The sequence below is a fragment of the Nansenia antarctica genome (genome assembly GCF_963989245.1).
Source record: "Nansenia antarctica genome assembly, chromosome: 4".
NCBI lineage: Eukaryota > Metazoa > Chordata > Actinopteri > Argentiniformes > Microstomatidae > Nansenia > Nansenia antarctica.
The window spans coordinates 4,474,278-4,546,366 of record NC_137689.1 but is presented as its reverse complement, the minus strand read 5'-3'; the positions used below and the strand labels follow the sequence as shown (position 1 = coordinate 4,546,366).

At 43.4% G+C, this 72,089-nt stretch overlaps 3 protein-coding genes across 4 annotated transcripts; all 3 read right to left on the bottom strand.

Moving 5' to 3' along the window:
- Positions 1 to 1,845: 1,845 nt before the first annotated feature.
- c1qtnf4 (C1q and TNF related 4) lies at positions 1,846 to 3,184 on the bottom strand (the record flags this gene model as incomplete). Its single annotated transcript, XM_080528074.1, has 2 exons — positions 2,855 to 3,184; positions 1,846 to 2,628 (listed from the first exon to the last, which is right to left on the bottom strand). Exons 1-2 carry the CDS (start codon positions 3,080 to 3,082, stop codon positions 1,846 to 1,848), a joined length of 1,011 nt encoding a protein of 336 aa, XP_080384200.1. The 5' UTR covers positions 3,083 to 3,184.
- A 28,314-nt stretch (positions 3,185 to 31,498) lies between these two features.
- Positions 31,499 to 54,096, bottom strand: pacsin3 (protein kinase C and casein kinase substrate in neurons 3). 2 transcript variants are annotated; one of them, XM_080528635.1, is made up of 11 exons: positions 53,680 to 54,096; positions 50,981 to 51,049; positions 45,583 to 45,683; positions 44,754 to 44,910; positions 43,554 to 43,789; positions 43,107 to 43,262; positions 42,044 to 42,219; positions 40,371 to 40,491; positions 37,893 to 38,026; positions 35,799 to 35,962; positions 31,499 to 32,921 (listed from the first exon to the last, which is right to left on the bottom strand). In XM_080528635.1, exons 3-11 carry the CDS (start codon positions 45,634 to 45,636, stop codon positions 32,806 to 32,808), a joined length of 1,314 nt encoding a protein of 437 aa, XP_080384761.1. In that variant the 5' UTR covers positions 45,637 to 45,683; positions 50,981 to 51,049; positions 53,680 to 54,096; the 3' UTR covers positions 31,499 to 32,805. The 2 variants fall into 2 exon arrangements, with proteins under 2 accessions (XP_080384761.1, XP_080384762.1); XM_080528636.1 differs by having other exon boundaries at positions 35,872 to 35,962.
- Positions 54,097 to 59,284: 5,188 nt separating this feature from the next.
- acp2 (acid phosphatase 2, lysosomal) lies at positions 59,285 to 69,643 on the bottom strand. The gene is made up of 11 exons (XM_080528666.1): positions 69,470 to 69,643; positions 67,460 to 67,555; positions 66,106 to 66,192; positions 65,298 to 65,450; positions 64,883 to 64,981; positions 64,601 to 64,690; positions 63,260 to 63,392; positions 62,722 to 62,810; positions 62,165 to 62,271; positions 61,549 to 61,724; positions 59,285 to 61,202 (listed from the first exon to the last, which is right to left on the bottom strand). Exons 1-11 carry the CDS (start codon positions 69,563 to 69,565, stop codon positions 61,066 to 61,068), a joined length of 1,263 nt encoding a protein of 420 aa, XP_080384792.1. The 5' UTR covers positions 69,566 to 69,643; the 3' UTR covers positions 59,285 to 61,065.
- Positions 69,644 to 72,089: the final 2,446 nt, after the last annotated feature.

Below are 72,089 nucleotides of genomic sequence, written 5' to 3'. Positions count from 1 at the left end.
AGCTCGCGTTACCTCAGCGGCAGTGGGGGACTCAGGCTGTTTGAAGGGCAGGGGGGGGCGAAAAGAAAAAAAGGGCACCTACTGCACAACATGGGACCCCATCAGTGCACATGGTCAAGTTTAGACCATTGGAAGGGCAGCCAATAGGGCACATCCTCAAATTTTGGCACTCAAAAGGGCACTTTAGTGTGACGTTTTTTCAACTGTGGGGCCACATGGTCAAGTTTAGACCATTGGAGGGGCACCAATAGGGCACATCCTCTCATTTTTGCCACTCAAAATGGCACTTAAGAGAGACGTTTTTCAACCGTGGGGGCACCAGGAGGGTGGTCGCCCCCCCTGCCCCCCCCCCCCCTGAGTCCGCCAGTGCTCAGCGGCGCGTGTGAGTTTCATTTCGGCGCCCATGTTAACGGGTTAGAGCAGCCATACAGCCAGCGTGAGAGACGCTCTCATGCACTCTCACGGGCCTCTCACGGGCCTCTCTCACGGGCCTCTCACGCTGACTGCTGCTGCAAGCAAGCTAGTGAGTCGGAGGCTAGGCCTATCTTCTCTGTGTGACGCCGACCCTGAAAAGGATTTAAATCAACACTTCCACTATCTGCAGAAACCCCCACGTAGGCTATAATTATATTATGTTAATAAGGTACAAGAACATCAGGTTCAAGGGCAGTATTTTTCTGGTGATCTCTCTGTCTCTCTCTCTCTGTCTCTCTCCCTCTTTCTCTCTCTCTCTCTCACTCACTCTCTCTCTCTCTGTTCTGCAGAGATACATTTCCATCCTAAGTCGCGTGAAATGACAAGTCGTTCACTTCCAGTTAGGGAAGAGGTGACAGAAAGTCCAGCAGAAGTTCCACCACACACACACGCCGCTGATGTAACGCTGCTGGTGAGTTTTAACCGTAAGTGTTTGACTCCCCTTTAGTGCCATAAATGACCATATACTGGAAAACATTTTTATTGGCATTTCACCTTTCCCTATTGCAGGCAATCAGTCACATTTTTATTAATGTCACACTTTGTATGTGTGTTTCAGACTGAAGAGTAACAACCTAGCGATGATGATGAACAGGAAACCCAATATACTGTATTACTGATTTACACCAACTATACAGTTTTAATTGGAGTATCATATTCACATCAGAATGCCTCTCACACAGACACTGATATGTACTTTTTTTGTTTTTGTTACAATTTGAGCAGGAATAATTAAACTGGCGCTATCATCGTAAGGGTTTCATGGAGGCAATTTCAATTTCCTCCACAGCGGTTTGCCATCTGAGGTAATGAATTCAACTCAAAAATCTAATTATGCTCCCTATGCCTTGAGGACCAAAATTAGCATGTTTTGACTGAGGATGCGCTTGGACTTAAAGCTACTAGCAGGGTGAATGTGGTGTCTTTAGTGGTCCAATGGAACTGCCCTGCAGAGCTACGGCAAATTAAATCATCCTGCATTGTGGTCATGCAGCTGTTTAAGCCCAAAGTGATATTTTTATTTCACTATGGTCAGAAACTGTTGTAGCCGGGGAAAAAACTCACTCCAAAATGAAGGAAAAAATACTCATTTTGACACAAAACAAGTGTCCCTCTATTGTTTTCACATGCCTGTCGAGACACTGGTAAAGGTTTGTTTGATTCCAGAGAAGTTTAACAGAGACATTAACATCCTGAAAATATTAGAAATGCTAGCATTTTAGTCACATCTTCTATCAAGCCTCCAGGTTTGAGTTTGATGAAGTTAAACCCATGAAAAGAAGAATTTAGTTGGACACAAAAACGGAATTTAGTTCAGCAGGTCCGCCAAAGGCCGACTGAGTTACTGACACTGTTTTCCTCTAGCAGAATTTACAGCTTCCTGCTCTGCTGCTGCTGATCGTTCTGTTGTTTATGGAGGTCAGGGTACACCAGGAAGCCGGTGAAGGTTATGTATTTAGCGTGGTTACTGTACGCCCCGAAGCCGTCGCGCTGGTGGCTGTACAGCCAGACGGTGTCACCCCTCTGCAGCGACAGCATCAGACTCTGACTCTGCAGGGCCTTCTCCGTGTCGCTGTCGTCGTAGATCATCGCCTGCACCTCCAGGTGGTTCTTCATCAGCTTCACCGACAGGGTTTTGTGGGGCAGCTTGCCGGCGTTGAAGGAGAAGAAGTAGGCCCCCGGGATGCGGCAGGTGAACACCCCGGCGGTGACGTTGAAGTCGACGCCGATGTTGACGAAGTCCGTGTCGAAGGTGATGGGATGGTGCTGGGGGAACCCCTGGTCCACTCCTATGATGCTCTCGGTGCGCCCGACGGAAAAGGCCGACCTCTGGTCCTCCTCCTCCTCCTCCGCCTCCGCCTCCTCTACCTGGGTCTCTACCGCCGTCGTCTCCTTGGCTGCGAGCCCGCCGTCTTGATCCGGCAGGCTGTGTTGTTGCTCATCATCGTGGGCATTCCCGTACACGTGGGTGGTTGTTGTTTCCTCACGCCTCGGAGGCTCCTGGAAGGTGTAGGTGTCTGGGTAGATCAGGTAGCCGTTGAAGGTGGTGTAGTGTCCCGTGTTGCTGTAGATGGCGTAGCGGGGGTCCCCGTGGAGGCGGAGCCACACCGTGTCGCCGAAGTCCAGCTGCAGCATGGCGCTCTGGCTCTGCACCTTCAGAATCAGAATCAGAATCAGAAGACTTTATTGCCATGACATGTAAACATGTTAGGAATTTGGTTTGGGACAGTGGAGCACGGTTTACAGCAGGACAGGTGCAAGACAGGACAAGACAGTGCAAACCAACATCATAGTGCAAGAGTCATAATTAATATAATTATAAAGTGCAGAGATCATGTGTTCAAGTGTTCATGTCCAGACAGTCCAAAGCTCTCTGCACCTTGCGCTCCTCGCCGGCGTTCTCGTCGTAGACGATGGCCTGCACCTCGTTGCGGTTCTTCATCAGCATGACGGACAGGTCGCGGCGGGGGAACTTCCCCACGGTGAAGGAGAAGTAGTACGCCCCGGGGATGCGACAGCGGAAGAGGCCGGCCTTGGGGTCGAAGTCGCCGCCGATGTTCACGTACGTCTTGTCGAAGGTCACCACCATCTTGGGGCCGCCCTCCATGCTGCTGGCGCGCGCCACGGAGAAGGCCGACCGCTGCTCCGCCTCGTCGGGCGAACGGGCGAAGGCCCACGCCGCGCGGGTCAGGTGACACAACAGGCCAATCAGGACATGGCTGGTTGTGGTCGATAGCATCATTTTGTTTTTGTTTTTTTCCTGTGGGGGAAAAAAAAGATTGGCAACGTTAGATAATGTTGTGTTGTAATTGTGTGTTCATACATCAACATGGGGATATATTTGGGAAATGGTCAGTCGTTATAAAAAGAACAGTTTTATCAAATAAATCTGTATAATCATCGATGGAAAAATTATGTGATGATAAGGATGATGAAGATACATTCACAATTACACATCATTTCATGTACAGAATGTATTTCTGACTGTCAGAAGTGGGTTTCAGTTATACCACAGTTAGTACAGTAGCTTTGAAAAGATTACACCACAGGAGCAGCATTTAATTAGCATAGGTACAGGAGGTTTGCATTTTACTCTGCTAACGAAGTAACAAACGGAAGATAGAGATCGTCTCCCGATACTCGACTGCCCAATCCCAGGGGTCAGACCAACAGGAAAGAAGCCACCATCATACCCGGAGCCTTCCGTTCACTCTACAATCATGTAACGTCATGAATTCCAACATAACTAATGACTTGCTCACCTGTTGAACTCTATACATTTGTTACTGTCACGTCATGTTACTATGTGCACATCCTGATGATCCTGTGTACACAGACTGGATTAAGGTATGTTGTGTTATGTTATGTGTGTTTGTGTTCTTGATGGTGCCTTCTAAATTACCTGAATGAAGCCACAGTGTAATCCTAAACCGCTAAGCCTAGTACTGGCCTATAAAAAAGGAGATTTACACAATAGTTGTCGCTGTGTGCTGCTGAAATGTCATTCAGAGCCCCATTTATAGCCACGGTGATATCTGCTGTGCCCTCACTGCCACATCACAGTGTTAGACAGGGGCAAATTACTGTAATAACCTCACAAATTATTTATCAAGCAAATAGAGGAACTGAAGCAGAAAAAACCCAACTTTTCCTGTTGAAAACGGTGTATGTATCAGTCGAAGACACATCAATTCTAGCCCCAGAATTGACTAAAAAAGAGTTAAAAAGATAACTTTGGATATAAACCCTGTATCTTCATGTGCAATCTAACTATCGAGTGAGTCAGAGAACAGATCGTGGAGAGCTGGAGACGCATCTCCTTTCCGGAGAGCTGTGACGCATCTCCTGTCCCTGATCAATTGGCAGGTTGGGCTTTGGATGGTACATCAAACCTCCGGGAAACAAACCTCAGTTGCATTTTCTTTAATTGAGGAGGAGGAAAAATCAAGGCGATTGATGTAATATATCCGTCATTTCAGAGTGTGATCCTTACAGAATCACATACTGTAGGCCTATATCTGAAGGGTGTAATGGAAATTTAACCATACGGTCCTCAGGTGAGACAGGAAACCAACAAGATGGTACACAGTATTTACTCGTTAATAAGGTTTAATCAAAATAGTTTGCAAAGTATTGACTTCTTAAACAACAGTACACAACAGAAGTGTCATGAGAGCTGTCCTGACAAGAAGCCCTGAATTCCAGCTCTCACAAACATCTTATACTCGACCAGATGCACAAGGTCAGCCGGCCCTCCTTCGAGGGTGGCGTGATTTACAGACAATGAGCTGGTGTGTACCTTATCTCTCTCAGTACTAGCAGATGGGCACACTATCTTGTCAAGTGGCAGATTTAACCCGGCCTACCCGGCAGTATGAGCACATTCTGTACTGAGAAGTAAGGTGGTAAATTGCGAACACAATGTCCAAACTTGCCTTCATGTAGAACTCCAGAGCAGTTAGATCAGATAACATACTGTTAACCTTTTAGTCTATGACGTTAGTACAGGAACAAATCAACTTAGGATATACTGATTATACACAGGAATAACAGGAAGACACGTTAGAGCATTTTTAGCCATTACAAGGGGTAAACAACACAGACTATAATTTGTTACTGGTCAAAGGCTCTCTATATTATGCTTTGAGTCAGATCAATATTAGTGATCAGATTGATTGCCCCAATGTGTCTCATTGGACACTGTGCTGATATTACCTGTCAGATGCCGATTCAGGTAATGTCTCATGTCTAAAATATGTCAAACATACTGTAAGTTATTCCATGGGGATGCAGCAATGAAGGAATTGGAAAACATGATCCCTTTCCCTAATGAGATGCCATGGGAATAAAACACACAGACGTGATATTACTGTGCTATTTATAAACCAAATTTGAGCTTATATGAAAAGAGAAATCTTCTAATCCTTACCTTTATCTGGTGTAAGACTGTGAGGCTATCAGTGACAGTGCTAGTTTCGCATGACAACAGTCTGGATGGGGTATTTTGGCATTCAGAATTTGACCGGGCAGCCATAAGGGTTGCTCATGTCTGTTCGTTGATGCGGAGTGACATGTTCAAACATGCTCTATGGGCACAGCAGTACTGTTCCTATCCAATTACTGAATGAATCTTCCTGGAAACCCTTTCTTGTTGTCTGAGGGCTAAGTTAGACCTTTCCACTGAACATGACATTGCTGCCTGGGATGGTTATTGTATTTTCAGTGACATATAGGCAGTGGCGTTTTATTTGTTTGTGTCTTTTAAACTGATGTACTGTATCAACAGAACGACATCATCACTTCTCTTCAGATTTTCTTTGATATTCCGACTTGATGATGATGATGAAATATATTATGCATATGCATTAGGGTCTCAAATACAATTTGGAGGATGAGTAAAATAGCAGAATGATTTTTATTTTATTTTTCTTCCCTACAATAAGTGTGTGATGAAGGGAGGAGGGTGAGAGAATGGAGAAGCTGAGGGGAAAGATGATTGAAAATGTGTAACGAAAAACCCCAGAATTGAATAGGATAGAATATTCTAGAAGTCAGCTAATGCTTTGTAAACTCAAGACCTGAAGGAAGGTGAGAGAATGGAGAAGCTGAGAGGAAAGCTGATAGAAAATGTGTAACGAAAACCAGAATTCTAGAATTCTAGTAATATTCTAGAAGTCAGCTAATGCTTTGTAAACTCAGACCTGTGTGTGGGTGATAATATATGCATCATGCTGTCGTTAACCAGGCCTATGTGAGTCAGTCCAGAATAAGTTAAAAGTGGGAGAAGCATATCTCCGCTTTCATATTGTTGGTGTGAAGCTCTCCACCACGCTGAGCCGTCTGGCAGACATGATAACAAACAAATTGCTACTCTGAATGTTTCCCATTTTGGGGGCAGAAATTATCATTCCTCTGCATTAAAAGTATGAAGTGGAGGAAGGCCAATTTTTTCTGAAGTGATACAGTGAAGAAGGCACATATCCTTCCATTTGTTATCAACCTACATTTGCACGGACATTTCTGGTAGGGTAGGCTGACTTAATTAATATACACTACCAGTCAAAAGTTTGGACACACTTTTTCCATTCAACTGAATAGGGAAAGTGTGTCCTATCTTTTGACTGGTAACTGTAGCACCAGTGTTATTATTTGTTGTACATGATTCTCTGTATGCACACTACAAGCATCTTTGTCTTGGTCTGATTATAATCGATATCTTAAAAAGCTTTCTGTTGTTTAGTTCAAACTGTCTGTAGGCCGACTTATAAACCTTTTTATAATGCAATTGCATAGGTGTTCCCCTATAGCTACCATGGAATGTCGTGACGTTAGAATTATAAGGTTCTATCTCCATTTTTGTCAAAATTGAGTTTTTTACATAATCTGATCCATTAGGTGTGTATTAATGCCTGTGTGGTGTTATTTTTAAAATGTTGACATTTTTGAGTTAGTAATTCGTCAAATACAAAGGTTCCATCTCACAGAACATAATGGAATGCAAAAACGTTGACGCTCAATATCTCTGAACTACCCTAAACGGAGATAGAACCTTATACTTCTAAGCTCACCATATGTTATCACTGAAATTCAATACTCAGAGAGGAAATGCGGTTATCACAGAGAAAATGATTGTGATGCAGCCTGTTGTTGTTTAAGCCCTATTACATTTGAAACACTGCATAGCCCTATAACATGATGAATCTCTACTGCCATTGTGTCTATGCTCTCTGTGTCTCTCTATGCATCAGATCAAAACAGTGAACAAAGGGGCATTGTTCCCGAGAACGCAACCCTCCCCATCCACTCAGGCCCAAAATGAAAGATGCACTTGTCTGACTGTCATGCACAGTTTCATACAGCAACCAGTCAGAAGTTTGGACACACTTGGAAACTCAATTTTCAATTGAATAGGGGGAAAGTGTGTCCAAACTTTTGACTGGTACTGTATGTCTCTACAGCTTTTTCATGCTTGGATACCAGTTGCAATTTCTGTGTGCTCACAAAATGGGTACAGGTTTTGACACAGCACAGTGTATCGCAACATGTGCAATGCCTTTTAATAGCAAGTCATCAAAGACTACGTACGGATCAAATGAGCTCATGTACTGTGTGTTTATCTTCTATGATTAATGTGGTTAACACAGGTGCAGGGTTTGCTCCCAGAATTGCACACAACACAAAATCAATTCTCCATAGCTCTCAATAAAATGTTGAGCTATAAACCCACCCACCAGAAAAACCATTGAAGCGTGGCTTTGTTGGATGAATATCGTGGAAAAGGGAGAATTTATTTTGTAACTGTGTGCGGTTTTAAATAACCTCTGAATGTGGTCTTGAAACTGTAATCCACTGATGCAAGTATAAAACCCAAGGTGGCGAAAATTATTGAGCAATATGTATTTCTAATATGAGACTTCTCTCTGTATTTCTAATTTGATATTTATGACTCATGCATATCCACCTCTCTAAGTAACCTAGCGGTAATGTATCTATTGTATGCCATAGCATTGTTCATGTAAAATGATATACGTATAGGCCTTAACTTTAGATCGCTATGGCAACCAGTACACAAGCATATAAAGACTAAAGTCATATCAAATCAAATCAATTTATATAGCCCATTTCATAAATGGAAGGTAACACAATGCACTTCACAGAAAATAACAAATAAATAAAGGAAATACAATTTAAAAAGCCAACAAATAAATAAAGACATACAATTTAAAAAGACAACAAGACAAAACATTAGAGGATAAAATATAGGCTAGTGGCCATGGAGGTTCAAACTGTCGCCTATGTGAGGACTGTAACGACTAAGAAGGCATGGTCAACTAAAACCTCAGATGTAATAAAAGGAATGAGCTAAAATAACTGAATGACCAAAGGACGAAACGAACAGGAAGACTAAAAAAAGATAATTTAAAAAAAGAGGCTGCGGCATAACAACTGAAAGCTGCCTCTCTGTGCTCCTCCTTGGCTTTGGAATGTCCGGTGTCCTTTAAAGTCAATGGTAAAATGGTAAAAATGGACTGCACTTATTTGCCTTTCTCCAAAGCGCTTTACAACGGCCTCTCATTCACCCATTCACACACACATTCACACACCAATGGCGGCAAGCTACCATGCAAGGCGCCGGCCCGCTCACTGGGAGCAATTTGGGGTTCGGTGTCTTGCCCAAGGACACTTCGACATGTGGCCAGCCGGGGCTCGAACCGGCGATCTGCCAACCTTGCGATCATTAGACGGCGGCTCTACCTCATGCGCCACAGCCGCCCCAATGGAGCAGATACGTTTTAAAACAAAAAACGAAAAATCTATATTTGTTTATTACATTTTCATGTTCTTCAGCTGGGCTGTAGGTTACTACCGGTCTGTTTGCAACACCACTGGGTCTATCTTTAAATGAGGAATACCATCTGTCCATATTTCTCCTTCCATTCTGAGCTTAGATATCACACTCTACTACACACAGACAATAATATATCTCATAAACACAAAAACACATCTGTCTCATCAGAATCAACAATTAAATATTTGACAGCGAAACTATTCTCCATGTACATCGCATGAGTCAGTACAATGTGGGGTGGCTGTATGCTGTCCGTGTTTACATTCAAAGGACAGTAGTGACGCATACTTCAAGGAGAAGCAATCTCAAGTGGGCCGCTCTTTCTCTCTCGTCGGCGTGAAGTGGAGTGTAGCCCCCACTCACACGCTTCTGAACATGCCCCCTCAACAGTAATTATTGTCTATATACGTAGTGTATTAACTGTCTGTTCCTCTGATATCTGGGGAAATGATCCATGTCATTGAATTACAAAAAACTGTCCTAGTTACATCCCTGTAGGCAATAGACATGCACCTGATACCATGACCTTCGTCATCCTATAATTGATTTCTGAATGATGAACGACCGCCGGCTTGAATATAAACTAGGCTAGGCTTTACTCTCTGATGGTTTTTTCCTTTCATCAAACTACTACCCTGTTCTATCTAGCCTGATTCTGCACGTGTTAAGTCACTGTTGCCGATGGCTTTCCTTCTTTGCATCCCTTTTCTGCTTAACACCAGCAATATCTAACCCAATCGTTGTCTTTGAATGAAAATTGGGATCATTAAACGAGATCAATCCTTTCCTTTGACAGCACGGCCGACTGACCTGTGCTTAAATCAATCCTGGTCTAGCTGCCCCCTGAGTATCAAAGTGCGGACTTCAGTCAGGGGACCCTGTTATCTCTGCCGAAACGGAGGCTCCCCGCCGCTTCTTTCGCTCTCTTATTAGTCTCATCCCCGCCAGATGTCATCTCGCTGCTCAAGTGGAGCCATAACACAAGGCAGGGATCTGTCACCATCTGGGACACGGCAGCTCCAGACAGAGAGGAGAGGAGGAAGAGAGAGAGAGGGAGAGATTAAAGGAGAGAGGGAGAGATTAGAGAGAGAGAGAGAGTGAGACAGACCAGAGAGAGAGTAGCAGCGGGGGGGGGGATAGAATGAGAGCAAAGGCCTTCCTCAAGGTGTCAATCTTGTTAATACAGATAATTAGCACCGAGGCTGTATCTGTGAAAGTGTTCTTCTGATATGACGCCTCGCTCATATACCACCATTATAAACCACCACACTGACATTGACACAGACAAGCCAAATGCTCTCCCTGGAAAGATTGGGTGTTGTTGCAGTGTCCCATCGTTTATCTTTGTGACAGCAGTAATGGCCCAGGAGCGCACAGAGCCACAGACACAGTCCATTAACAGGCAGGCACAGCGTGCGTTCGATCTATACACACCTACCGGTGGGAGCACCACCACACCTGCTTAGAATCTCACTTATTGATTAGTGAGAAGGGAAGAGAGGCTGATGACACCTCCCGAACTGGCCCGTGGTCAGAGGTGTGTGATCCTTAGGGGACTGGGAGAGTCACAGTGAGCGAGGAATATAAACACAGACCACTGTTGGAGCCACATACCAGCGTCATGTCCAGGGGGTGTACTTGTACTTCAAGCCGCCTCACGCTACGGATATACAGGAGATAAGCTCCTGCTCCTAAGGGCCGTTAGGCTCGAGAACCATCGGTTCTCAAGGCTACTTGTTACATAAAGGAGCACTTTGAGCTGCAACATTTGCAGGAAAAGCGCTATATAAATAAAAGTTATTATTATGATTATTATTATTAGTATTGTTGGAGCCACAGAAGGGGCTTTCAGAGAGAGGGTCCGTGTTGCAATATTGGGTGACATTGAGTCGCCTCCCAGGCCTGTATTTAACATGCATTCACTTGATTGACGTGCATGTACTTTGGTAATCACTTCATGAGTGCAATAAGGAACGAACACAAACCGCTTAACTCTGTATCTCATTAGGATATTCTGTAACATCATGTTAACACAATCTTGTAATTACGGTAAACAGGTATTTTTTACCAATGCCTGCGGTAAAAGTGTCATGCAATATTCCCAACAGACTTGATAGAGACACATCAGCACAATATGTAGCTAATTCTGCGAACTGTTCATGGTTCACACCAGATCCCAAAAAAGCTAATTATTATTGTTAGACAATTCAGTAACAACACTAGCATCACACCTATCCTCGCATATTTCTCTCACACCTCTCACACCTCTTTGCAGTCGAAGCTGACTCATCACCGCTGGCTCATGCTCATAAGATATACATAATACAATGAATGTTAATGCCAAACCACCAAACACTGCAGCATTGATCTTGGTTTATCTTGTAACATGTGGTTGAAAACCAGAGATGTAGGAAGTTTAGTGATAACTCGACCAAATTTGTTGATACTGTGTGATTGAGCCAAATTGCTAAATCCTCCCACTCACATTCACATGGAAATAAAAACACACGACCAACTCTCTCTGTAATTAGGATACCGTCTGTCTGTCTCACTTAACAGGTTCTCTCTCTCTCTCTAGGTTATCATTCCCTTCTGATTTGCCAATTAAAACGAGTCCAGATTAAAGCTCCTATGTGTTTTTGGTTGTTTTTTTCTTATCTTTTTTAATCTCCTTGCCACTTCCAACCACTGTTGATATCTCAACCTGGTGTTGGGTGGGAGGGAGGATGATATAGATGCTCTTTCTTTGTGAACAATCTCTCGCTGTTTATGAATATTCTATAGGCTTGTCATGTCAAGCATATCTCTCTAACACAAAGTCATTTCTTTCCTCTGGTCACAGTGTTTTTGGAAACACAACCGGAGAGAAAGCCAATGGAGCATCACTCATGAACAAAGGAGGAGGAATACAGAAGGATAATGTACATCAGGCAGAGAGTCAACTAATAAAACCACCATCTCAATGTCTGCAGCAAGCCAGCAACCATCCCTCATCTACACCTTTGAAACACCAGGAGCGGTGAATAAGAAACAAAATCCATAGATCCATATAGATTTAGGAGTATATATGCTGCCACTTGACTTGAGTATTAATGTTGTTGGAGATCAATGCAGATAAATAATGCATGTTGCTGCTTGGACGGACGCGGCATGCCTGTAAAATGCAACACCACCATCTATCCAAAAAGAGCCAAAAAGTAAACCTTCCAATTCTGCAGTAATGCACTCACTCAGGATATCCTTACCTTTGTGTGGGTAGTGCAGTAGATGTAGTGCGGGGATGAGATAGGAATGCTCAAAGTTCTCTCAAAGGGGGCTTCACGCCAGTTGAATGTTCACTCTCTCTCTCTCTCTCTGGTGTGTGTGTGTGTGTGTATCCTCAACCTGCTGCTGCTGCTGCTGCCTGTCTGCAAGGCTGGGTGAGAAGCACACACACATATACACACACTCAGACAGACACAAACCGGAGGATAGGAGAGCGATAAGGGGGATCCTCGTCGGATCAAGGGGGCTCTGGAGGTGCAGAGCGTTCTCCTGCGAAGGCATTTACTGCAGTGGGGTGACACAAGGGGGGTCGGGACTGGGGGGGTGGGGGGGATCTTTGATGTAATGTCTTGGCATGATGCTCCATACAGCTAGATTCTCACAGAGATAGGCTATGCACGTGCCTGTCTTTGAAAATGGATTTCTGTATTCTGTGGATATGTGTGTGTGTGTGTGTGTGTGTGTGTGTGTGTGTGCGTGTGTGTGTGTGTGTGTGTGTGTTCACATAAGAGGGGAGGAGGAGGAAGACTGTCAGGGTTATAATCACTGGAAGGCTTTGTTATATGCCAACAATGGTGCCAATTTCACAGTCATCCACATTGTTACAGACATTATCCTCCTCCTCCGTGGGCCAGCAGCAGGGAGAGGGAGAAACATGTAATGCTTTTCAAATTGAAATTTGCGAACAGCTCTTCTTATTCAGATAATCTTATTCAGATATGGCATTCCTGTTCGTTCCTCGAGCAAATATTGAAATTAGTACTTTTTGGGGCAAATCTGTGCACTGTGCAACATCATCCCTAATATTTGGCAGACACTCTCTCATCCTGTGGCAGGTGCTGCTAATTCAGCACCATGTGGGCTCCCGTTCTGTTCCTGTTTGCAGCAAATGACCCATTTTGGCTCGGATAGAAATGAGAAGAGATGATGCCACAAAGTCTCTTTCACCCCCCCCCCCAGCTCCCCCCTTCTCTTTCTCTCTCTGTCTGTCTGTCTGTCTGTCTGACACTCTCTCTCTCTCTCTCTTTCTCTCTCTCTCTCTCTCTCTCTCTCTCTCTCTCTCTCTCTCTCTCTCTCTCTCTCTCTCTCTCTCTCTCTCTCTCTCTTTGTGTGACTGGTGGTTGTCAATTTCCACTCTCCATCAATTAGCCTATATAGTCGGTGTAAACGTTGCGTGCCTGGGGATGAATAGCACAGAGAGATGTGAGTCTGGAGGTCTTATGATGGTCTCTAGTGGATGACATTTCCTACAAGTGAAGTGGTTGGTGCGTGCCCTGGCTCCAAAACCAGAATCTCATTAAGTCGTAATTAAACGGTTAGGAGATAAGTCATCATCTCTAAACAGAAAACACTGTCATTATCATCATTGGCAATTTAATTTCTGAAATGTTCTTGATATTAATCGTATTTTCGAGATGGAGCGGTTAGAACAATCATAGATAATGGGGGTGTTGAAAAAGGGATGTACTGTACGTGTTCAACAAGGTCCTCAATCAAGTGGAAAATAATGGAGAAGATATGTATCCCATGGCAACACTGTCAGTAATGAGACTTAGGACCAAAATATGATCATTACATCGCAATGTGTCATCTGAACCTTTGCTGTAGCATTTGTCATCCTATTTTTAATATTTCTCTTCCACATCACACCATGCAGACAAGATTGACAGCATGGATAGGAGAGTGGGAGAGATAGCAGTTTATTAAGGGGAAATGTTGACAGAATGTGTGCGTTGCCTTACAATTACTCTTTGGTTTTCAAACCAAAGCTTCATCGTTGAGCACACTTAATACACCACACATCGGATGCCAACGTAAGTATAGACATGTCATTCAAAGAGGATTGGAGAAAGCTATAGGCTGGTGCCATGCAGGTAAGGAGGATGAGGGAACTCTTGAAGACTAGCATAGTGTTCCCGCATGACAGTGATGTAACAAGCGATTTCCATTAAAGTGATCATAATTTCCACTTGATTAATAATTCAGGATAGCGATCTGAGAGAACCGTTACTGTCACATGGCTCATTTTACTCAGTAAGGCTTCAACACGGTCCTGAAGACTCTCTGGTTTTTTTAATTCGTGAGTTTAGAATGATAAGGTTCTATCTCCGTCTAGGATAGTTCAGAGATATTGAGCGTCAAAGTTTTTACATTCCATTATGTTTTGTGAGATGGAACCTTTGTATTTTATGAATTACTAGCTAAAAAATGTCAACATTTTTTAAATAACACCACACAGGTATTAATAAACACCTAATGGATCAGAGTATGTAAAAAAACTCAATTTTGACAAAAATGGAGATAGAACCTTATAATTCTAACGTCACGAATTTGTGCGCTCAGTAGGCCTAGAGTGAATGTTCTGTGCTCCATGAAAAATGTCTGCTCAAGTGTTTTTTAAAGACAACAATAAAAGGTTAATATTGTGCATCCTATCTGGCTTTAGTTAAGCATTGTAAGGTACCCTATATCTACTGCATGGTTATTATATTTAGAAGAAAAGACAAACGATATGGCCTTGAAATATCCAGTGTAGCACTGGAGGCTGTTAGGGACTCTTTGATATATGGAAGACCACGGAGCGTTTGAAAGTTGGGCTGGCCTAGTTTCCTCATTAGCTGGTTTTGAAGATCAGCCTGTGGCACTAAATATAGAAGCACACAGATTGCTTTAGAAGCGGAGGCATAGAACTAGAACACAATCTTCAATCGACAATTTATCTGACATAGAGATTATCCATTTTAAAATATACAGTAGTATAGTCCACACGTAAACACTGTCTGACTGAAACAGAGCAGCAGAAATATTTATATTTGCTATGGTACCCATAATGCCTCTAGAAGAGGTATTCAAATCCATGTCAAGCCTTCTGTTTTAATTACACGATTCATTTCATTCGCACCTAAACTCTCAGCATGCTTCACATCCTTAACTATCGCTTCCTGACTACAATGCATAATCTTGTTACCCCACTGATGTGCTTTCACCCAAAACCCGGAGGGATTACACCTGCCTATCCTATCAGTTTCCCCATCTCTGCTGTCCTAGCCCCCAAGTCTTTTTCATCCATGAAAACACTCCTGGTGTAATTGTTCCACCTGCTATGAACAAGACACACACCGCTAACCAAGTGTCCTCTCTAAGCTTTCTGATGTAATTCGGTTATACCGAGGTATAAAGGCCCCTGAATCAGCCACCTTTATAATGTGGGCAGAGATCATATCAACAACACTGGTAGATACGGGTAACATACTGTAACACAGTTAGTTCTCAGTGGGGTAGAAGAACAGGGAGGCTATGTGGTAAATGGGTCAGCGGTGTTCACACAAGATGCCTTTGCAGGTAATCAGTCCCATTGAGCCTGACCTTGTCTTTGCCCTCCAGGGGAGAGGAGGCGGTGTGACAAAGAGAAGTCTGGTTTTCAACACCATAATCCTCCTGTAGCCTGTAGAGGAGCCACTAACATCTCTGTCCTCAACAACACACTCCTATTAAAACAGTGTGATCTATATAACATTTCATGCAGTAGGCCTAGTATCACCATGTACAGAATACATAGTTTGAGGAATAGCACACCACATACTCATTCAGAGGACCTGAAACACAACTGTGAACATTTCAAACCTGCAAACTGCGACACTTTAAATGAATGTGCAATAATAAGCTTCAGAGATAGGAAATGTTAGGATATTTATAGCATAGCATAGAGTACAGCACAGTGTTTTATTTATTTGTATAGTATAGTATAGTGGATAGTGTATATAGCCTTTATTTATGTAAACCAGCTCTTTTCCCTTCTTGTTTTTAGTAAAAAATAATAATAATCCTAGCACCAGGGGAGCCCCCCCTCACAAATTTCGTTGTTTGGTACCTGTACTATATTAATGACAATAAAGACCATTCATTCATTCATTCATTCATTCATTCATTAGTATCATAAGATGTTTTTTCACGCCTTCGATGTATTTTTCTTTCTCATCATCATCATTGTTGTTTAATTCCTTCTTCTCTTCATGTTTTATTGAATGTGTTGGTTAATGTATTATACATAGTGAGACATGTAGTGAGACACTGCGGTGTGGGAGGGAGGTTATGCATCCCCGGTCCCCTAGCATCTGACGGTTTGGCAGATGGAGCAGCAATTATCATGCCTCCATAAATCGGTTCTCTTTCAAACTCTCATTTGGACTTCCTCCACAGGCGCTCAGCGGGGAGGGGCTCTATGAATACAGGTACAATCAAATGGCTTTTTCCAAGTTGGGAGCCAACTCAAATGTAGACACTTTTTGAGATGACTACTATTTATGGGCCACAACGGCCCTAATTCCTTGTGTTTTGAACACTATCCGGTGACACTTTCCATTAAGACACTTTCCCCTCTTACCTGTGTGGTAACACTGTAATAACAGCATGTTATTAATACGCTGTTACAGAATACAGTTTGGTAGAACTAGCTTGTCTGCTGATATGCAGTGGGTCTCCTGCACAGATGGGGCTTGGCCCCAAATGCGAGTGTGGCGCAGAGGACCAAACCGCAGACCATGTTATCCTGGATTGCCCAGTGTACCACCCACCCAACGGGATGCATGGTCTGTCGGTATTAGATGACGAGACGATGACGTGGCTTCTGGAGGGGTGTCCAGAAATATAGCCCGGGTGAGCCCCTCAACCAGGTCTCGGGGTGGTAAAAGGGTAGCCCCTCGGCCCCGAGCCTGGTGGAGTGGAGAGGAAAAACAACTACCCATACGCCGAAGAACAGAATACAGTGATTGCATAACGATCGAGTTTAGCAATTTGTGCTATAAACCATACAATTACCAAATGACTATGTCACTCACAACACATTAATACGATGTTGTTACCGTAGTAATTAAAGCGTTACTACACAGGAACAGGGGCAATTTAAAGTGTTGCCCACTATCCTGATGTGCCTTTAATAGGTCACGTGTGTTCCCTTGCCTGTTCTGTTGCCCTCGGAGGAGTCAGTCACCAATTTGTGGAGAGCTGCACATGGAAGAGATTCACTACCCTTAAATGAGTGAACCTTGGGGACTTTCTCTGTCATGTTTCAGGGCCATGCAGTGAGTCTACTAGCCAGTATGGTTAGGGACGGCGGTAAGGCCACATATCGTGACCTTATGATAAGGTTCTATCTCCGTTTAGGGCAGTTCAGAGATATTGAGCGTCAACGTTTTTACATTCCATTATGTTTTGTGAGATGGAACCTTTGTATTTTATGAATTACTAACTAAGAAATGTCAACATAAAAAAAAAACAAAAAAAAACACAGGCATTAATAAACACCTAATGGATCAGATTATGTAAAAAACTCAATTTTGACAAAAATGGAGATAGAACCTTATAATTCTAACGTCACGATATGAGGTCTGCAACAACAGCCGAACATGATATAGAGGAAAAACCAATCCTCTATCATGACTCTAAAGAGAGTGAACCGCTCCCCTTCTCCTCTCCTCCTCTCCTCCTCTTTTGTCCCTGACCTGGATGCTAATAAACCATTTTCCATTTGGATCCCCTGCCTGTAGACATGGTATAGAGCTGATGCAATTTGTTGCCATCAAATATCCTCAGAATATTAGGTCCCCTGTGCCCCCATTGTTCGGTTGTTTGGTCCCCCCCCCCTCTCTCTCTCTCTCGCTCTCATCAAATCTTGTAGAGAAGAATGTGGAATGCAAGTTAGTTCCTATTTCCGTGGGGGATTCACTGAGATTGGACGAGGAAGCATTGTAAGGGGGGGGCATGGTGGCAAAAAATAGACTATTTACTTGAGGGACATGTAATCTGTCCTAATGTACATCATAGTTAGGCTTGAGTACAGGAGAAGAGAGGGAGCAATGTATTCATGCAGCTTGGCTCCCTTATTTGGCCCAATCCCATTTTACCCCTCGGCCCTCGATTTCAGCCCTACGGCTCTGTTTTGTGTGGTCACGTGTAGAGTAGGAGAGTGGGGTGTCCCAATTCTTGTTTTCATGTAGGGGTAGGGCCAAGCGGTAGGGCTACACAGCCCTCCAAACTGAGGTTTTTGAGGACCAGACTCCAACGAGAGCCACAGCCAGAGGGTTATGAAATCCCAGAATGCCTTGCGAATCATTGGGAGGAATCTGGAGACCGCACTAGCAATGAGGAAGACAACCACAAATGTAATTATTTTTCTTTGTTATAAAAGATTTTTACCATCGTATTATCTTAGTTTAATGGCATTTCAATGTATTATAGACCTTTTCTTTATAACAAGCATAACCCAAAAAAATATATTATGCCTGTGTTTAGCAGCTAGTAGCTGTGTGTCTAATGTTAGCATTTCCCCCCTTTGATGGCATATGACGCCCCAAATGTAACTAAAGTTCAGCCACAAAGTTGTTACACTGTTGCAAACTGGCTGGGTTGCTAGCCTACAGAACACCGCTATTCTGTCATGGCCTGATAATGAAGCATTGTTCTTTTTTATTTTATGACTTGTTTGATCGATTGATAGCGTGAAACGTAAGTTGTGAATGAATCGCGAGCGTCGATGCTTTTCCATGATACTACTGATGACGTATCAGCTTCAGAATCAATATTTTCAACCACTACCCCTTGTGACTCTCTTCCGAGGAGCAAGCCGTGGCTCCGAAACGAGGGGTAGGGGTAGAAAATGGAAATGGAACTGGGCCTTTGAGTCACTATGCTAGACCTTGGAGATCATGGGATGCTGTGTAAATGCAACCCTACATAGTATCATTAAAATACAAAGATACAACTTCCTCAATGGGCTTGAATGCAGAGTGAATGTACAGTATATAGTCACTGTGCATCCCATTAAATAATTACACACAAGTGATAAGCATACAGTATGGACAGGAAAGACCATATCATTACAAAGAGACAATAATGAAGATCTTGCATATATCTTGCAATAATGAAGATCTTGTTTGTAACAGAAATACTGAATAATGTTTGGTAAGTAGGAAGAATGTGGAGGTATAGAAGTGACTGACATGATAGAAATAGTCATCAAATATGTAAGAATCCTGTCTTTTCTCAAGGTCAACCAAGTGTGCAGACCTCAAGTGCTATTGGCTCCTCACCTGACTCGCATGTAGGAGGTCTCCTGTGGTTTTTCCAATACGATGGCATGTCGTTTTCCAACTCTTTTTTGCCTCATCTCACTAATATGATCTGACAACACCACCAGTCCATAGCTACAGTGGGTCCACTCTGCAGAGATGGCGACTGTACTCTGTACTATCCACTTCCTGAAGATGATGTCATGATGACCCCTTCAGAGCTTCCTCAAGGCCTGTGATGCATGAGACAGGGGTCAGAGGTCATCTTGTCGTCTCTGACAGTTTTCACATACCTATTCTCTAAACAGGCATCACCAGATCGTGAGCTTAGAATGATAAGGTTCTATCTCCGTTTAGGGTAGTTCAGAGATATTGAGCGTCAAAGTTTTTACATTCCATTATGTTTTGTGAGATGGAACCTTTGTATTTTATGAATTACTAACTCAAAAATGTCAACATTTTAAAAATAACACCACACAGGCATTAATAAACACCTAATGGATCAGATTATGTAAAAAACTCAATTCTGACCAAAAATTGAGATAGAACCTTATAATTCTAACGTCACGAGATACCTCTGAGAACTTCACACACTGTAGAGTCTTTGGGCTGAAAGAATTCAAACCTAAGAAAAACCCCTCCTCTCAAGTTGGTCATACAACACAGACTAACGATTCTGCCGCTGTAAACCAACCATGGCCACTTAATGAGCATAAATGAATTATGCAGAGCACTTGCGCAGCACTTTATATCTCATAATGAGCCTGAATGCTGAGTGCACGGCACAGCACTCAGACGTCACTATTCATGCTCAAACAAACAAAATTAATTAACAGACAAAATGAGTTTACATGCATGCAGATGCAGTGCATATTGTTTACACATCAAAGGCGGGTACCCTTGTGCATATGTAATGATTGTTAAGTTAATTGACCAGTTAGTTTCTGCAATGCAGTGGACTCAAGCACCCATATATATGCTTTGTCCTGCAATCTAGAGCCCATAATCCCTATGGCTATAGGGATGTGTGAAATGTGTGAAATGGCTATAGGGATGTGTGAAATAAATCTATTTTCTGAGTGGACGCAGGTTGCTCTGTGTGGATGTTCTTTAGGTTACTGACATTTTATCTGAGTTAAATCCTAAATATGCAATAAACCTGCATTTGAGCCCAATGAAAGCTCTGTATTTTGATTTCACCCTGTCTAGTGAAAAATTCTTCAAGGTAATTTTTCTGTTTTGTTTACAGATTATGAAAGTGCAGATTGTAAGATTTCAAATTATTTGTCATACATGAAAATAGTTTTAAAAATATATGCTTATTTGAATATATATATTTATACACCTCAAACCAAACAGCCTACTGGAGAAACTCGCTCTGAATCAAAACAGACGTGTTTGCTGCCATCGCGTTGGTAGCTAGCTAGCAGTTAAGAAGGAACATCGCTATGAACACCTAACTGCATGTTTAGCACATCACAACCTGCTGATAGGACATCAACATGCTAAAAACACACAACTACACATAACTAGATGATCACACAGTCCTTGATTTTGAACACGTCCTAAAGACTTCAGGAGGAAAAAATCTGAGGTCCAGCCCCTGCTCATCGACGGAGAGAGCGTGGAGAGAGTCTCAACCCTCCGATTCCTGGGGGTGCACATACAGGATGACCTGTCCTGGAAGAACAACACAGCAGCCATCATCAAGAAGGCACAACAGCGGCTCTTCTTCCTGAGAGTCCTCAGGAAGGACCACAACAAGCAGGAGATACTGGTGGCCTTCTACCGCTGCGCAGTGGAGAGCATCCTCACCTACTGCATCTGCAACTGGTTCTCCAGCTGCACAGCCGCAGAGAGAAATGCACTACAGAGAGTCGTGAGAACAGCCCAGAAGATCACCAGCGCCCCCCTCCCCTCTCTGGAAGAGCTGTACAACACACGCTGCCTCAGGAAGGCCTCCAAGATCTCCAGAGACCCATCCCACCCTGGGTACGAACACTTTGCCCGGCTGCCCTCGAACAGGCGGTACAGGACCATGGCCGCAAGGACAAACAGACTGAAGCTCAGCTTCTACCCCAGGGCCATCCAGGCCCTGAACACAGCAAAGACCTAGGTTCTGGGCCCTGGACAGTCTGGACGGATTGATGGCAGCTGCTGGATTGAAAAATCAGGTGTAGTGCTGAGGCACAAATGTGTACATTTCAAGCCTGCAAACTGCGACACTTGAATGTGCGACACAATGAATGTGCAATAACACTATGTGCAATATGACAACCCTAGGGTACATAAGGTTGCAGAGGAATAGGAAATGTTAGAATAGGTATAGCATAGCATAGAGTAAAGCACAGTGTTTTATCTGTACAGTATAGTATAGTGGATAGTGTACATAGCCTTTATTTATGTAAACCAGCTTCTTTCCCTTCTTGTTTTTTTAGTTTTTTTTTTTTCTTTCCTAACACCAGGGGAGCCCCCCCTCCCAAATTTCGTTGTTTGGTACCTGTACTGTAGCAATGACAATAAAGACCATTCATTCATTCATTCATTCATTCATAAAAGGTACGTTTGTTTATAAGTATCACTAACCCAGTAGCCTGAAGCAGGACGCGTGAACCAGTGAATCCAGTGAAGTATTTAGTGACCCTAAAACTGTTGTTTGTTATATTGAGTGGACTCTTCAACACTTAAACCTTCGTAATATAAAGAAAAGACCCCCTTTGGTCATTTGCGCGACTTGAGAATTGCCGACATGCAGACCTTTTCACCAGACCGTGTCACAATGTTGTGTTTATAAAAAGCGCTATTCAAATTAATCCGATTGTGCCGTTTCAGTGAGCTAACTTGGATTATGCTTGTTGCCATCCCCACCAAGTTCTCTAGCGAATCGAAGCCCTTCCCAACCCTCTCTTCCTAAACTCTGCCCCTAGCCCTGTTTGGCCTCATAAGGACCAGAGGGGTAGAGGAGGAGGAGGCTAAAAGAGTTTAAAGCACCGAAAAGGCTTAGCCTTAGCACACACAGCGTAACACACACACACACACACACACGCACGCACACACACACACACACACACACACACACACACACACACACACACACACACACACACACACACACTTTTCTAATTTATACGGTTTCACAGACAAGGCTTAAGCCTACTACTCCTGGACTATAAATCACACTTTCAATGTAAAATATCCATTGAAGATGCCTTTTAGTCTAGGATTAGGCTTTAAAGTCTGTGTCTGTGAAACATTATATCATTACCCAAGAATTAAAGCTATTTCAGTCAATTCTCTATGACCAGTCCAGCAAACATGGGTATCAACTATAGGAACATTTAACACTGGGGACATGTAAAAGGACAAATCTGAGGAGGCATGTGCTCTTGTGCCCCCTATGGGCCGTCATGTCTGTCTGCATGTACCCTGAAGGACACCAAGCAGAGGGTTGGTTAGACAACCCCATCCTTAGACTGATGTTCATTGTCAGAGGAAGACAAACTGTAGCTACAGGATAATCATATTAAAGTTAGAGCCTTAAATCAAAAAACCTTATCTTCTCATCTCATCAATTGTACATGCATAGGCAGGCTACTGTGTACTACAGGATGGTGGCTGCATGCCGAAGACAAATGTGCTTGCTTCCAAAGGTCCCTGACAAGACAAGTCATGTCTATCTGTGAGAGAGAGAGAGGACACTTTATGACTAATATACACCTCCTGGCTACATTTACTATATTTGATTACATCTCACCCTGCGAATAGTTTCTATGACACCATCAGAGTACTTCCACTGACTACTTCAGGCGTATCTGAGAGAGAGAGAGAGAGAGAGAGAGAGAGAGAGAGAGAGAGAGAGAGAGTGAGAGGGGGGGTGGGTTGGGGAGGGAGGGAAAGAGAGAGGGAGAGAGAGGGAGAGAGAGGGAGAGAGAGAGTGAAAGAGAGAAGGGGTGGGTTGGGGAGGGAGTGAAAGAGAGAGAGGGAGAGAGGGAGGGAGAGAGAGAGAGAGGGAGAGAGAGAGTGAAAGAGAGAAGGGGTGGGTTGGGGAGGGAGTGAAAGAGAGAGAGGGAGAGAGGGAGGGAGAGAGAGAGAGAAAGAGACAGGCGGCATAGAGAAAGTCACTCTGTGGGGATTGGCACGGAGCAGGAAATGATATGACCTTACCAGTGAAGTGTCTCCTACGCCAGGCCTGTCACCCAGAGCCGTGTGACTGATTCACTCTGCTTATCTCTGGACTACTGACTTCTGTGGGCGGCAGGCAGACATGTGGGGCTGTCAAATTTGCCTCTGTCCCCTGAGGTATCAGGTATTGTTTCATGAAAAGGGTATTTTTAGAAAAAGATGCTGGCTAGAAAATCTCTTCTTTTTACTCTGTAGGAAACTGAAAGCCTGCAATATGACAGTGATATATCTCCGTGGGTTTCATATGTTTAGCTTCCCTGTTTTTGTTTTCTTAGGGGGGAGTGGGTGAAGGTGTGTGGGGAGGGTATATACTGTATACCAAATGATATTATGGGGGCGATATTTCAAGGTCTGCATAATCTTTTGGAATGTAAGCACTGCAGGCAATTTCATTCTCCTTGGAGCCCAATTATAGCTTATTTCGGGTTCTGCAGAAGACAGCTTCTGCTGCCACAGTTATTCCTTCTCATCTGAAATCCAGTGAAGATTCTTCTGAGTTTTTTTTTTTTTTGCACTGTCAGGAGCACTTCATCAAAAGTTTTCTTTTTTTTTTTATGAAAAAGATCTGAGGGAAATTCAGTTAGGAAATGCAGTTCAAAACAAAATGACAACATATTAGATGGGAATATTAGTAGTATGCTAGAGTAACATTCGTGCTATTAAATGCATTTCTTTCTTTTTTATCTTGTTAAAATGGAAGGCTCTGCTAGGGATAAGATGACATCATCCTAAAATAACAATACTGTGTAATCATTTGTAATCATTTGTAACAGCATTAGCAAGGGGTGTTTGGAAAAGACAATCATGGGCTTGGTATGTAGTAATGGCACCCAATGGAGACATTGCATTTTTTTTCTTTAGTCAAGACAGTGAGCCTGCAGTACTAAAACACTTGGAGCATCCCTCCCTACTTCTCCTCCCTCCCTACCTCCTCTCTCTCTCTTCTCCCTCGGTATGTTTCTGGTAATAGACCATCTGTCACACCCAGCGAGAGACACCAGGCTGGGCCAACATTTCACCTTGGGAGTGAAGGGGCCTAAGGGAGGGTGGTGGGGAGGAATGTGAGGCAGAAACAAAAGAGAAAGACGGGGACTGAGAGAGAGAGAGAGAGAGAGGGAGAGAGAGAGAGAGAGACAGAGGGAGAGAGAGAGAGGGAGAGAGAGACACAGAGAGAGAGAGGGAGAGAGAGGGAGAGACAGAGAGAGAGACGGAGAGAGAGAGGGAGAGGGAGAGACAGAGAGAGAGAGGGAGGGAGAGAGAGAGAGAGGGGGGGGGGATGGAGAGAGAGAGAGAGACAGAGAGAGAGGGAGAGACAGAGAGAGAGAGAGAGAGAGAGGGGGGGATGGAGAGAGAGAGAGAGAGAGAGATAGAGAGAGAGAGGGAGAGAGCGAGAGAGTGAGAGACAGAGAGAGAGAGGGAGAGAGCGAGAGAGAGTGAGAGACGGAGAGAGAGAGACGGAGGGAGAGAGAGGGGGGGATGGAGAGAGAGAGCGAGAGAGAGAGAGAGAGGGAGAGAGCGAGAGAGAGTGAGAGACAGAGAGAGAGAGGGAGGGAGAGAGAGAGGGAGAGGGAGAGAGAGAGACGGAGAGAGACAGAGAGAGAGAGAGGGAGAGAGCGAGAGAGAGTGAGACAGAGAGAGACAGACAGAGAGAGAGACAGAGAGAGAAAAAATAATGCAATGTTTTACATTAAAAAAAAAATACATTTCAAAATCTCCTTGATAACGGCTGGGCCAATTGTGTCCAATATACTATATTATTAGAAGTAGATCTTGAAGAACATAGAAGCATAGACTGGCGACTGGAGACATCTTACAAGCATGGCAACAGTTAATTGCCAGACACACACACACACACCACCAAGCCATCAGCTCCTAAGAATATACATACATGGTTAGGTCTAATGTAAATAGGCAATTAGTACTTAATCAGAGGGAAAAGAGGTGCATTCTGGGGAGGATGGAGAATAAAATAAATAGCTGTCAGTGTTTACTGGGAGTATGGTGTCCCCCATGCAGCCTTTCATAAGACATGCTATGTGGTGGCTCGCTCGCGCCGAGAGACTCTGAAGCACGCGCTCCCCACCGCATTCTCTCCTCTCTCTCTGTTAACGTGCTGTTGCTAAGAGACCAGCCTCAGTCTTCCTCCCTCATTCTCACTCCCACACACTCGGGGAGTGAGAGCGTGCCCCCATCTCTCGCAGACCCTTCCTCATGTGCAACACCACCACCACAGACTCACGGAAGCGTGGAGGACATGGGGGGGGGGGGGGGGGGGAGTAGAGAAGAGAGAGGACTCCACTAGCTTACGGTGTCCCTTACGGTTCTCTTCCACTCCATCTCTATTAGATACACTACTCTATTAGGTACATGCCTGTCTGCCATCAAAAAAGACTGTTGATTAAGTGACACGGAGATCAGCCATGCGCGGGAAAGAAGTGAGGTCGAAGTGTCATTTCTTCCTCATTTGTTCCTACAGTATACTGTATACCTTTGAACGTTTTTCAATTACAAATAACTCCCTTGAGATTCAGGAGAAGGCCTAGACATCTGTCAGGAGACAACAGCCCTCTGGCCAAGCATATGGCGCCCCTTCGAAATCCAATATCTTCACAGGCCGAAAATACAACCACTCAATAATTCATGTGTACGTGTGTTGAGCCGGTGGACGGCTTTGACACTCTGGCGGGTCACCGTTGAGGATACAAGACAAGGCGACCCAGGTTCACACAAAGTTGAGGTCAGTTATTTAGCTCTCTACAAACCTGATGAATGCTGATGAATGTGAAAATGAAATGATAAATAACTGGAAAGACTTGTGATAAATTACTGGAAATAATCATGTTTATTTAATGTGTGATTCAGGTTATATGCAGTATATAGTTACAATTATTTGTGTCACTTTATTGGGGGATGTCAGCACATTAGGAGAAGTGTCCAGTGTCCGTCGATATGCTGAAGGCTTAGGCGTAAACAAAGTCTGGGAGATGTATTCGGATCAGTATCTCTTTCATCTCTGCCCCATCTGTAACCATCACACATTCTAAGCATTCCTGGTTAAATAATGGATTTAATTGCACATTTTATGACCGGCGTAGGCATACTTGATCACACAGGAACAGGAAGTGACTTCATTAATCATTCAACAGGAGACCTATAGGGTGTCCACATTACTCACAAGTCACAAGCACCCCTGTGTGCCCTTCTTATATGAGCCCAATCGTGACGTTAGAATTATAAGGTTCTATCTCCATTTTTGGTCAAAATTTAGTTTTTTACATAATCCATTAGGTGTTTATTAATGCCTGTGTAGTGTTATTTTAATAATGTTGACATTTTTTAGTTAGTAATTCATAAAATACAAAGGTTCCATCTCACCAAACATAATGGAATGTAAAAACTTTGACGCTCAATATCTCTGAACTACCCTAGACGGAAATAGAACCTTATAATTCTAAGCTCACGCAATGTTGTCATGTTGTTGCATGCATGCATACGTGCATGTGTGTTTGTATGAATCTTTAACAGTCCATGTAATAAATATTATGGTGGCTACAGCGTGTATTGCTGTGTACTAACAATAGCTGTGCTGTGAGCCAAGCACGCATCTCTATATCTCAATAACACCCTGAGCTCTGCAGAGGAATATTGTGTTGATCATATATATAACAACTCTCACTGAAAGATGAATTCAAAGCACTATAACACCTCCACGCTGGGGAAAGCTTTCTCAGCCTCCTTGTCAGACAGTTCTCTTCTCCATCTCACAGTCTGGGCCACAATGGGCGGTCCCGGGGCTCCAAGTAAATTGGGGTTGAGGGCCCACAGTCTATATCCCCACTGGGCTCCTCCAGCCCAGCCCAGCCCAGCACACACACAAAAGCAGCAGCCATGGCCTGCAGCGCCAACACGGCCCTTCCCTGCTTTATTAATTAACAACCAGCGCTGCCCAAAATGTAATCACCATCATTGTACCATTATCCTCTTCACAAATCAGAGACCGTCTATCTATGCAAATCAGAGACCCTGTCAAAACAAAGATATTAATTCCAGAAAATAACATGAATTTGCATTAGATAGTCGTTTTAAGAGTATATTTCTGTATTTAAATTTGAGTAAAACATGTTTTTTCACTTTGTCATTCTGGGGTATTATGTGTGGATGATTGATGGGAAATTGGTTTAATTTAATCCATTTTCAGTCTATAACACAACAACATGTGGAGAAAGGCACTAGTACAATTAGTGGCTATAACCTGTAGAGAGGCTGATGTTTGATAGGACGTGATGGTGATGTCTGTCTGAATTAATTCAGTAACAATTAAACATTCAGATACAATACACAGATGAATAATCAGCCCTGTTAATGAGGACCTGTTTGGAAACGTTTGGGTTTAGGGGATTTGGGGATTTACTGACAAACAATGTCTGTCTGCACATGCCAAACGTACTGAAGCACACCGTTACTGGTGAGGTGAGATTGTTACACCATCTAGTGGAAGGAACACACATTACAATTCTTTACAGCAGAGTCTGAAACTGTCTCATCTGATCCCTCTTTCCAGTTTCAAGCTCTTGCTGAGAGACATACAGTGCGAGTCTATGATTTGTTCTTGCAATTGAGTTGACCCTCCCTTTTGCCCATTGCTGACCCCTCCCTGTCCCTAGCTCTTTAGCTGTCTAGTTTTAGACTATCTTAGACTGTCTAGTTTTAGACTATGTAGTTTTAGTTTAGTTTTAGACTATGTAGGCCAGGTTTTGTATTGTATTTGTTTGTGGTGGATGTTGTATGCCTGTGAACAGGTCACACTTGAAAATGAGCCCTTGGGGCTCAATGTGTTTTTACCTGTATAAATAAAGGTTAAATAAAATAAATAAAATAAAACATGTCAAAGAAAGTTAACATTTGGGTGAGTGAATGCAACACATTGCAAGGCAAGACTGTTGGAGTGAGTAAACTAAACAACTGTTGAAACCACCCACAAATGTAATCTTCACCTAGAGAATGCAGGATTGATTTCGACCAACAGTCTAACAATTGATTTCTAAAACAGCACAGGCTACTCACTGATAACTAACTGATACAGCCTGTTGACCCTGCGACTCATCTGACTCCCTATCACAGCTTTAGGGTCCCCAACATGCCACGATCCTTTGAGAATGCATATAAATGGTAAATGGATTGACTTATATAGTAGGGATGCTCCGATTTATCGGCCACCGATTTAAATCGGCCGATTTCACTCCAAATGACTCGATCGGTGATCGGCAAAAATGGCCGATCGCAAAAACCGATTTTTTTTTTTTTTTTTTGGGGGGGGGAAGACAGATAACTGAACAGAAAACATAGGAGGACGTAACAGTATGTAAACCATGAAGGCCACGTTTATGATGTCTTTTATACAGCCATATCGACTGACTTGGGCTTCAGGCCCTAACTGGGTGATAGGCCAGACCTTTACTATGCCATAAAAATGGGTCTGCGTTTGCTTGGTGCCTAATGGATCAAAACTTTTGTCTAAAAAGCAAAAAATATGTAGGCTATCCAGTCAGTAGGCCTACAGTTATGTATTGTAAAAAAAATCGGTATCGGTATCGGTTGATCTTGAGGAAAAAAATCGGTGATCGGTATATCGGCCCCAAAAATCCAGATCGGAGCATCCCTATTATATAGCACCTTATTCCAAAGCGCTTTACAACGGCCTCTCATTCACCCAATCACACACACATTCACACACCAATGGCGGTAAGCTACCATGCAAGGCGCCGGAGCAATTTGGGGTTAAGTGTCTAGCCCAAGGACACTTCGACATGTGGCCAGCCGGGGCTCGAACCGCCGATCAGCCAACTTTGCGATCATTAGACGGCAGCTCTACCTCCTGCACCACAGCCGCATATCTGAAAAATATTATGATTTGCTGACCACCTTGCCGCCCTAAATATGACCAGCACCTGAGACACATCAGCCAAGCACATAGACACTCTGTTACTGTCACATAGTACCATAGACATAAAGCATCGACTGGACACACACAGATACTGTTACATCCATACTGTAAACCAGTTTCAACTTTCTTTCTTTCTTTTTCCTGCATAATAAGTAAGAAAGAAAGACATAAGAGTATCTATACACACATGCTGTTTACATACTACACAGGTTATACACTAAATCAGACGTTTTGGGAAAGACAGAGACTGGAGTCTAAATTGTAATGTACACTAGTCGTGAGCTTAGAATGATAAGGTTCTATCTCCGTTTAGGGTAGTTCAGAGATATTGAGCGTCAAAGTTTTTACATTCCATTATGTTTTGTGAGATGGAACCTTTGTATTTTATGAATTACTAACTCAAAAATTTCAACATTTAAAAAAAATAACACCACACAGGCATTAATAAACACCTAATGGATCAGATTATGTAAAAAAACTCAATTTTGACAAAAATGGAGATAGAACCTTATAATTCTAACGTCACGTAGTGGTGACATGCTCACTGCCAGGTTGTAGAAATTCAAGAAATCCTTCTGCCTGTTTCACCACACAACCCTGCTGCAGATGGGCTGGTGGAAGGAGATCAGTCCTCTCTAGACAACATCACGTTCCTCCACAGCTGTGAACAGAACCAAGGTCACAACAACTCCCTCAGACACTACATGTCCAGTCATTAAAATGAGTTATGATGAAGTGGCCTGGGGTGGTCCAGTGGTCTAGCACCGTGGTCTACAGTGCACACATATGCCCATGTCGGCATGGGTTTGAATCCGGCCCATGCCCTGCTGACATGCCCTCTCTCTCCTCCTTACTTTCCTGTCTATCTTCACTAACTCTATCCAATAAAATGAAAAATATGAGTGGGACTGCCCCCCACTCAGAAAAAAAAGAGTTATGAATAGTCAGTGTGCAAAAATGCACTTCAAGTCATCATACCCCTTCACTGCACTCCATATAACATTGGTGAGTATCAACCTTCTGCAAGAAAGAGAACTGACTTACCTGATGTGATGCGGGTGAGTGTTGGTGACGTGATGTTCAGGGCTTGCTCCTCAGCAGAAATGGTATTATATATATTTCCTGAGGGTAATAATCAACCACCCCATTTGAAACGGCACAATACAGTACGTGGCATTCAGTGTGCATGTGAGAGGGTGAGACAATAAGGTTCCATTAAATGTTCTTTTGAAATGATTATGAAATATCCACAATAATAAGGGTTAGGATAACCCTAAAAGTATATGAGAGAAAATCATGTAGATTGAATCATAATGTTGACGGTCAAGAGTGTTGGCCCAAACACTAAGAACCAACACACAGCTTGTCTTTAACACAACAATGAGCTAACATCCTTGAGCTAACAAAATAACAACTTATATTAACAAAACTAAAAAAGAGCAAAATCATTCAAGGTTTTGAAATGACCAACAACATGATTTATTATACAGATGCTGTAGCATGTCGTGAGCTTAGAATGATAAGGTTCTATCTCCGTTTAGGGCAGTTCAGAGATATTGAGCGTCAACGTTTTTACATTCCATTATGTTTTGTGAGATGGAACCTTTGTATTTTATGAATTACTAACTAAAACATTTCAACATTTTAAAAATAACACCACACAGGCATTAATAAACACCTAATGGATCAGATTATGTAAAAACAAAACAAAAAGACCAAAAATGGAGATAGAACCTTATAATTCTAACGTCACGATGTCTCTGAATGGTAATAAGCTATCATAACATGTCCTAAACAATGTTTTATGACATCATGTGGCACATGCAGAGGACTTATCTTCAGGCATTCAAATAAGTCTAAGACTCCTTGCTCTAAATTGTGATGTGTCATTTAAAATGTTTGATATGATGGCTTATATGTTTTCCTCATCTTAATGTTTCCTGTTCTGTTCTTGAGTTTCATAACGAGTATGAATAGCACAATCTTTCTGTTAGAAATAAGAGGACAGTGATTTATTCAAATGCAGCAGCATAGATATTAAGACATAACGTAGTAGACTTGACTGCTACAAAACACATAATTAGCTACATAATGATACAGTATTAGCAGCATTAAAGGGGGAATCTGGGATTGGTATATTTTACACTTACGCTTTTTAGTCATTTAGCAGAATACTTACAGTCTAGTCAAATATCTTTCCAATGAAAATGTGTCTACATCTTTTTATTGTACATTTCACCTCATGTAGTTTGATGCTTATAAACAGGATCCACATAGTAATTTGTCAGTCAGTATCGCTGTTAGATGTGTTCACTGATGTCTTACCTGGCATGCAAATGTGCAAGTTTCAAATAATCAACCCAGTTGATAGGGATTGGATTGAAAGGTTTATTTTAACTTTTACATAGATTAGCATATTGCGTGTTACAGTAGCTTTATGTAAAACCATGTTCACAGTGAGCTGGCATACTTCCTCCCACAGGTTAAAACAAACTAAATACTACACGTCTTACCCTCTCTGTTTTAGTCTGTTAAATTCATATGGAGAAAAAATATATAATTAAATGATTTAAACGAGAATAAATCAATTCTCATAAAAAACAATCAAAAAAACATTAAAATGTAAATAAAAAGTCTTGACTGTGCTGTAAAATGATAATATTGCTAAAAAATAACATTTCTGTAACACAGGCAATATGGAACCACTGTATCCTTTTATACAAAATTCCTCTCATATCCCTTATCTAATATGAAACTATGGCTATTGTAGTGAAAACAAACGTCCACATGAACAAAGTGAACCAACATGGGTTTGAATGCATTGTTGTCATCTACATACTATCCAAAATACACCCATACATGTATCAAAGTGTTTTTACAAACTGAAACTATTAGGGGGGGGGGGGGGAAATAAGAACTGTACACATACCTGTGAACGAACTAAAAGAAGTAAACGGCGGAAAAAACTGTGGACCATTGTCTTAATAAATACTTGAAGTGAATTGTGCTTTGAGTGAAAGGTACTGAAAAGTCCGTCTTGAACGAAGAGTCAAATCCCAGAGCGTTCTTCTCACGATCTAAGGTCATGCCATGGGTTGTCCTCCAGGGGGCGCCCATCACATCATCACACAGCCCTTATCCACTAGCTCAGTTCTGCCATTCCCACGGCAGAAGAATGCTGTGTAGAGGTCCCTGGTATCCTTCTCAAAGGCACTGGTACTGGTAGCGTTCCTCCCAAAGACTGAGGATAACTTCCATAGGGAAAAAAAATCTCCATTCTCCTTGCTAATCCTCTAGTTTTTGTTAAGGAATCATTAGTTGTATGTGTACAGTATGTGTTCCTGTTCATTGTTTTTTGAGCAACAGCTATCACACAAAGAAACATTGAGTGCATCCAGTTGTTGTTGTTGGTGGGGGGGAGACTGGTTGCACTGAGATTGCTGTCAGTTATTTTTTGTAGCTGTCAGTCATTCTCTTGCTCTCTGTACCATTGGCTGCGTAATTGACCGGGGCGGGGCAGCTCATCAGGAGGAGACCACTTGGACGTAGTTAGCAGGGTAGAGTCCCATCTCTCCGTTCTGCAGGTGCCCTTTACACCAACCTTGCTCGTCCTCCTCGCCCAACTTAATTAGCTCTTCACCTGGGAGAGGAGAGAGGAGAGAGGAGGGGAGGGGAGGGGAGGGGAGAGGAGGGGAGAGGAGGGGAGGGGAGAGGAGGGGAGAGGAGAGGAGAGGAGAGGAGGGGAGGGGAGAGGAGGGGAGAGGAGAGGAGGGGAGGGGAGGGGAGGAGAGGAGAGGAGAGGAGGGGAGAGGAGGGGAGAGGAGAGGAGAGAGGAGGGGAGGGGAGGGGAGAGGAGAGGAGGGGAGAGAGGAGAGGAGAGGAGGGGAGAGGAGAGGAGAGGAGAGGAGAGGAGAGGGGAGAGGAGAGGAGAGTAGGGGAGAGGAGAGGAGAGGAGAGGAGAGGAGGGGAGAGAGGAGAGGAGGGGAGGGGAGGGGAGGGGAGAGGAGGGGAGAGAGGAGAGAGGAGGGGAGGGGAGGGGAGGGGAGAGGAGAGGAGGGGAGGGGAGGGGAGAGGAGAGGAGAGGAGGGGAGGGGAGAGGGGAGAGGAGAGGAGGAGGAGAGGGGAGAGGAGGAGGAGAGGGGAGAGGAGAGGAGAGGAGAGGAGGAGGAGAGGGGAGAGGAGAGGAGAGGAGAGGAGAGGAGAGGAGGGGAGAGGAGAGGAGGGGAGGGGAGAGGAGAGGAGAGGAGAGGAGAGGAGGGGAGGGGAGAGGAGAGGAGAGAGGAGGGGAGGGGAGGGGAGGGGAGGGGAGAGGAGAGAGGAGGGGAGAGGAGGGGAGAGAAGAGGAGGGGAGGGGAGAGGAGAGGAGAGGAGAGAGGAGAGAGGAGGGGAGGGGAGGGGAGAGGAGAGGAGAGGAGAGAGGAGAGGAGGGGAGGGGAGAGTAGGGGAGAGGAGGGGAGAGAAGAGGAGGGGAGGGGAGAGGAGAGGAGAGAGGAGAGGAGAGAGGAGAGGAGAGGAGAGAAGAGAAGAGGAGAGAGGAGAGGAGAGGAGAGGAGAGAGGAGAGGAGGGGAGGGGAGAGAGGAGAGGAGGGGAGGGGAGAGGAGAGGAGAGGAGAGGAGGGGAGAGGAGGGGAGGGGAGGGGAGAGTAGAGAGGAGAGAAAACAATGTTTGGGTTATTTTGAGGAGTAGAAACCTAAAGCTAAACGCAGAAGACTGATTCACAAGACTAGACAGACTAGCCTGGGGGATTGTTAACCTGGCCTGTTGTGAAATGTCAACAACATGTCTTTTTCAAACCGCTATCTATCGGCGCACATTATAATCAAGTTTGACCAAACATAAGGCTATCAGTCTTGATATGTGCTGAGCAAAGTCAAACTAAAGGCCTCTACATGGACATATCAAGTCCCATTACAGTACAGAGTCTCCTCACCCCCCATGGTGCAGACAGGACGCCCCCCTGTGCAGATATCCACTAATCTTACAGATAGAACAGATAGAACAGATAGAACAGACCAGGACATTTGCTCTTAGTTAACCTCTAGACCCTGATGGGGGCTCAGACTGGTTTAACGTTACTATGAGGAAGAGCTTCCTGGGATCTGACCAATCAGAGTGCTGCTTTGTTTTCATTAGGCAAGGACCCCTCTGGGACCCTCTGGCCAATGGGAGTTAACTTCCAATAAAAGGGATAAGACTACCTCTCCTGTGACGTTCAATAAGATATTGTATAAATCATATATATATGATATGACGAAGCAGAAAGTGTTTTGGAACATCTCTTGGGACATTTCGTGAGCTTAGAATGATAAGGTTCTATCTCCGTTTAGGGCAGTTCAGAGATATTGAGCGTCAAAGTTTTTACATGCCATTATGTTTTGTGAGATGGAACCTTTGTATTTTATGGATTACTAACTCAAAAATGTCAACATTTTAAAAATAACACCACACAGGCATTAATAAACACCTAATGGATCAGATTATGTAAAAAACTAAATTTTGACAAAAATGGAAATAGAACCTTATAATTCTAACATCACGATTGAATAAATAACGAGCATGGTTCACCTCATACACAACATACAAAAACGACTAAATCATGTTTAGATGACAGTCATCAACACAATTGTCCTAACACAATTGTCATACTTACCTGCAATGTTGACGAGTCAGTGAGTGTGAGTGGTGCTTGAATCATATGTTTATCATAATGATAATCATATGATTCAATATTGTTGTTGTTTTTGACAAACCATAAATTGCATTCTTGTCATCTACAGATTTAGTTTTGAATGTCTACCATCCAGAATGCATATGAATACCTTCAAAGCTCTGTATACAATACAAGAATGCTTTATAAAAGCTGTGGTTGGCAAGTGAGGTCATGTGGATGGGAGGTGAAACCATCTATCAGGCTGCCTACTGTACCTCCACTCTACAACACAGGGGAGGAAGATGAAAATAAATCAGACCTTAGGGAACACACGTGTACTGCACACGCCCCACAGTTGATTATAAATAATAATAATAATGCACACATATCATTTGAATACCTCAATTTGGGTAGAGAGTTTTGAGGTGACTTTTACTTTATGACATGGTGCGTTATCATGTTGGTTGTAGCCATTAGAAGATGGGTACATTGTGGCCATGAAGGATCATGGTCAGCAACAATACTCAAACAGGCTGTGGCATTCAAGAGATGATTGGTTGGTATTAACAGGCCCAAAGTGCGCCAAGAAAACACTTCCCACACCATTCCACCACCTCCACCAGCTTGGACTGTTGACAAGTGTACAGGTGTTCCTAATAAAGTGCCTCTATGCCACTAGTTTAGAAGGCCAAAATGTGTTTAGCTGTGGCTGCCATGCAGACATTAATTACCATTCCAATTTGAGTGAGTATCGTGGAAGTGTGTACATGTGGGTGAGTGAATGTGTGTGTGTGTGTGTGTGTGTGTGTGTGTGTGTGTGTGGGGAGATGTCTGTGCCATTAATAAGCATTAGTAGGGATTAATACCTGCTTTAAAGCTCAGCTCATCCGCCTCCTGCCCAGAGTAATCATACAATGCTTTAACGCGCACGCCCTCTACCTTCTCTTCCTCCTCCTCTACGCCATTAGCGGCGATGACCTTTTTGGGGCTGTCTTCATCGGACCAGTCAGAGGAGTAGTCTTTGCTAACTCTGTTGTCAGGGAAAAAAGGAGGGAGGAAGGAAGGAAGAAGGGCAGAGTGTTAGGATCTCTTGGCAAAATAGAAAAGTTCCTCTAGAAATTGGATATGAGATGATCGACTGATCATCATCCTAGCCTGCAGCAGCACAGCTGGACAACACGACCAAAGAGAGAATTGCTTGTGTATTTGGCAATTCGTACACAGACATATACACAGACAGACAGACAAACAAACACACACACAGACACAGACACACACACACACACACACACACGCTCTGACTACAAACACTACTAATTAGAGCCTGCAGCTGGCTGGATACAGGACGCTAACTCCTTGGGGTAGCACAGTTACTAAGAAAGAACATGGCCCATTCCCAATACACCCCTCGCCCCTACGATTTAGCCCGACCTCTCCGCTTTGTGCATTGTGAGAAATCTCCCATAATGCCTTGCGAACCATCGGCAAGATAGTGGCGAACGCACAAGCAACAAAAGAAAACCACAAATGGAAGATTTAAAACTGATAATAACCATGTCATTTAAATGTATTCTAGACATTGTCTTTATAACAAGCACAACAAAACAATCGCACAACTGTTTTAAGGCAGATCTTTGCATGACAGTCCACATTTAGACATATTTCCATGTCGCACTTCCCCCCTTTGATAGCATATGACGCCAGAAATTTAACTGAAGTCCAGCAGCGAAGTTGCTGCACTTGTTACCGCTCCTCTAATACCAGTGAAGACTGGTAGGGTAGGAGCAGGGCTGCTAGCCTACAGACTGACAGGGTAGGAGCAGGGTTGCTAGCCTCCAGACTGGCAGGGTAGGAGCAGGGTTGCTAGCCTACAGACTGGCAGGGTAGGAGCAGCGTTGCTAGCCTACAGACTGGCAGGGTAGGAGCAGGGTAGTTAGCCTACAGACTGACAGGGTAGGAGCAGGGTAGCTAGCCTACAGACTAGCAGGGTAGGAGTACGGGTTGCTAGCCTACAGACTGGCAGGGTAGGAGCAGGGTTGTTAGCCTACAGACTGGCAGGGTAGGAGCACGGGGGGCTGCTAGCCTACAGACTGGCAGGGTAGGAGCAGGGTTGTTAGCCTACAGACTGGCAGGGTAGGAGCAGGGGGGGTTTCTAGCCTACAGAGCACCGATATTCTGTCACGAACTGGCCTGGTAATGAAACATTGTTCTTTTTTATTTGATGACCTGTAACCGATTGATAGCGTGAAACGTATAAGTTGTGAACGAATCGCGATTGTCGCGATGCTTTTCTATGACACTACTGATGACGTATCAGGGTCTTGAAGGGTTGTCCCATTTCGTAGAGGATGATTTCAACCACTACCCCTTGTGACTCTGTTCCGAGGGGCAAGTCGAAAATCGAGGGGCACTCGAAAAAGAGGGGTAGAGGTAAAAATAAGAAATGGGATTGGGCCCACAAGTCAAATACAGTAGCAGAATACAGCCAAATACAAGTTACAATAATTATAGTCTAAACACTCTAACGTACTGTATATATTTAGCATTTAGAACTTTTAGATTATGTTTGGTTTGTCACGCTTCTGAAAGACTGAGGAAAAACAGCATCATTAATTTAGCAACAAATGAACAATAAAATAGTCCTCATTAGCACTCATTTTCCCATAGGGCCACAGTGAGACAGAACAACAAGATCCACCACATCTCCTAATTCTCCATTCCTTCCTACTCTAAGCACACGACGTGCTTGGCAATTACTGGTGCAGTATTGTAGAGGGACCTACAATAAACATGTTAGGTACAATAGACCGTAACTGATAGACCACATAAAACATGACACATGAAATAAACCAAATGTTGGCTGTTTTTGACCTCAACAGGCAATTGGTTGTATAGAGAATGACCCTGTACTGTAGCGGGAGGCTTTCTGGGAGGGCACAGCCAAGGCTGACAGGAGTTACCTGATGGTCTCCTGGGGTGTCTGGGGGGGGACGTCCTCGCCTGAAGACACGATGTTTGTCAGGGTGACCACGTCCTCCGCCCGACTGTTCCTCTGCTTACCGCCGATAGAGCGGTTGGCCTCAGGGGACCACTCCTGGACACACACACACACACACACACACACACACACTTTAAAATAGTGCTAAATAGACATGAAAAATTGTTAGCAAGAATGAGATTGCATGGTCTACTCCTCTCTTTTAGCAAGACGTCTTATACTTTTGAATTGGAAGAATGATCGTCCTCCCTTGTTTGGCTGGTGGATTTGTGATGTCATGTACTTTCTCAAGGTGGAAAAGATGAGATACACATTGCAGGGATCAACTGGGAGGTTTAGTGCAGTGTGGCAGCCTTTCATTTCTTACGTGGAACGTCTAACAATGCCTCTTACTTCTTAAAAATGGCTTTGTATTATATATGAGAAGTACTCTGTGAACTGTTATTTATTATTATTTTTGTTTCTGTTTTTGTTTTGTTTTGTTGTTTTCTCTGTGTGTTTATGTCTGTTGCGTACTGCAATGTCTCTGAAAACTAAATAAAAAATACATTGAGTAAAAAAAAAAAATGAGATTGCATGATAAAGAATTTTCAGTGGAGAATCTCCAATACATGCACACACTATTGCCAAACATTGCACTAATGTATGATGCTATTATGAACTCATAACTTCAGTGAAACACTTTATTAGGAACACCTGCACAGCTTCTCATTCATTCAGGTGGTGTAATGGTGTGGGGGAATGATCTCTAGGCACACTTTGGGCCCGTTGATACCAATCATGGATTGAATGCCATAGCCTATTTGAGTATTGTTGGTGACCATGTGCATCCCTTCATCATGGCCACAATGTGCCCATCTTCTAATGGCTACTTCCAGCATGATAATGCACCATGTCACAAAGCAAAAGTCGCCTCAAACTGGTTTCATCAACATGACAATGAGTTCAGTGTTCTTCAGTGACTTTCCCAGCGACCGGATCTAAATCCAACAGAACACCTTTGGGATGTGGTAGAACGGGAGATTCACAGCTTGAAAGCGCACCTGAAAAACCGGCACGAACTGCGTGACGCAATCATGTCATCACAGACCACAATCTGAAAGGAATGTTTCCACAACATCTTGTGGAATCAACGCCCTGGAGAACTGAGGCTGTTATGAGAGCAAAGGGAGTTGCTCTAACCAGTATTAGTATAGCGTTCCTAATAAAGTGTTCTGTCAGTGTATTTTTCATATCCATCTAGCCTATTGTGTAATACAATCAATTCAGTTCATCGGACCACACCCAAACTCAACAAAGGAAGAGCCACCTCGCAGGCCACGTAATCTAGAACAAATCGTTATGTGATGAAACACTGGAGAGAGACAAAGCTCACAGACAATAAACACACTGTTGACAGAGACAGAAACCCGGGATACGGTTTCTCCCACTCCGTGTTGAGACATCGTCTTTGAGGGGAGGACAGATACTGAATATCCACCCAGAGAGCTTTTAGAAGACCTGCGTCTGTTGCCAGAGTCAGGGCACAGAGCTGTGTCGCTCCCCAGGCCCAAGACAATGGCTCCCTGTGTGCTGGGAAACCAGTGGGAATGCCAAAAAGATTCCTACGGAGACAGAGGAGAGTCGCGCCTCACTCCACCAAGCCTCTCAGTCGTCTCGCTGGAGCTGGAAACTCAATGCCTGCCTGCCTGCCTGCTTTCCACTCTACATGAGCCTGAGTGCCAGCCAATCACCAGCTTCTAATTGACCATTCCGAAGCGAGAGATTTCCGAACAAGGCCGATATACAGTAGTTGTAATTTTCCACAAATATAGCAAAATAGCATTGGCTGTCCCTTGTAGAGTGGGAGTGTAAAGTGGAAGTGTTGAGGAGCAACATGGAGAGAGTTTGAGACCTCCCTCTGTGTGTGGTGTGTGTGTGTGTGTGTGTGTGTGTGTGTGTGTGTGTGTGTGTGTGTGTGTGTGTGCATGTGTGCGTGTGTGTGTAAAAGCAAAAGGAGAGAGGCTTTGGCTGCGTGAGAGCCATCCAGCATTCCAGAACCCACTCAGGTCCACAAGTCACACAAGAGCCCATTCAATGTCAGACCCATTTGGAATTTACCAACACTGCACCCGAGAGCTCACTATGTTCTCCCTGGGCAACAGCTCTGACTGAAACAGCATTCATACGAACACAGCACACCGTTCACAACTAACTAACCCTAACCCTTTATGTAAATCTCCACTTATTTCCATTTCTTCATTCACACAAACTGTTTGAGAAACCAAAAATAAATGCAGTTTAATTTGTCTCTACACTTTTTTTCCATTTGTATTGGAACTCACACATGTATGCATCCTTTCATAAAGTAATAATAAAAAATAAAAAAAATGTTCACATAGGTCTAAAGCAGTAACCAAGGGTTAAATCAGAATATCCCACATGTCCACAGCTGCTTTACCTCAAACTGAGGCCAGTTCATGCTCATGCCAGGTCCGTGGGTGTTCCTCCACCACCTCAGGTCCTCGCTGTCATTGGCTGCGCTGATGGTCTGCCCCAGGTCACGGTACAGAACCTTGAATCTGCAGGAGAGGGGGACAACAAACTCTTCTGGTCATCATCACAGGACTACCATTCTAAACTCCTCAAAGAAAGTTCGGAAAACGTTATTTATCGGTGGATTATTCCTCCCCTTTACCCTGTGTTTTACATTGTTGGAAAGCCTGATTAGTCAACAAGGTACAACTTGTAAGGATCGTGCATTCGTGGAATGAGCAACAAAGCTAACCGTGTGGGTAGCGGCCAAAAAAAACGTGCCAAACATTTCCTAACTTTTTTTTGAGGAGTTTATATTCTGTAACTCTAGATTGGAAGACTGTAGTCAATGATCAAATACGATAAACAGCATGTGTGATCCAAGATGTGTGGATGAGATGTTATAGAGCTATAGTTAAATAGGGATTTTATTAACACACAGAATGACATGGATAGGGGCAAAGGAAGAGCAAGCTCTGAGAAACATTCCAACAATTACAGGGAATGCAATGACTGGCTTAAAACGGCTTAGGGACAACAAAGTCAAGGTACTGGAGTGGCCATCGCAAAGCCCTGACCTCAATCCTATAGAGAATTTGTGGGCAGAACTGAAAAAGCTTGTGCCTTACAAACCTGACTCAGTTACACCAGTTCTTCTGTCAGGAGGAATGGGCCAAAATTCCACCAACTTATTGTGGAAAGCTTGTGGAAGGCCACCCAATGTATTTGGCAAAGGTGTACTATGTTAACGTCTGACTTCACCTGTATGTGAAGGTGGTTTTGTAATGGGATTATGGAGGCTGCTTCAGGCTCCTGACACATTGATCCACACCCTCCCTTACGTTACCTCACTAGGTTTATCTCTTTAAGGATGTGGGCAAATTCCACCGAATATTTGCTCAGTCGGAAAGGCCTAACCAATCGATCAACAATGTTCCCATGGTCACCGGCCTCTGTCTAAATAGAGAAAGGAGCTGATAGGAAAGGCATTTAGTTAATGGTCAACACCAGCGGTTGTACATTCACTCCTTGGGTACATACGTGGTTGAACAGAGGGCATTTCAACAAGGGAATTTAACCCTGAAATATTTGCACCACTACTCCTAGATGCATTTTTTTTATTTTTTATATCCACAGTGGAAAGCTTGTAGATGTCAAAGAAAGTCCAATCCTCAATTATATAGAAAATATGGAATTTAAAAAGATGAACCATACATTGATTCTAATTTTAATTAATGTTCCATTTAGCAGACGCTTTTAATCCAAAGCGATTTACAATTACTAATTACAGGGACATTCCCCCTGGAGTAACTGAGGGCTAAGTGCCTTACTCAAGGGCACACTAGTAGTGGTCCAACTCACTATCCACTAGACCAGACAGATTAATGACCTACCACTTCACAATTAGGTTATTCTGCAATTGAGCTCTTGCCTTTCGAGAGTGACTGCCAGCTAGAACTTAATGGTTAGGAACGGTGTGACAGAGTTACAGATGAACGGTATGACCATGCCATGGTAACACACACACCCTCTCTAAGAGGTGAGTAAATGAGTGTGTGTGTGTGTGTGTGTGTGTGTGTGTGTGTGTAAGCCTCCTACCCGTCGCTGCTGGTGAGGTCCAGGTGTTTGTGGATGTCCATCAGGACCTCCTTGAAGAAGCCCAGCCTGTTCTTCTCCGCCTCCTGCGTGATCTCAAACACCTGCTCCATGTCCTCCATGTAGCGAGGGTTACACCTGTTCAGCTCCTCCAGGGCCTTCTCGTAGCGCTCCTTCGCCTGGAGGTCAGAGGTCACACACACAATCCATGGAGGTCACACACACAATCCATTTACCGAGATTGTCGTTGTCCGCAGACAGCATAGGTAACATAAATGGTAAATGGACTGACTACAATGGCCTCTCATTCACCCATTCACACACCAATGGCGGCAAGCTATCATGCAAGGCGCCGGCCCGCTCACTGGGAGCAATTTGGGGTTTGCAAGTGTCTTGCCAAAGGACAACTCAACATATGGCCAGCCGGGGTTTGAACTGCCGATCTGCCAACCATGCGATCGTTAGACAGCCACCCCAGTTAACATCATTGGATAACATCTACACGTTGTGTTGCTCTACCACATTGACTGAATTGATTTAGATAACGCTATAATACTAAGCTATGGGCAAAGAGACAAAGCCTTATTTGTTGTTGCAGACTCAGAGCCAGAGATACGTGGATATGTTATGTTTCGGTTATGTTATTAACTCTTGAATGGAACCGTGGCTACTGTGTGTGTACGTCCTCAAACCTGTTTAGCAGTGTGGTTTAGGCGTGGGAGAGACTTACACCCTCAACACGTACAGGGTGTACCAGAGCCAACCTGCTGTGCTACAGGGCTGACACTCGACAAGTCCCAGCATGCCAGATGGTCATGTTTAAAGGCACATCGATATGCACACCCCACCATTTCAAACTTGAATACAGACTGCATCTATGGCATACCCACTGAAACAAAGCTTTGCACTGAAACAATTCAAGACAACACATCCTCTATTCAACACAATGAACCTTCACACGACAGGGCTAAACCGAGCTGAGCCGTACTGTACTGGTCTGGCCTAGTTACATAACAGTGCTGGAACAGAAAATGTGAAAGTGTATTTTTTTGCGACATTTCAGTACCTTTTCGGCTTCCTGGTTGCATTTCTCGACCCGGTCTGCGAATTTGCGGACTTCCTCCTGGGACTTGGAGGTGTCGGCCTTGGCGTGGGTCTCTCGGGTCACGGCCGTCCTCTCCTCTTTCCGGAGCTGGTGGTAACCCTTTTTAGACGCCTCCACCTTGGACAGAGCAACACGTTCATTTATGGTTACAGCCCAAACCTCCAACAAAAGACCGACTGGATAGAGATTGTGACAAATATTCAAAGCATGGAGAGAGAATGACCTTTTCACTAAAAACAACAGGCCAAGAAGTTCTTGAAATATTGGGGGAAACGTATTGTGTTTGAGACCTTAGGTGAAAAGAAATACATTAATTTATATCATCACCACTCAAACGCGGATCGGATATGACGACTAACTCACAAAACTACTAGCAATACAATTCAAATACCATATAAAAACACTCACGTCCTTCAGTTTCCTGACCCAGGGTTTCTGCGCCTTGCGGAACCCCTCGTCCGCGTCCTTGGTCTCTCGGAAGCCTCCGATCATCTGCTTGTGGAAGGCGTCCTTCTGCCAGTTGCGGACCTTCTCGCTGTCCTCCACCGCCAGGTGCTCCTTCAGCTCCAGGTGGATCTCACTCAGCCGGTCCGCCGCGTTCATGAAGGCGTGCCACGCCTTCTCCAGGGTGCCGTACTGTGGACCTGAGTGGGGGGGGGAGAGGAGTGAAGAGGTCTTTAGGAGGGACATTCAGCCGAGCGGCGGCACTGATCATTATTATGAACCCCTGAGGAGTGGTGAACCACAGCTCTACAGCACAGCCTCCCTCCACCCTCCACCCCAAACCCTCCTCCCTCCACCCTTCAACCCTCCACCCTCCTCCCTCCACCCCTCCACCCTCCTCCCTCCTCCCTCCGGGGGGGGGGGTGGCGTAGGGTTAACGTAGGGTTAACGTAGGGATAACGTAGGGTTAACGGAGTCCTGTTTCACTCTCGTCAACCCCCGAGGACCCAGAGGCACGTTCTGTGTCTCAGCTCTCCATCCTTCTTGTTGAAGTGTGTGCGTTCTGCACCTTCCCCACATGGGTTTAAAAAGCAACGCTGCAGAGAACTGGGCCACAGCTGTGAAGTCTGCTGCTTTAAGCGGCCGGTCACATGTCCCGTCTGAGTCTGTGGAGAGCACACGCTGGCCCCGTGAGCCTCTAAGGACCATAATCTATTACGCTCATCTATCCTGCTCCACTTTGAAGTGGGAGTTCAATTCAAACTTTTATTTTTATTTTTTTAATCGTATCTTTAACTGTAAAACTGTAGACATACAACTGTAAAGTTGTAAGTAAAGTGCAAACACTTTTAATAGGGTGTGAAATCGGAACTACGCTCGGGCGTCAGACAATCAATTAACAGAACCTCGTAATACTATACTATAGACTAACTTGATGAGAGTGGAAGTCATCATCCAATTAGTAAATTATTTCCTCCTCTCGGGAACGGTGGTCGAATCGGTTCGACTCGCTCATAAGAAGGGATAGAAGGAGACTGAACTGATGCGAGAGGCTTGAGATATGTGCAGTCTTTCGAGGGAAGACTCTATTTTGGGGTTAGGGAGGACAGACCTCTGATCTAGTGTGGCGTGTGAGTCAGCGTCTGTCTGCGTGTTAATCCCCACCTTTCTCCACCGCGCCCCTCCATTTCTTAGCCCAGTCGCTGAGCTGCTGGGAATAGCCCTTCTCTATCTTGGCTCTCTCCTGGAAACAGCTGACCAGCTCGTTGCACAGCTTGTGGCCGTCGTCGATGCGCTTCACTGTCCTCTTGTAGTGTCCCGGCTAAAACAAAGACAAACACACACACACACATCGGGAGGATAAGGCACAGTGTTGAGAGAATATGGGAGTTAACCTGCTCTCTCTGGGAACAAGACCAGGAAAAAACACTTGACCTCAGTGGAATGGAGGGCACGTGAAAAACATCTGGAGAATCATCTGGAGACAGGGCCAGAGGTTACTGTAAATGTCAGCCTAAAACACACACGACACAGCTGTCTTTCTGTGAAGTTTCCTCCTCTCTTTTTTCTGTTCAATACAGTAGACAGAGACAGTTCAATACAGCAAAACAACAAAGATGTTCACCGAACGGTTTAACCATTAAATGGAGAGTGGCATGAGGCCAGGGGAGTGGGGTAACATTACATTGCAGAAACACTCAAGTCGGTGGCTGCCTGCCTAGTTTCCCCTCAGAGCAAGTGATGACTTGTGGGGCACGCTTGAGGCGGTAGGGGAGGACAGGAGTAAAGGAGTTAACACTGGGGGAGGAGGAACCCTTCTCAGCCTGGGCATGGAAATGTGGAATCAGCAGGGACTCATTATGTTGTGTTGCCTTGTAGCGTTTCTCCTACACGAGACAGAGAAGGGAGAGACCCTCTCATGCGAGCTCTGGCTGGCAGCACCTTGTCAGGCTCTAGGGGTAGAGGGGTAGAGGGGTGGAGGGGTTGAACTTACCTCCCAGAAGCTATCACTGCTCCCCACGTCTCGCAAGTCTCCGTTAGAAGACATCTTGGGGTCACCCTTGCAGCACGGAATGATGGCGGCTATCTGTTAAACTGGAGAGAGAGAGAGAGAGAGAGAGAGAGAGAGAGAGAGAGAGAAGAGAGAGAGAGAGAAAGAGAGAGAGAGAAAGAGAAGAGAAGAGAGAGAGAGAGAGAAAAGAGAGAGAGAGAGAAAGAGAGCAGAAGTCAGATCGACTGTCACTTGTACTGATTTATCTACGGCGGTGTGTTACAAAATACGCAACACATTCAAACCTCCAGCAGTGAAAATCATCAAGAGCACATGCTGAAGAACTGCCAGGCCATGTTATCATCACGTATGAGAGACAAGTACATTGTTACCCTGCTTGGCAAGCATTCATCAAGTTAATTACAGAGCAATTGATAGGCAGAAAGATGGCTTGGATTTTTTCCATTTCTCCTTTTTTCCCTTCACACTTTTGACTTCTATGTCTTTTAATCAACTGATCCAGAGCACTATGAATTATCTAGTCATCTGATATGACTCCACAACCTCCAGTCTTTAGAATAGGCTCCCCAGCCTCTCCTCAGAGAGCAAAATGCGTCTGGTCTGAGAGTATAATCCAGTAATCCTTCAGGGCGAGGGATGGTGAGGGAAGAGCAGAGCAGAGTAGAGCAGAGCTGAGCAGAGCAATTCCCACCTCTAAGTGTCTGTGTTTGTCTGAGTGGATTGAGCAGAAGAAGAGACAGAGACAGAGAGACAGAGAGAGAGAGAGACAGAGAGAGAGAGACAGAGAGAGAGAGACAGAGAGTGAGACAGAGAGAGAGAAAGGGAGAGAGAGAGAGAGAGAGAGACAGAGAGAGAGAGACAGAGAGAGAGAGAGAGAGAGAGACAGAGAGAGAGACAGAGAGAGAGAGAGAGTCTTGCTCTTGGCTGGGTGGGGCTGTTCAGCATGACTGGGGCTCTTAAGATAATACTGATCTGCCACCCAAGTCCACCCACACCGCACTCGTTCAGCTAGCCTAGCGTATTAATAGCCAGTCATAATCGGATGCCAACCTAAAAAGCTTGTATCTAATATGTTTTTCATGACCAAAGCCCCCGCTGACACATTCAAGTTCCTGAATCGCTTCGTACGCTGCTTAAGCTAGCTAAAAATGTGTTCCCATCTCAGCAGATGAACCCTGAACAGAGTTCACATTTCCATATACGTTCACTTCCCCCCTTGTCCCGTTCCTGGTTGTATTAGCTACTGGTGCCAAGGTCAGACAGCTTCCTTTGACAGACACAACAGCTCAGGAGAAAGAGCAGCTCAGGGAACGGCCATTATCAAGACTTCATAGTCTCTTCAACGCTCCCCAATCACCAGCTGCTCTTTAACAAGACTGGAAATGGGAAAATGTACAAAACGTTACTTTGCACTGGCCTTGGAACAACAACCCTTTCAATGTGTTTGACATTTGACTATGTAGGCTAGCATTGTTATTCTTAAGTCTAAAACAGGTTATAGCCCATGTGGATATGATACAATGGAAACAGGAGGCCTGTTTCTAGCACATATGGCAACTCCTGATTATACAGTTTCAAAGAACAACCCATGGTGAGCATTATGAGTAGCCTCAAGCTGAGGGTCGTGGCGTACGTACATGATCAGCTGTTTGTTTACATCCACACAGAGCTCTGTGCAATATTACTGTGGTATTAAAAAGATTCTAAACGGACAGCCTGGGAGATGCAAGAGGCAATGAGGAGGACTTGTAGATGTAGATGGCCAGAGTTGTTGTTTTTTTTACATTCAGTTTCTCTAAACTTCCTGCAGGATAGAGAAGGGGGGGCAGGGGAGGCGTAGTCAGAAAGGGGGGGGGGGGGGTTTGGGGGGGCTTGGGGGCATAGTGGAAAGTATGCTAGCAGAGGAGGCATTTCCCACTAACATGCCGAAACAGGAACATCGTTGAGAGGCTCACTTCAACCGGGGCTGCTAATTGGAAAGTCAATATCTCTGGTCCATCTCATAGTGGAAAAGCACGGTGGTGTGGGGATGCAGGGTGACAAGTGTGATTGAAGCAGGGGGTTTAAGAAGCCCCCTCACCCCCAGGACTATGAGACCCAACAACAAACAGCCCCTAGGGCAGGAGGTAACGGAGGGGTCAACAGTGTTCTCTCACCCGCTAGTCTCTATTCAATGGACAGCTGACAAGGAAGGAAGACATTTTAGCCGAGTATCTAGGTCACATGATTCCACATGCTACTTCACCACATAGTTACTGGAAGTTATTTAATTCGTTAAATTAAATGAATTAAATATTTAAATTATTTTCGTTATTCATTATTCATATTATTCAGTGCCTGTGGTGGGAGAACAAAGCGATTAACGCGCCGTATCTCCCAGAGAGCAGAGGTCTGGAGTCAAACGATCCAGACATTAAGTGGTCGTTTACAACAGATAAAAGATGGGATGGATTTCTCATTCGCCGCTGAAATCAATTTCTTGCCAGGATTACGAAGACTGAGAGGAGACGAACAGCTGGACACAATGCAGAGCGGCTAGCTATAGAGTTAACCCAGTTCATAATCACAGAAGATTACGTCTGAACATGGCATGTCCTGCAGAATTACACCCATGATTATGCCCTCTGGTATTTCAGTTGTTCTGCATATAGCCTAAACCAAGGGAATATATGCTGCACGTCTTTCCGAATACATAGTTTAGAGTTACATTTTGGATGCTGTCTTTTGATTCAATGACATGTTCTGAATATCACCTCTGTGAAAATGTGTCCCCTACATATTGACGCTAAATTAATACCATTGAGAAAAACGTTTCATTAATTCCACCTCTGCACATTTCTATGACCAACAACAACACCCTTAAACATCTGCATAACTGAAGATGGCAGACAAATAAAACCATGCTGCTTGTAGGCCTACATTCCCCTTCAGTAGAGTTTCAGTAGAGAATGACTTTGAATGACCTTGTTGTTCACTTGTTATACCTGCCCCCCTTATACATTACCATCTATCTACCTACCATGCTATCTTTCATGATATGGATAAGCGCATGAGGTTTTTTGAAATTACAGCTTGAGACCACATAACCACATAACCACATGTGATGTGAGAACAAATGACCACACACACCCTGAGGCAACAGTTTGTGTGTGTGTGTGTGTGTGTGTGTGTGTGTGTGTGTTGCAAGGCAGGCCTTCATTTGGATAACAGCCCTGTAAGTAGAGTGTGTGTGTGTGTGTGTGTGTGTGTGTGTGTGTGTGTGTGTGTGTGTGTTGCAAGGCAAAGGCAGCCCTTCATTTGGACAACAGCCCTGTAAGTAGAGGATGTTTATGTTCCATTCGTCACTGACTTGTTTTGTTAGACACTGCAGTTCATCCAGATCACTTCGCTGGGCCTGAAATGTGTCTGGCTAAATCAGTGTGAGGTGAAAGTCTCAGAGGGAGCTTGGCTAAGCTTGGCTTGACTGGGCTGCTGCTGGAGACAGCAGGAGGACTGGGGAGGAGGACTGTGCTTCTGCTGCTGAACTCTTCATGGAAAAGAGCGCAGTGCTGGATGACTGCTGCTTAGTGCTAGCAGGCTATGGCCAAGGCTAAGCACAGTACTGCACAGCACAGCACAGCACAGCACAGCACGGCACAGCACAGCACAGGGGGGAAACTGGATACCACATGGCAGCACATTCGGAACCCATTATGAGAGCTACTCCACCCTCCCCTCCACCCTCCTCCTCCCCCCCCCCCCATTCTCACCCCCTCTAATGTGGCTTCAAGAACACAACTTGTGGCATGTGGAACTGGTTTACATAGCTTACACAGAAACACAGACACATGCACAAAGTCAAGTCAAGCTAGATGAATAAATAACTAAATCCAGAGATAACTACAGTGACAAGAGCAATTTTCAACATTAGGTCTGGCATCCAGTGGTACTCATGCAGAGGGTAAGAAAGCGAAAATTGGCTCCTGTTGTTTTTTTTTTTTTTTTACAAAATGGGTCAGTTTGAGGAGGAGCCAGCAGCCACACTGGAAACTTGCCGTCATTAATGTGATTAATGTATACGAGCGTGTGTGTGTGTGTGTGTGTGTGTGTGTGTGTGTGTGTGTGTGTGTGTGTGTGTGTGTGTGTGTGTGTGCGGCTCCATAGCTCAGGGTTTTCGTGAAACGTCGTGGAGTTTAAAGTGTGACCGTGTCATCCTCAGGGAATCTCGCTAGTCTTCCTGAAAACAACATTCAAATCCTAAATACGTGACGTTAGAATTATAAGGTTCTATCTCCATTTTTGTCAAAATTTAGTTTTTTACATAATCTGATCCATTAGGTGTTTATTAATGCCTGTTTTTGTTTTTTTTTGTTTTTTTTGTTGTAATTAATAAAATACAAAGGTTCCATCTCACAAAACATAATGGAATGTAAAAACTTTGACGCTCAATGGGCCGGTTTCACAGACAAGGCTTAAGCCTAATCCTAGACTAAAAAACATCTTCAATGGAGATTTTACATTGAAAGTGTGATTTAGTCCAGGACTAGGCTTAAGCCTTGTCTCTGAAACCGGCCGAATATCTCTGAACTACCCTAAATGGAGATAGAACCTTATAATTCTAAGCTCACGAATAGAGCTAAATAGATCCCCACTGAAAAAAACTAAATTGATGAAAAAAAAAATAAATAAATAAATATTTTGTTGTTCTGATGGATACCTGCACACAGCAGAGGAAACACGCTAGCTAAGTGCTGCTTACAAAGGAAACGTTTTACAGTTTACAGTTCACTGCTGGCAGAGTATTCGGCAGAGAATGTGTCTCCTCTCATTCCCATGCTTTCAATAGTGGTTAACAGCTGTGTTGTACAGGGATACTCAACACGTTGTTATTAAGAGATTTACAGCGCCAGGAACCACCATCTAAAAAAATTTGTGAATCATGGCAAAGAGGAAGATAATACTGTGGTAGATACGGGCATAATCCCTTGAGGAATGGGGAAATAGATTATGGGGAAATAGATTATCAAAGGTCACACAGATCAACCCCCCCCAAGTGGAGAGGGCAGCAGTTTAGTTGGATGAGGTAAAACATGTTATATGCTACTGTAAGTCTAACGGGTGCTGTCGAGAAGTGTCCTTTTCCATGTCTGCCAAACAATTAGGACAATTTAGGTTCAAAGGATGAGGGGTAATTGATAATAACTCTCCCCAACCTTTACCATATGTACAAATGCATGTACGTGCAATGTGGGTAAAATATCTGATACAGCATGAATAACTGGCTTCCTTTGACGACCAAAATCAACTCAAATCGACAACAAAAATTGCAAAAACCCACATCCACATCATATAAACACATTGTACACTAATTGTGTAGGGGTGGAACCCCAAGAGGACTTACCCAAGATGTAATAAAAATGAGGTGAGGACAGAATTGTCTCTCTGGGGGACTCTGGCGTTTTCCTTGGCCCTGTAGAAGAGAGGGAGAGGGTGAGGACTAAGAGATAGACCCGTGTCAGAGGAGCACACCGAGAGCCCTGGAGAGTCACACACAAGATCACTGCAAGACGTGGCTGATGGTTATTATAAGTCCTGGCTCCCAAAAGGTGGCAGATTCTGAATTCAAGAGTGAAATGCCACACATACAAGTGCTGGAAAAGCAGTCATGGGTGTGCTGGAAAACTACCCAGTATGATGGTCTTGGGAAAGACCCTCCAAGTCTGAAAGGTCAAAGACATCACACTTCTAATAACCTGCCAGTAAGTAGAGAATAAGGTTAAGGATCCATTTGACACGAATGTTGAAACACCAACCAAATGTTACCCAAGAGTCAAGACATGTGATTACATCGCAGTCATATTTTCATTTTAATTTTCATTTCATGGGTGTGTACAATAGGTTAATAACTGTCCAAGTCAAACCTTTAAAACCTACAAATATCTCTTATCAGAAGACAAACATTAGTCACAATAAACCAATGGTAAAAAGGTTAAATATGAACTGAATCTCTTAGGCTAATGCAAGTCATATCTGTTCTGTCCTATTACCCTCAGAACTGGTCACACTTTGAGAAATCAATCGAACACAAGACCCAAAACCAAAAAAACGGCAAGCGAGTGACATCACCCATGACTTATCTCACATTCCTTGGCAACATCAGGCTCAAACATGATTCCCTCGCCAGCTTTAAGTGGGGGAAAATGACATGGCTACTAACCAGGACTGACACACCCTACTGAGCAACACACCCCACGATGTGTTCCAAATAAATGACAAGCATGCTCAGCAAGTTTGATTCAGAAACCAGCCACATGTGGCCTGGGGTGGTCCTGTGGTCTACAGTGCACACATGTCTATGTCGGCATGGGTTCGAATCCGGCTCATGCCCTCCCTCTCTCTCCCTTCTTCTCCTTACTGTCCTGTCTGTCTTCACTATATCTGTCCAATGGAATGAAAAATATGAGTGGGACTGCCTCCACATTATTTTGGGCACTCAAGTATGCTAACCCTAAGCTAAAGCAAGTGAAAACAATCAACGTCTACCAGGTGGATCCACGACTTCCTACTTGTCCAATCTAAGATCATGAAAATGTATATGTCGGTCGGATGAACTATCCCATTAGCAGTCATGTTAGATCAGGGGGGGTATTCCATCAATGTCGCTAAAGGAAAATCCAGGCTTATTTTGATCTTGTTTTGATGTAAACAGTCTTGCGAGATTTGATCAAAATAAGCCTGGCTTGTCCTTTTAGCGACATTGATGGAATACCCCCCTGGAGGCCTCCCACATGGCTTTGATGAACAAACAGGTCAGTAATTGGAACAACTGAACCCATGGATTATTGCACTGAGAGACCCATGGCCTAATTACATAAGAAGCACAAATGCTGACAAAGGCCGGCTAATGGCTCTGGACCAGACAGTGGTGGAGAGAGAGCACACTATGACTCTCCTCTCACTAACGCATACAGGCATCATTATCTTAATGTTCATGTTGTGTGTAGATGAGGGGAATAACATGTTGTCATGATCTTAGAATGATACGGTTCTATCTCCGTTTAGGGTAGTTCAGAGATATTGAGCGTCAAAGTTTTTACATTCCATTATGTTCTGTGAGATGGAACCTTTGTATTTTATGAATTACTAACTCAAAAATTTCAACATTTTAAAAATAACACCACACAGGCATTAATAAACACCTAATGGATCAGATCATGTAAAAAAACTAAATTTTGACCAAAATGGAGAATAGAACCTTATCATTCTAACTGACATTGTGTTGTTTTTTAAATACAATTGGAATCTGCTAAAGAGATAACAATATAATTGAACATCCTTGGTTGGTACAAAGACCTCCAGAACCCCCCAGCTCAACAGCAACAACACACTGACACAAAAGCATAAACATTGCAGTCAGATGTCAGATGGAAAGTGTTATGGACACAAACCTCTGAGAGGAGGGGGGGGGCACCTCTGAGAGGGGGGGGGGCACCTATGACTGAGAGGGGGGGGGGGGGCACCTATGACAAGACGCCCTTTCAGTCCCACACTGGGAGCTGCTGAGTTACAATCTTGTTGGAACAGATTGGGCAGACCACAGCACAGGATCAAGGCATAACTAGGAACAGGCAAACTTAAAGCTCGTGTGGAATTGTATTTAATTCAACTGAAACATGTTCATGTAGGCCTGGAACATACTAATCATCGCCGGCAAGCAGTTGCCTGGCTTGGGGGCACGACCACGTCGATCCACGTTGGCATAGAAGGCAACAACATGTTTATAATCTCCTTCATTGTTTACCCACACAACAGATCGAGTCCTAGATGTACATACATGCAATAAACACAAATAATTTGTTTAAAAACAAAGCCACACCATCAAATGAAACATGCTTGATTCTTTTGCATGTTGTGTTGTTGACTATCTGGGTGGATCATGGATCGAGCCGACACAATGTAATTCGTAGCTTATTTAAAGTGATCGGCTACAATGTAACCACACACATGGAGTCATACATGATACAATTAAGTCTAGATCGTATGAAACACAGATGGCATGGTCGTGATGGTTGTTTGGCAACAAAATGTTGGGACCATTACCTGTTGCAGCTCCTAGGCTCGTCGCTCCCTGCTGCTCCCGGACAATCGCGTGATTAACACAAATAGCGGTCTGCAAAATGTCCCGTAAGTCCCGTCTCCCATAACCAAAAGTGCTGTTTTCTTTTTTATCCCGAAAATGCTTCTCCTCCAAATTCAGATCACTAAAACTTGCCTTTCGGAGGCCTATTCAAATTCAATAACGCCGGCCCTGGCAGATCCCCCCATGCCATTTCAATGCATTTCTTCTCCGGTATCCTGATCCGCTTGTTGAGATGCATGAAGGTAGCACTGGCAGCAATAAGATCATCATCGGTGGAAACTGGACAAACCTGCTGAACTCAGAAGAAACGGGGCAAGAAAAAAAATATCCGTCAAAAGTGTCCCATGGTGCGGTGGTGCTCCAGGTACAAAGGCAGCGACCCCTCCCTCTGGTCTGGGCTGGAGAGAGAGGGCTGGGAGGGCTGTAATCAGATGCTGGGGAGCCTCCACTCCATATCCATTCATCCAATTACAAGCCTTAACCCTTCACTGACTGGAGGAAAGCCACTATATACACTATGTGTCTAGTTTACAGTGAGGTCATATGATGGGGGGCATGATCATCATTTGCATTCACATTTTTTGGTGTGATTATTCCATCATCAAATATGATGCATATAGCATATATCCCACATTTCATGAATTAGGCGTGGAGATCAAAACACAGGCTAAACTAGGTAGACAGAGTTTGGAAATGAAGGCCTAATGAAATAAAACAGTCAAATGTAGAGAAATAATCTTGAAAATATATATATTTTTAATACTTTTTCTCAATAAAGTACTGACTGTAATATTGCAACTATAACAAATAGCATCCTACTCCTCATCATTGTCATCGTTGCGTAAACCCAAATACACTACTGTATACATTATGCGATGACATCATCTGTGAACTTTTTAAATATGATGTAGATTTTATTAAACATTTACAATAAAGCCTCAAATGTGGCCCACTGAATCCAACTGCTGTGTTGAATTGCACTTGCTGGAGAACAGCACCATCACCTGGATGTAGTGGTGCAAAGGACCAAAAAACCCGAATGTATTTCTCTGGCTTTTGCAGAAAGTAACTTGTTTCTACTGGTTAGTAGAATCGCGTTAACTAACTATCATCATCAATCATACATATATGACATGCCATATCACAATCAACTGTTTACCATGGGATTCCTCTCTAGTTACTAAGGTGGGTTGAATACAATGATCAGGTGAAACTTGATCTAGACATGACAACAGTGGCGATTCTAGAGATTTATACATGGGGTGGCAAGCAGATATTTTAGCGTGGCCATAATTTGTGGCCATCTTAATATGTGATTAATATTTATGTATATTTATCATCCCTTATTGCCTGTTCTACATATAGAACTAGTGTGCATGTGTACGGGTTTCTCTCTTATCCAGTAAATTATTACAAAGACATAGGTTTGTAGGAGATTTTTTTTTTTTTTTTAACCCTAACCCACATTTTATTATCTCTTTCATTCGGAGACAATAAACAAGGAACATGAATAACGTGTGCTGAACTTGATCGTCAGAACAAACATAATAAGAATGAGAGGTTTCATGTCCAAGCAAGCCCTTGAACTCATCCATGCATTTGTTTCGAGTAGACTTGATTATTGTAATGAATTAATTCATAGTTAACTATACTAACTCTAACGTTAGCTAAACAGTGAGTAAAAGCTGTATCTGTGTAGCTAACGATAGCTAGCGAGCTAAATAGCTAGCGAACTTAGCTAAGTGGTAAACAGCTGAACTGCAAAAACGTCTTCGCTTCATAACTCGACAAATAACGTTACACTGATGAACAAAACATTCATTCATTTACTAAACATATCCATTAGGTAATGAATTCTAAACGTAATAACATAATTAGTTAAAAGCACATTTAACATTACCTGAACAGGCTCCACGAGACTGACAGCTCAGTGGGCAAACTCAAATCCGTCACGTGACCCAGGGTGCAACCATTCAGGACGGAGGGGTGGAACACTGAGTTTATTTTTCAAACTTGAGAATTTTAGGATTTTACACTGAATTCTGATTAAAAATAAAAAATAAAGATCCAATAATAATAATAATAATAATACAACAAATTATATCAGTTGGTCTGTGTAACTGGGGTGGCAAGTAGGGTGGCAGGACCTTTTTCAAGGGTGGCAGCTGCCACCCTTTGCCACCGTGGTAGCTTCGCCACTGCATGACAATACTTTTTCAAAAGACATTCACTAATTTCAAACAAACCACACTATTCCACAATTATAAAACAACCCATGCAATTCCACACTAAGTGGCCGGAAGCCTAGTGATCTGCTTAGTGTTGAAATGGCCATTAAAATGAATTTCCTTGATTTTTTATTAGGAATTTACATCATCAAGCATCATGACACTAAGTAATGTCCAGAGGATAGCACTTAAAAGCATTATTTAAAACACTTGTTTCCAAAGTGGTCCTCGATGGAAACATAAAGTGAAATAAAACAAAACATCACACAGCATAAAAACATCATAAAAACAGCATAAGAACACAGCATAAAACTATCCGCTCACTACTACTACAAAACAACTTGGAATCACCCTCCCTTTCTCAAGGGTGAGCCATTAGTTCTCCCCATAAATATGACTTCACTTTTGTTTTAAAGATGGCTTTGCTTTGGCTTTGCTTAATATGCAGAGGCAGATGGTTCCATGAAGAAATCCCAGTATAGAAAAAGGAGCTTCTTACTGTTTTACCTTTGACAAGAGGAACACTGCATGACATAATACTCCCTCTTGTATTATAATCATGTAGACTTCTCACCATATCTAGGGGCCCTGTTATGAACTATATCAAACATATGGTTGAGTTTTAGTTGTTTTACTCGATCTTCTACTGGTAACAGACCAACTTCTTTCATTTCCTTAGAAATTACAATACATCGAATCAACTTTGGATTTCCTTATGAGATTTCCTGCATTTCAAAGACCGTCACATTTAATATCATACATAGTGCCTTCGGAAAGTATTCAGACCCTTTTACTTTTTCCACATTTTGTTGAGGATTGTTGTGATTAAATTAAAAATAATTTGCCATCAATCCACACACAATACCCCAGAATGAAAACACATTTTTAGAAATGTCTGTATTTTTTGTATTCAGACCCGTTGCTATGACTCTTAAAATTTGCTAAAATACAAACATGTCACCAACAAATCACTCAATAAGTTGGCAATAATATCTATCTGTTTTTATAGGGTCTCTGATTCGCATAGGAATCAATTACACACTGTGTGGATCAGGTTGTCATTACATACTGTCGGCCTAGTACATAGCCACACAGCTTGCAAGCTCAACCCCTTAACGTGCACGTAACTTGTGTGACATTGATGAGATATTGGGTCCCAAGATACATTTATTCACACTGGCTCACAGTACATCGATATTGACCTGAATGAATAACATATACAACACTCTAGTCTAGAGAGAAAATAGGTCCTCTATCCTTTAGCTGACATAATGTACCCAACCCCCCCCGAGAACTAAGGGAGTCATTAAAGGCATTACATTAAGATATCTTTAGCTCCGGTGATAAATTATGTAGGAGCAGAGAGTCTATTCAGGTGTTAGGGTTAATCCCACTCCCACACCTCCCAATCTGACACACGCTCACTTGCTCGCTTAAAACACTGCTTACCTGTTGATCTTCAAACACTACAGTCTCCAGGAGCTAGGAATAACTCGTGAGCTTAGAATGATAAGGTTCTATCTCCGTTTAGGGCAGTTCAGAGATATTGAGCGTCAAAGTTTTCACATTCCATTATGTTTTGTGCGATGGAACCTTTGTATTTTATGAATTACTAACTCAAAAATGTCAACATTTAAAAAATAACACCACACAGGCATTAATAAACACCTAATGGATCAGATTATGTCAAAAACTTCATTTTGACCAAAAATGGAGATAGAACTTTATAATTCTAACGTCACAAACTACTGAATTGAAGTTATCAGCAGTTATTATAAGAATACTGTTTTTGGTTGATTGGGCCAACAGAATAAGGTCCACAATAACTGTATGCTAAAGAAGTGAGGATTTGTTTTTCTTTGAAAACAGAGCAGGAGGGTGTAAGGTGATACCTTAAGACCAAATCACCACATGGGCATGGTTTCTTTTCATAGACAGAACAGCCCAATGTGGTTGACTCCATACTTATACAACCATTCTCAGTGCATACAAGCTCTACCCTCTGGTCAGACAGTACATCAGACAGCATATCCTTTTTAGCTGTAAGCTGTAACTCTCACAAGTCTCCCTCATCTCAGGAATGTGGTCTGCCTGAGAGACTTCAAGACCAGGATCAGTCAAGAGCTCGTACTTTGAAATTGATGGCATACAGATTTTTTGGAAGAATAAAAACTTAATTGACCGTAATAATTCAACCATCACTCAATGGTTGTCAAGACATGACTGTATAGCATGCTGTTTAATAATACTATGGGGAAAGTAGGAAACCACAAGAGCACTAAATGGAGCGAGACTGACTTGACAATCAAGGTACTCACTCTCTCTCTCTGTGTCTCCGGCTCTGTCTCTCTCTCTCTCTCTGTCTCTCTCTCTCTCTCTCTGGCTCTCTCTCTCTCTCTGTCTCTCTGTCTCTGTGTGTGTCTCTCTCTCTCTGTCTCTGTCTCTGTGTCTCTGGCTCTCTCTCTCTCTCTGTCTCTCACTCTCTTTCTGTCTCTCTCTCTCTATATACAGTATATATAAAACTGTGGGGTTATTTTCTAAGAGCGAGCTGGTCTACTGGCTTGGTACAAGCACAGAGGTTAGGAGGCCGGAGAGCGCATTCCCTAAATCACAGGGGAGGCCTCAAACTGACTAAGTGGTTTTCCAGGGTCATGTTGGCTATTTTGTAGTGTATGGTTAGCCTGGTGTCGGTTTTGTTTGTGCTTTAGCCAACTCGTCTGCCTATTGGCATGACAATAATAGTCAGTTGGCGAAGGCACCTAGAGGTCTGGGACCAGGCTAGTGAATGCAGGGTTCCCACACCTTCTGAAACATCAGATTCAAGCACCTTTCAAGGACTTTCAAGGCTCAATTCCCTCAAATTCAAGGACCCAACACGGCATAGTTTGAGACAGACCTAGATGACAATTTATATAATAGGGACTATCCGCTCACAGACAACAATTAAAAAGAGAGGCTTGAATGTGTGAACACTAGATGGCCTCTTGCCTTCTCTACCACAGCAAAACAATTGTGAAATATGTGTAAAGTTAAGCAATACAGAGACTTATTTACTAGCTGACGAGTAAAACATTTTTTAATTAAAAAAAAATATAGAGAGAGAGGAATTCAAGCACTTGAACACAAGCTCAATGACCCATGTCTATTTTCAAAAACTTTTAAGTCCTTGATTTTTTTTATTCACAAACGTTCAAGGATTTCAAGGACCCGTGGGAACCCTGTGAATGGGAGAATAAGATCTGTACATGGTGTAATATGTTGGTATGCCTGAAACCCCCCCCCCAAAAAAACTAAACAGTGACAAACAAGCCGTTTTTAAGTTAAATCATTTATTTTTTGATTGCAGGTCAGAATCTGTCCAAAATAGATTTCTCTTTTATTCATTGGGTGGGTCATGACTGGGACATGTCCTGAGCAGTGAGAACTAATTGTTTTCTTATTGCATTGTGTGTACATTCCCTTCCTGTGAGAACAAGTAGGCCCTACTCAATGATTCTGAGGATGAATACGATCATTAAAAAGGTGCAGAAATAAGAAATTATCATTGATAATTTAAGACATTCAAATACAATGTCATAAAAACAAACTTCACAAGTGCAAACACTCTGGTTAAAATGTAAGCTTTGCAGACTTCCAGTGCTTCGAAGGCTAATCATTTCCAGCATATCAGGACATAATTCATAACACCGTTGCAAACATTATCAGGAGTAATTTTCATTGCCGAAAAAATTACAGTGGTACCTATATGTTTCATGATAAGCCTAGGTAAATACAACATTTCAAAATCAGGCCCATCTCCATCCCATCCCAAAAATCATAAATTAACTGTATAGTCTAGATAAGTCTAGTTGATTGATTGTGGCAATGTGATAAAATGGTTAAGAACAGGAGACTTGACAACTGTGCTGTATATCTGCCAAAACTAAGTGAGAAACAGTGATGGGGCCAATGCTACATGGATAGCTTGAACACGATGCCTGCTTAAACAAAGCCACAATTATAATTACCCGTTGCCCATGAAAACACAATAGAATTAACACACGTCATTTACACATGAATGTTCTGTCATCACGGTCAATTGAATTGTTGAATTGGGAAATGCAGCAGTAATGCAGCAGAGTTCCCTCTTTTTAGGTTGAGAGCACTTGAGTAATTGTATCCTATCATTAGAAAAGTGTAACATTACTTTTACAAATGTACATTTAAAATAGGCCTACATTTTATAAAATTACACTTAAGGAATCTTAAAAAAAAATAGTTCAGACTTGTAGCCGTGACGTGTTAAGTTAACCCATAGAAGCCCAACTTTAAAAGGGCAAACAGGGGCGGGACGACAGTAGCAGAGGGAGATGAGCTTGAACACAGCAGCCACACTGTTAGACAGTAAACATACCAGCAAACAAACTGTATTACTCTGCCTAAAATGAAAGCTAAAACCCAGAGGCACAAAAGCATGACAGGCTTGTTAATTTCTCTGAGAGAAGTACCCTGGAAATCACTTATCAGGGAAATAACGAGCGTTCAACATCAAATGCTGACGTCAGTCCTTGACAGAAAGGCCCACAGACAGACAATCCTCAATGCAGAAAAATAACTGCCATTCCCAGAGGTGGGAAACAGAATCGCCAGCACACATCAAGAGTGTGAACCAGCCAGTGAACACTTTCTCAAACAAGTCAGGTGATTTGGACCCATGAGCAAACCTCGATAAAATCTGAATGACATTTGCTCATTATTAACACACAACATGTCCTTCCTTCCCCCTCTCCCTTTAAAAAGCGTGTGGCTCTAACTGTCAAAAGAGTCCGACAAGGGTTCCACTCCAACACTCACCATGACTAAGACTGAAACGACGAACTTGAGGTAACCACCATTGTCCTCCTCTCCATTGAACCACCACCTCTCCATTGAATCTCTGTGAGTTTGGTGAACAAAATATTACGGTCCCGTTTTTTAAAAGGAAGAAAATAAGACAAATAAAAGAATGTTGCACTAAAAAGCTGTCGGTGAGTGTTCCCGTTCCCTGAGCTCCCCAACGGAGGGCGGGCTGAGGGGCATTCAGAGGTCTTCTTCGCTATCCCAAGGATCCTGCCTACTACCCAGGAGCTTGGTCATTTGTCAGGAGTACTCCTCACCCTCGCTGACCACCTGGTTATAGCCGCTGGACGGGTCCCGTTGCCGACAGAGCACAGCGAGGAGGACTACGATGACGAGGAACAGCAGACAGCCGGAAACCGCCAGGCCGATGATCACATCTAAAAGGCGTGGGCCAGAGAGAGAGATGACAATATCGTGACGTTAGAATTATAAGGTTCTATCTCCATTTTGGGTCAAAATTTAGTTTTTTTTACATAATCTGATCCATTAGGTGTTTATTAATGCCTGTGTGGTGTTATTTTTAAAATGTTGACATTTTTTGAGTTAGTAACTCAAAAAATACAAAGGTTCCATCTCACAAAACATAATGGAATGTAAAACCTTTGAAGCTCAATATCAGTCCGATGATCCAGGAACTGCTTGATAAATCCTTAGTTCCGGGTCTTGAGTGCGGTACCAAGGGGTGGAGACTTGGGCAGTCTACTGTGTTAGTGTCCGTCATACCTTGATCTCTTGCAGGAGACTCGACTTGGCACTCCTTCTCCCAATCCACGGGGATGGACGGTTTGGTGAGGCGCCTGAAGTCCTCTAGGGGGCAGTAGAGGGCACAGCCAGGCAGAGCCACAGGGTAGGGATCTCTAGAGCTGTCGTTACGGTAGAACATGGCCACCGACATCGATCTAACGGGAGGAAGAAGAGATGAAGTGTTACGTACTCATCTGAACTGTCTCCAAGGAGTAACATGACTATCCTGACTATGGACCTATCGCTAAGACACGGCCCCTTTGAAAAAACTCGGACAAACAAACAACGCTTCACTGACAGTGACTGACTGACCAACCGTGACTGAATGACATTCGATGACTTACAATGGTCGGGAGTTGGCAAATTTCTGATTTCTAATTTACCACAGCAAGTAATAGACATGTTTTTTTTTTTTAAAGATGACAAGAATATTTTGTCTAGAAGCCTTTTCACCATCAGATATTAGCGAGTTGTGCTGTGTCATGACTGATGATTGGACAATTTCTATTTTGGGGGCGTGGCTTAGCGATAGTTCCATTGCATTTCAAGTTGGGATCAGCTGTCAGAAAGGGAGTTATGCCTAGTGGAGACCTACCCGTTGTCTTCCTGGTAGAGCTCAAATATGTGGCAGGAAGCGTAGGGTGGCTGCTTCCCGTTGAAGACATTCAAACTCGACTGCAGAGCCACAATGGTGGTGTCATGCTGTAAACAGGGTATATACAGGAATCTTGAGGTTAATTTGAAAGTGACAGTTGGATCTAAGTGACAGTTGACACTAGAACAGCCGTGTCTATGTTACCTAAAGTAACATACAATCAATGAGACACAGTTGAATGAATGAATGAATGAATGGTCTTTATTGTCATTGATATAGTACAGGTACCAAACAACGAAATTTGGGAGGGGGGGCTCCCCTGGTGCTAGGAAAAAAAAACTAAAAACAAGAAGGGAAAAGAGCTGGTTTACATAAATAAAGGCTATGTACACTATCCACTATACTATGCTATACAAATAAAACACTGTGCTGTACTATATGCTATGCTATACCTATTCTAACATTTCCTATCTCTGAACCTTGTTGGCACCAAATAACGCAAAAAGGCATCCCCATTTACATGGGAAAATGTGATAGTTATAAGATATTAGTCTTACCGCAGAGAGCATCATCATCTTCATGCGGTGTTTGGAGTCAGGAACCCCAAACTCTGAGATATTCTTCACGATTTGACCCAGGAGAAGGCCTATTTGGGGGAGAAGTCAAGAGAGAGAGACATTAGGGGAAGTTGACAAGACCGTTGAGGAAACTACTGTTCCTCTCCTTCACTCAGTGTTGCAGACATAACATAAACATTGTTGCAATGTAAGTCGCTTTGGATAAAAGCGTCAGCTAAATGGCAGATATTATAAATCATTGGCTGACTATAAGAGCAGGTGAGGTCAGTATTCAGTATCAGTTCAGCAACCAAATGAGTGATTCTTGATAATGTGCAATGGGCTAGTAGTTTTTTTGTAGCTTGTTTAAGTAAGATAGTCAATTTGAGTGAACTCCTATGCAAATCTCCTGTCGCTCTTTCAAAGGTCATAAAGTCAAGAACTGCAGCCATAAAGGAGCACATAAGAGAGGGACAGTATATTAGGGTTCCAGTAGGTTGAGACAGGTTGACTGTCCTGCCCTGCCGTGTGGCCTCACCTCCATTGAGACGGCTTTTCTCCTGCTGCTTGTAGACTCCAAACATCATCTGGAAGCCGAAGTCCTTGAGCTTCCTCAGATTATCCATGACATCAGGGGTTACCCAGGCGGGCGCAGTCATGTTGTGCTTCGACTGAAATGAGACAGATGGAGAGACAAGGAAACAGAAAATGAAATGCCTTGATACAGTATGACGACAAGGTGAACAAGGTGAAACGGCACAACAGAATGCCAAAACATACCTCCATGTTTCCAACTTTATGTTTCCATAAAAGTGGAAACATAAAGTAACTTAATTTGAATCATTTGGCAGCTGACGCTGTTATCCAGAGCGACTTACAATAAGTGCCTTGTCTAAAGTAGGTACAGTAACTACTGGATACTGCACATTGCACAGGTCTCCTGACATAGCTTCTATTATACTCTGCACATTAGATACTGTACATAAACTACCTCACTGTACAAAAACTACCTCACTGTACATAGCTCATACCGGTATATACCTCTAAACTATACTGATGTTTACAATACTACCTCTGCACATGCTGTATATTACATAGTTACCTATCGCTACCTCTTGTTCTATTTCTATCATGCCCTTATATCACTATTTGCACTTCTGGTTGGATGCTAAACTGCATTTCGTTGTATTGTACTTGTACTCGATGACAATAAAGTTGAATCTAATCTAATCTAATACGTCACAGTCATCACAAGTAAAACTTTAAAACTAAGTGCCAACAGCAGTCATAGCACCAGAGCACTGGAAGCCTAATTTGTTAGTGTTTATAATGTTTATTCTTTCATACAAACGTTCAGTCAGTGTAAAAACCACCAATACAATAATGGTAGGGTGCATTGAAGGTTGGTGTTGCTTTGATCTTGAATACTTGATTACCCATGTAACCCTAGATGACCTGTTTTATTGCCTTTGTGGCACATGTGACCCTCCAAAATATCTTTCAACATGGTAGGTTGATTTCTGCTGACGTGCGATCAGTCTGACTAGGGGACGGGAGGCCGTTGGGGGGTGGTTAGGCCACAGTTCTCCACAGTCACAAGACACAGTAGTAGCGGTAGCCACAGACACCTCTAGCTAATGGTTCTGCTTTCGCATGTCACTGTAGTTCCTTACTAGCTAGACATGGAACTGTAGGAGGAATTCAAATCCTAGCTCAAAGACTAACACTCGCTCTATCCATGTGATTGATGGTGAGATAGATAGGCCCTGTCCTGTTATGCTTCTAGATTAATGCCGTATTGACAGCAAGCCCAGCGAGTTTAACTCGAGGCATAACCTCTGATGTGAATTCCATCGTTGTGGATTTGCAAGTTGCTTACCTCACAGAACAGGGTATCGTGGACACTCCATACACTCTCGATGGTGGCGTTCTTCAGACCAGTTTCGTTCCTTACCATATCTATAAAATCCTGCAAATAAAACATTATGATTCAATGATAATCTGGACCAGAGGTACCCCGAACACAGAACGTATTGAGGGCTCTCAAACCACTTTAGGTGGCTGTGAATAAAACTGATTTTAAAATGTCATACAATGAAGACTCCAGCCTCGTTTGCCAGAGTCATTATCAAACTCCAGTGAATCCAGTGAAGCCACTTACTTTGTACATGAAGGTCATGTTGAGGAATTCTTCAGAGTGTTGGGTTTCATTCATAAGGACTTTATAGCGGGGGCAATCGGAGATCGGAAACGACAAAAGCTAGAATAGACAGAATTCAGGTGTGAACACGTGTGGAATGAGACAGGGGGTTGTGCAATTAACACACGGCGGCATGGTGAATGCTTCGAAACAGAAGATATTTCACATATCTTATTCAAGAGCATATTTTGTTTCAGTCAGAGTAGTAGGTATGCAGTACCAGTTAAAAGTTTAGACACACTTCTTCCCCCATTCAATTGAATGGGAAAGTAAGTCCAAACTTTTGACTGCTACTGTATGCATCTTTGGATGCATCACCCCAAAAACTCTTGAAAAGTCCCACAGAAAGTCTTCCCCCCCCCAGCACCCTGCGCACCCTCTCCTCTGCCATGGGCACAGTGTGGACCGGGATGGGCTGCCACAGCAGCTCTGGGTTGAAGACCTGAGACCCGTTAGGAGGGTACAGTCCAGCCAAGTCGGCCTCTGCACTCATCAAGGTGCGGTCGTAGTCTGTGCTCCTCACAGAGATCTAGACAAAAGGGGGGATAGAGGAGGAGGATAGGAGGTGGGTGATTAACACTGAAATGAGAATCTACCGTTTGTGTTTTCAATGGCTTTTCTTCATGCCTCAACGTTAACCTTAACACACTGACTGGAGTCACTGTAGGTCTATGAAAGATTGAATAAAAACGTTGATCTTTGCACAGTTTTGAGTGTGCGGATGCTGCTTTTTAAAATTGCATTTGATACTCTTCAGCTCCAGCACCTCAGCTAAATCTGATTACGGATGAGCGGTGGTATCTTCACTATTTTGATAGCCTTTTCCATTTGAAATAGGTAGGTAGGATAGGTGATAGACAGATAGTAGCAGCACCATCATCATTTCCTCTACATTAAATGAGTAGTGACAGGGACGGTTGTGGTGCAGGAGGTAGAGGAGCCGCCGTCTAATGATCGCAAGGTTGGCAGATCGGCGGTTCGAGCCCCGGCTGGCCACATGTCGAAGTGTCCTTGGGCAAGACACTGAACCCCAAATTGCTCCCAATGAGCGGGCCGGCGCCTTGCATGGTAGCTTACCGCCATTGGTGTGTGAATGTGTGTGTGAATGGGTGAATGAGAGGCCGTTGTAAAGCGCTTTGGATAAAGGCGCTATATAAGTGCAGTCTATTTACAGGGAGACTAACCTCATGACGGTCGTATGTCTCTTTGATGAAACCCGCATAGCGCGTCCTCAGGGCCTGTCCCAGGTTGAAGTGCTGCTTCATTCCCTCCTGGAGATCACATGATGTTAGAAACACACAAACCACCCGTCATCCTCCTCATGACAATAGTGGTACACATGTTACGGTACAAGTGGGCAAACTAGGGTTAGGGTTAGGTGCTAGGGTGACTTGGTACATGCTGGCATGTCTTAACCGTAGCACCCTAGCACCCAACCCTAACCCTAGTTTTCCCACATGTACCGTATTCCCACATGTACCGTAACACACACACACACATAACTATACAGATAGATATAATCAGACGGTTTGAGTATGAACGTGAAGTATTGTTACTACATCCAAGCACTATAGGGAGCAAGAGCATAGACACGTGGTGAAAACAGGTAGGCAAATGGCCGACAACATAAAGTAGAATGTGTGGGGGACTAGTGAAGGGTGGACCCAGTCAGCAAGGTCATTTCAGTCTTTTACAGATTATGCCGATTGTAACTAAGCTTTCACATGATAATGAAATCATTGATACATTGAAATCTGAATATTAGTTGTAGAAGACACACTTATTTGAATGTTGGTACACCTCAACACCTCAACTAGTGGAGAAAACCGCCCTGAACCAAAACAAACACACACACTGGTTTCACACTGTGGTCCATTACGCTAGCTAGCTAGCTGACTAACAACAAAGAACATCTAGCTATCTACATCTAGCTATCTACACCCAGAAACTGTTTCCAGTTTCTGGGTGTTCCAGACAGACCCAGGGGCACACAAGAGATCAGGTCACACGAGGTGATCAGGTCCTTATGACAATGCAAATGCCTGCACTTGAGTGGCAGAACTGGTCTCCCTTGTCTCAGTAGAATGTGTAGAATGAATGTAGTTAACTTAAGTTAAGCATGCTTATGCTGATTTGCATATACTAGATAGCTGCTCTGCGTGTTTAGCACATCACGACACGCTGATAGAACATGAACATGCTAAAAACACATAACTGCACATAACTAGATGATCACACAGTCCCTAAACACAAACAAGACATGCATCACCAACACTCACCCGACTACAAAGCTCCGAAAGTGTTATGGCGAGTGGTATCAATCAAGTATGGAAAATAAGCCTAGTTTGCTAACAAAATACAAGTACTTAGTGATCCTAAAACTGTTGTTTGTTATATTGAGTGGGCTCTTCAACACTTAAACTTTTTTGTGTGTGTGTGATTTGCGTGAATTCACTGTCACCGACTTGGTGTACCTTTCTCCAGCCCCTGTCATAAATATATAATATATAATATATATATATATTTCTATGTATTTACCTGAGACAGCTGTCCAAAGCCCTGAGGCCAAGCGCTCTCCTGGTAGACATCTGTTGGGTAGGCTTTAACTGGCGATCGGTCCCCATGGCGATAGAGCTGTGTGTGGGGAAAAGAGCAACATCAAAAGAAACAATCTTTAATCGAAGTGTGTGTTTTTATGACTCAAAGCACAACACAGGTGAGGTGATATGGTACTCGATCAGGTCAGGTTGTTCAGACAGCAGAAGACAACCCCCCCCCCCAAAAAATAAAAAAATCAAGCTCTAAGTTTATTTTGATCTTATTCAACAACATACATGCAGGCCTCCCAATCCTTCCCAGGATCCTCTGCAGCAGAGTGATCACAAAAGGTGGAGGGGTTACAGTTTCTGTTTCCAGTTTCTGGGTGTTCCAGACAGACCCAGGGGCACACAAGAGATCAGGTCACACAAGGTGATCAGGGCCTTGCATGACAATGCAAATGCCTGCACTGGAGCAGCAGAACTGGTCTCCCTTGTCTCAGGTGTAGAATGAATGTAGTTAACTTAAGTTAAGTATGCTTATGGTGATTTGCTCAGACGGACCTCTCCCTCCCTCCAGTTCCTATGCCTCAAAAAGGTGATTTCAATATACAATCTTAACACAATGAAACCTTTACAATGTATATTTTATCCCCCAAAGGGATATCAACCGTATCATGTACAGACACACACACACAGACACCAATCTGCTTCTAGTTTGCCTCAGAGATGCAAAATAAAAACGTTAGGATTTAGTGTCGGCAAAGCAAGGATCCTAAGAATCTGTCTTGGGGACACCACAGGGCACCGCAGGACAAATTCCATGCTGTCCATTTTGTAGAAGAGTGTAATATGTGTCATCATTCTCAATGGCAATCACTTGCTACATATTTGTGTGAGTTGCTTCCCCACATTGTACTCAACAATGAAGTGTCCATTTTGTGGCGTATGAGATGAGGATGTTGATGCAATGGTTTGTAACTACTAACTGCAATGGTTTGTAACTACACGTATTTCGTCTCTCCCTTTAGGAGAAACCTTTTGGGTCCCATTCCTCTGTGAAAAGAGTTCGTCATGAAGTTTTAAATCACTTATTAATTCTTAAACTAAATCGATATCAGTAAAAACACTACAAGTATTTGTAACCCTATACTTCTTACTATACTTGAACATTAATTAGGTTTGAAGTTTTTCTAAATACCTATAAATACTTTTCCTGGTCTATTTCTTAGAAACGTTTCCATATCATGTTTGACCAGAAGTGAAAGGATTTTCCTCTTTTTTATTTGTATTTATTTAGCCTTTATTTAACCAGGCTCTATGGGTTAAACTCTATTTAACCCATTGAGATACAATGATCTCTTTTTCAAGGGAAGCTTGGCCAAGACAGCAGCTCAAACATCCAAGTTTCAACATCCAAAACAAACAGCACAATTACACAACAAAACAACACCAGATCGACAACAAAAAATAGACTAAATACATTTTGATCAGAGCAATAGGATAAAAACAATGGGACTTTCATATAAAATATAAAACCGGTAGCAAGAACTCTCTTCCCTATTCTCATGATGGAAGAGACATGTAGCCTATTTTTGATTTCATTTCCCCAAAATACAAAAACCTAGCTTTCATTTGGCACCCAATTTCATATGATATTTTCATTCTCACATGTCCTACTCCTAACACTGAACCAGGTACTAGCTAGGTATTGAGAGAGCAGAGTTGATCATATAAATCACATGATGAGGAAGCTGTCTAGACCATCTCAGCCAGCTCAGCAGTAGACTGACAGCTTGCTGTTACCTTGGGTTTACAAACAGACCAGTTCACAGGATAGGATCCATTCACTAGACTAGACTAACCTCTTTGGGGTAAACAATAAATACATAACATTTAAAAGAAGATAATACTCTGTACTCTGACATAATCATGTAGTCTTCTTGACTTCTCAACAGCACCCTACGGTGGCCCATCCAGCTCACTGGAGGCTACATGCTAAGCTACTCACCACTGTCACAAATGTCAGTCTTCTGTCTGCGACACCTTCGCCAAACACAGCGGCCAACGTCAACAGCAGCAGTCCAGTCCAGCCCACCATCATCATCCACGACTAGTTGGACACTTCTTAACTCCTGACAGTTTAATACAACAGCATTAGTCCTTGGACAACATGGACAGTTTGTGTTCAGTATGATCTGGCTAGCTTAGCAACAAAAAGACAACGACAAGAAGGGGCGGGGGAAAGACGTGTACGTCACGCTTTGGCATGTGGAGCTCCTGACCAATCACATCGACAGTTAGCTCACATTGACCAATCACATCAACAGTTAGCTCAAAAGACAACGACAGTAGGAGGCAAGAAGGGGGCGGGGGAAAGACGTGTACGTCACGCTTTGGGCATGTGGGAATCTTGACCAATCACATCGACAGTTAGCTCACATTGACCAATCACATCAACAGGTAGCTCACGTTTTGTTCATCCGGAAGTCATATGAAGAAATGTGCAGGACTTCAACTTCTTGTATAGTCGAAGGTATTGTTGGATATGCTCCCAAATAATGAAAATACCACCGCTCATCCGTGATCACGACTTAGCTGAGCTGCTGGAACTTGATTGAGTATCAATAGAGTCGTTTTTGCACAGATGTTGAGTGTGCGGGATGCTGTTATTCTGCACTGGATATGTTCCAAAAATGCCTTCTGGCACTCTTCTATCTACTAACTATACCTCGTGTACTATACCGTATGAATGAATTAATTAATTAATTAATGAATGAATGGTCTTTATTGTCATTAATATAGTACAGGTACCATACAACGACATTTAGGAGGGGGGGCTCCCCTGGTGCTAGGAAAAAAGACTAAAAACAAGAAGAGAAAAGAGCTGGTTGACATAAATAAGGCTATGTACACTATCTACTATACTACTATACTATACAATAAAACACTGTGCTGTACTCTATGCTATGCTATAAATATCCTAACTTTTCCTATCTCTGAACCTTATGTACACAAGGGTTGTCATATTGCACATAGTATTGTTGCACATTAATTTAAAGTGTCGCAGTTAGCAGGGTTTGAAATGTTCACAGTTGTATTTCAATATTGCACTTATGTTTACCGTACTTCGTATACGTTCTAGATAGAGAGCAAGGACGCATTTTGGAGCAGAGACACTGTGTTTAGTTGCTGACAAAGACCTCCTGACCTCTGTGTGAACCATTGGTCCATTGTTGGTTTGACCGCAAACTCAGGAGGAAGTTGCCAGTGGAGGAGGAGGTGCATCTTGTTCTCAATCATCAGTGCATGACTGCCTGTGTACAGTGGACATGACTGCCTGTGTACAGTGGACATGACTGCCTGTGTACAGTGGACATGACTGCCTGTGTACAGTGGACATGACTGCCTGTGTACAGTGGACATGACTGCCTGTGTACAGTGGACATGGCTGGTTTGTTTTTGCCACTGCTGTACTGGGCTTCACATTTGGGAAGGCTGGAATAAAACAATTTATTTGGGAACTTTCCACCACTGTTACAGTGACTGTAGTGTAAACAACAACAACAACAACAACAACAACAAACATCTGTTCATTTAAGTTTTACATGTTAAACATTTTGTTTTTCACTTTGGGAACACAAACAGCCCCCCCCCACTAACCCCTAAACACACACACACAGACACACACACACACACACACGAAACTCCTCTATCTCTCTCTCTCTCTCTCTCTCTCTCACACACACACACGAAACTCCCCTATCTCTCTCTCTCTCTCACACACACGAAACTCCCCTATCTCTCTCTCTCTCTCTCACACACACACACACACACACGAAACTCCCCTATCTCTCTCTCTCTCACACACACACACGAAACTCCCCTATCTCTCTCTCTCTCACACACACACACGAAACTCCCCTATCTCTCTCTCTCTCTCTCTCTCTCTCTCTCTCTCTCTCTCTCACACACACACACAAAACTCCTCTATCTCTCACACACACACACACGAAACTCCTCTCTCTCTCTCTCTCACACACACACACACATTATATTGACTGTTGTTGAAAGTTCTCATTATTCTGGGGGCCGTTCCACTAAAGTGGATTAGTATATCGGCGATTGAAATAAATCAGGCGGTCAGGCAACTCAGGATTGGAATTCAAGCCTCAGGTGATTCCTCGAACGAGGATCAGGCTTGTGTCATGCGTGTTCACAGAACACCGGCTTACAAATCTTCGATATGGGCGCGTGCACGCAGACATACAGAGCCCCGAAGAGTCGATCTGTCGAAATGAAGATACTCCACTCTGCAGGGGTCCTACATTTGCGCAGCATTCCGAATTATTGATCTTTATGAAGACGGAAAAATAAGATGTAAAATAGTGCAATACTGCCGCAATTAACAAGGCGAGGGAAATGGTTTGGCAAGAAATTGCTGACCGATTAAATGCGTAGGTCATACTAGCCCCAGTTATTGTTATATGTTCATATTTTAATAAATGAATATTACTACTGTGGTGATATCAGCAGCAGGCTACAAACTGTCATATCGCCACAATGGCCTAGTGGTATTGACCGCTGCTATAGTATTTATTCGTCATTTTTAGACGGTGGTTCAAATCCCT

Excerpts from the sequence above, each read along its gene's own strand:
- pacsin3 (XM_080528635.1), bottom strand. The coding sequence starts at position 45,636 with ATGTCTTCTAACGGAGACTTGCGAGACGTGGGGAGCAGTGATAGCTTC. Across the intron at positions 40,492-42,043 it reads GACCTCACCAGCAGCGACGG|ATTCAAGGTTCTGTACCGTG; the intron begins GTAGGAGGCTTA and ends CCTCTCCTGCAG. Across the intron at positions 35,963-37,892 it reads ACACCCCAGGAGACCATCAG|AGTTAGCAAAGACTACTCCT; the intron begins GTAACTCCTGTC and ends CCCTGACAACAG.
- acp2 (XM_080528666.1), bottom strand. The coding sequence starts at position 69,565 with ATGATGATGGTGGGCTGGACTGGACTGCTGCTGTTGACGTTGGCCGCT. Across the intron at positions 67,556-69,469 it reads GACTGACATTTGTGACAGTG|CTCTATCGCCATGGGGACCG; the intron begins GTGAGTAGCTTA and ends CCCCACACACAG. Across the intron at positions 61,725-62,164 it reads CTCTACCAGGAAGACAACGG|ATCGATGTCGGTGGCCATGT; the intron begins GTAGGTCTCCAC and ends TCCTCCCGTTAG.